Source organism: Papaver somniferum, chromosome 1 (assembly GCF_003573695.1).
Source record: "Papaver somniferum cultivar HN1 chromosome 1, ASM357369v1, whole genome shotgun sequence".
Classification (NCBI taxonomy): Eukaryota; Viridiplantae; Streptophyta; class Magnoliopsida; order Ranunculales; family Papaveraceae; genus Papaver; species Papaver somniferum.
This window is the reverse complement of record NC_039358.1, coordinates 242632258-242702961: the sequence shown is the minus strand read 5'-3', so window position 1 is coordinate 242702961 and position 70704 is coordinate 242632258. Positions and strand designations below refer to the sequence as shown.

General features: G+C 37.4%; 8 protein-coding genes across 17 annotated transcripts in view; 7 read left to right on the top strand and 1 right to left on the bottom strand.

Moving 5' to 3' along the window:
- The first annotated feature begins 13394 nt into the window (after positions 1–13394).
- On the top strand, positions 13395–15776 carry LOC113274914. The gene is made up of 4 exons (XM_026524336.1): positions 13395–13928; positions 14043–14472; positions 14626–15311; positions 15414–15776. Exons 1-4 carry the CDS (start codon positions 13395–13397, stop codon positions 15774–15776), a joined length of 2013 nt encoding a protein of 670 aa, XP_026380121.1.
- Positions 15777–24219: 8443 nt separating this feature from the next.
- LOC113274904 lies at positions 24220–27050 on the top strand. Its single transcript, XM_026524326.1, has 5 exons — positions 24220–24394; positions 24908–25246; positions 25367–26060; positions 26422–26438; positions 26590–27050. The coding sequence occupies exons 1-5, from the start codon at positions 24220–24222 to the stop codon at positions 27048–27050; spliced, it is 1686 nt and encodes a 561-aa protein (XP_026380111.1).
- A 2682-nt stretch (positions 27051–29732) lies between these two features.
- LOC113322161 (50S ribosomal protein L15, chloroplastic-like) lies at positions 29733–32937 on the top strand. The gene is made up of 5 exons (XM_026570198.1): positions 29733–29798; positions 31314–31408; positions 31486–31822; positions 32037–32188; positions 32474–32937. Exons 2-5 carry the CDS (start codon positions 31340–31342, stop codon positions 32696–32698), a joined length of 783 nt encoding a protein of 260 aa, XP_026425983.1. The 5' UTR covers positions 29733–29798; positions 31314–31339; the 3' UTR covers positions 32699–32937.
- A 1232-nt stretch (positions 32938–34169) lies between these two features.
- Positions 34170–40880, top strand: LOC113322130 (ras-related protein Rab-1B-like). 10 transcript variants are annotated; one of them, XM_026570158.1, is made up of 5 exons: positions 34170–34302; positions 34750–34802; positions 38139–38209; positions 38659–38741; positions 40523–40880. In XM_026570158.1, coding segments are annotated over exons 2-5 (309 nt in total). In that variant the 5' UTR covers positions 34170–34302; positions 34750–34800; the 3' UTR covers positions 40676–40880. The 10 variants fall into 10 exon arrangements, 6 of the variants coding, with proteins under 6 accessions (XP_026425943.1, XP_026425948.1, XP_026425966.1 ...); XM_026570163.1 differs by having other exon boundaries at positions 34177–34342; XM_026570181.1 differs by having other exon boundaries at positions 34177–34342; positions 34750–34815; positions 38659–38730.
- A 6682-nt stretch (positions 40881–47562) lies between these two features.
- Positions 47563–50712, top strand: LOC113322124 (ras-related protein RIC1-like). Its single transcript, XM_026570146.1, has 8 exons — positions 47563–47733; positions 48179–48251; positions 48521–48568; positions 48658–48705; positions 49149–49220; positions 49290–49445; positions 50134–50237; positions 50341–50712. Exons 1-8 carry the CDS (start codon positions 47720–47722, stop codon positions 50435–50437), a joined length of 612 nt encoding a protein of 203 aa, XP_026425931.1. The 5' UTR covers positions 47563–47719; the 3' UTR covers positions 50438–50712.
- A 1917-nt stretch (positions 50713–52629) lies between these two features.
- On the top strand, positions 52630–53172 carry LOC113274897 (putative disease resistance protein RGA3). The gene has a single exon (XM_026524316.1). The coding sequence runs from the start codon at positions 52630–52632 to the stop codon at positions 53170–53172; it is 543 nt and encodes a 180-aa protein (XP_026380101.1).
- A 106-nt stretch (positions 53173–53278) lies between these two features.
- LOC113274888 (putative disease resistance protein At3g14460) lies at positions 53279–53975 on the top strand. The gene is made up of 2 exons (XM_026524306.1): positions 53279–53450; positions 53548–53975. Exons 1-2 carry the CDS (start codon positions 53279–53281, stop codon positions 53973–53975), a joined length of 600 nt encoding a protein of 199 aa, XP_026380091.1.
- Positions 53976–70672: 16697 nt separating this feature from the next.
- Positions 70673–70704, bottom strand: part of LOC113322119 (ras-related protein Rab2BV) — a 2242-nt gene continuing 2210 nt past the window's right edge. Inside the window, exon 3 of the mRNA XM_026570143.1 lies at positions 70673–70704. This exon is cut by the window's right edge and continues 841 nt beyond it. The gene's annotated coding sequence lies outside the window, so the exon portion shown is untranslated.

Sequence of the window (70704 nt, the reverse complement as noted above, 5' to 3'; positions counted from 1 at the left end):
TCCAAGCCAACCATGGTCATATTTGAGCATGGATTTCGTATTGGGTTTACCTCGAACTCAGAGGGGGCATGATTCAGTATTTGTTGTTGTCGACCGTTTTTCAAAAATGTCTCACTTTATTTCTTGCAATAAGACTACTAATGCACTGAAGGTAGCTGAATTGTTCTTCCAAGAAGTGTATCGTCTACATGGATTGCCCTGTTCAATAGTCAGTGATCGAGACACAAGATTCCTTAGTTATTTCTGGAAAACCTTTTGGAAATTGGCTAATACAAGACTTAATTTCAGTAGTGCGTATCATCCTCAAAGTGATGGCCAAACAGAAGTTGTGAATCGTTCTTTGGGTGATATACTACGGTGTATGGTTGGAGACAATCCGAAAAGTTGGGACCAGAAACTTTGCCAAGCTGAATTTGCATTTAATCGTTCAGTCAACCGTAGCCTGGGTATGAGTCCGTTCGAGGTTGTTTATGGATACAATCCACGAGCACCAATAGATTTAGCTCGTGTTCCTGATTTGAAGAGAATTGAAGTTCGTGCTGAAGAACGTATCCAACAGCTGCAGCAAGTTCACAAGTTGGCCGAAGAACAGTTGCTTCGAGCTAATGAAAGGTACAAGGAGGCGGCAGATAAGAAACGCAGAGTTGTCGAGTTTGAAGTAGGGGATTTTTTCTGGGCAATATTGACAAAGGATCGTTTTCCAGTTGGCGAGTACAACAAACTGAAGGCGCGCAAGATTGGTCCCTTGGAAATTGTCGCAAAGATTAATTCCAATGCATACAAGTTGAAGCTTCCAAGTCACATCCGTACTTCTGATGTTTTTAATGTCAAACACTTAGTGCCTTTTTGTGGTGATAATTCTGATGATGATACGACAAATTCGAGGGCAAATTTCTCCCAACCCCGAGAGAATGATGCAGATGAGCAGGCTATAGCCTATTTGGAGGCTAAAAATCCAAGTGTCGTAATTTAGATCCTTAGGGGTCCATTTCGATGGGAAACAAGCCAAAGAACCGGACAAGGGAATATTTGATTGCCTTGGTCTTCATAATTTAGCCAAATTCCATCGTTTAGGGCATCAAACATACGTTTTTGCTATTTTAGGAAAATTTTTATTTTGTTAATAACTCTTTCGTTAGGAGTCTGTTTGGGCCGCCGTTTGAGGCGAATTGTTTTATTTTATGAGTACTTTCATTATTTTAGGTCGACCAAAATTTGCCAAAAATAGCAAATTAGGGTCTGAGTCGGTTTAGGGGGTTTTTTCATCCTTTCTTGACTAGCAAGTTAGGGTTTTTCCCCAAGTCTATAAAAGAGTCCATCATAAATTGTTTAGGGAAACTTACTTGGAATATATATCTTCTTTATGAAACTTTGTTCAAGTTTAATCGATTTTTATCTAAAGTTCGGAAACCGAAGTCTAGATATTAATCAACGTTCATAGTCGATATTCCTAGGAATATTTGAAGTCTGAACAACACTTCTAGTTTCTCTAGTTTCTCTAATATCCTCTGCATCAGTTGGCATCAGAGCCATTTTGATTCCAGGGTTAGTAATATGCCAAGGTTACCAGTTGGTCGAGGTCGTGGTCGAGGTCGTGTTCGAGGCCAAGAAGTTGATCCAATTGATTATAATACGATGAAGGAAGAATTATTGAATGAAATCCGAGTGATGATGGGTCAGAATAACATTCATCATGAAGAAAGAGACGAGGAAGAAGGGGATAATACTAACGAAGAAGGGGATTATACCAACCCTTTTGGTAGAGGACGCCGTGAAGGTAGGATAATCCAACGTGACGATTCTGTGCGCTGGAAGGCCGAAATAAAAGTGGAGGTTCCAGAATTCTATGGAGGTTTAGAACCGGAGGAGTTTCTTTCGTGGTTGAACACAGCTGAGAAAGTATTGGAATTTAAGGATGTACCAGATAACAAACGAGTTCAGCTGGTAGCAACTATGTTTCGGGGAAGAGCTAATTCGTGGTGGCAACAACACAAACTACAACGCTCTCGTAAAGGGAAGCAGAAGTTAGTCTCGTGGGAGAAGATGAAGAAACATATGAGAGAAGAATTTTTACCACACAACTATATCAGCTTGATGTACCAGCAACTACAAAACCTACGCAAGGGAACACGTTCTATAGACGAGTACACGAAGGAATTTTATCGATTACTTTCTCTTAACGATTTGTCGGAGTCAGATGAGCAAAGAGTCGCACGTTATGTAGGTGGTCTTCCTCAGCAATATCAGGATACACTTAACATGTTTGACTGTTGTTCTATATCGGATGCACATCATAGAGCAAGGCAGGTAGAGAAACAAGTGGGGCGTAGAAGTTCAAATTGGGGTAACAATGTAGCATCTTCCACAACAAGTAATCGTAGTACGTCAACAACTAGTACTGTTAACAAACCTAATTCGGTTTCGAACCCAAGTAAAACTCCAATCAGCTATTTTGGAGGCAAGTGTAATAAGTGCGGTGAAACTGGGCACAAAGGCACTGACTGTCGCAAAGTAGAATGTGTGAACAAGGTTCTTTTCAATGAAGACAATCATGAAGAAGATTATTGGGTACCTGAATATGATGAGGATCCAGAGGATGACTCTGAACCTAGTGATGAAGTAGTTACAGGAGATACAGTTGTGAACTTTGTAGCAAGAAGAAGTTTTCTCACTCCACGTACAGATGAGGACGACAACTGGTTACGTAATAATATATTCCAGTCGACATGTACGATCGAGGGAAAAGTTTGTCGTTTAGTTATTGATCCTGGAAGTTGCGAGAATATTATTGACGAAGAGGTCGTGAAACGGTTTAGGCTGGAAACCAAGGCACATCCGCATCCATATAAACTTTCTTGGCTTAAAAAAGGGAATGAGGTGAAAGTAAACAAACGTTGCTTGGTTTCTTTTTCGATTGGTAACAAATATAAAGATAAAATATGGTGTGACATTACTAGTATGGATGCTTGTCACTTGTTGTTGGGACGACCATGGGAGTTTGACAGGAAAACTAGTCATGACGGGCATAAAAATACCTACAGCTTTTTATGGAACGACGTACGTATAGTACTTGTACCCAGCAAAGAAATTGCACCTAAACCATCTACCGTACAAACTACCAATCTCTTGTCGTTTAAGCAGTTTGAAGTTGAGGCAGAAGATGCAGGAGAACTGTATGTGTTGATTAGCAAAGACCAACAGCCGGATGAAAGTATTATCCCTATTGCAGCTCAACCTTTAATTAAGGAATTTATTGATGTTTTCCCTAACGAGTTTCCAGACGAGCTACCACCTCTACGGGATATGAACACCATATTGATCTCATCCCTGGATCAAGCTTGCAAAACAAAGCGCATTATAGAATGAGTCCTAAGGAGCATGAAGAACTTCATCGTCAAGTGGAAGAGTTGTTACCGAAAGGTTTGATCCGACAGAGCCTAAGTCCTTGTGATGTACCGGCCTTGTTGATTCCAAAGAAAGATGGAACGTGGAGAATGTGTGTTGACAGTCGATCCATCAACAAAATCACAGTAAAATACCGTTTTCCAATTCCTAGATTGGATGACCTGCTAGATCAGTTGTGTGGAGCAAAGGTGTTTAGCAAACTCGACTTGAAGAGTGGGTACCATCAGATCAGAATTCGAGAAGGTGATGAGTGGAAAACAGCTTTTAAGACTCGAGAAGGGTTATATGAGTGGATGGTTATGCCGTTTGGATTGTCCAATGCGCCTAGTACATTCATGCTATAATGAATCAAGTTCTCAGGCCCTTTATCGGTACTTTTGTGGTCGTTTATTTCGACGATATTCTTATTTATAGTGTTGATATGAACATGCATTTTCAACACGTTCGAGAAGTGCTTTCAACTCTACGTCGGGAAAAATTATTTGCAGCCATCAAGAAGTGTTCATTCATGACTGAACAAATTCTATTTCTCGGCTATGTCGTAACCAAGGATGGAATAAAGGTAGATGATTCCAAGGTTGAAGCTGTAAGAAATTGGACCACACCCACTACACTGCACGAGGTAAGGAGTTTTCATGGTTTCGCTTCTTTTTACCGGCGTTTTATTTATCACTGCAGCACCATTATGGCACCCATTACTGAATGCATGAAAGTAGGAAAGTTCTCATGGTCTTAGGAAGCTGACAAAGCCTTTGAAGCAGTCAAGACAAAACTAATAACCGCACCACTATTGGTGTTACCTGATTTCAGCAAGCCATTTGAATTACACTGTGATGCATCGAAGGTGGGAATTGGAGCTGTTTTGAGTCAGGAAGGACGACCTGTAGCATATTTTAGTGAGAAGTTGAATGGTGCTAAGACCAACTACAGTACTTATGATGTGGAGTTTTATGCCATAGTTCAAGCCTTGAAGCATTGGCGACACTATCTAATTCATAACGAATTCATTATGTTTTCTGACCATGATTCTTTAAGGCATATCAATAGGCAAGAGAAGCTTTCATCTAGACATGGTAAGTGGGCTTCTTATTTGCAAGAGTTCACTTTTGTACTGAAGCACAAAGCTGGGTCGCAGAATCAAGTTGTTGATGCTTTAAGCCGTCGAAGTATGTTACTCAACACCATGCGAACTGAGGTAATATATTTTGATTCGTATTCTGAACATATTCTAACCGATCCACACTTTGTGGAGATTGTGGATAATATCAGTCTAGGAAAATGAAGTGATTACCTTATGCATGAAGGATTTATCTTTAAAGGTAACCAATTTTGTATTCCCGATTCTAGTCTTCGATTGAAGATTATTAAGGAGTTACATGACGAGGGGCACATCGGTAGAGATAAAACTTTCCAGCTTGTTTCAAAATCATATTACTGGCCAACAATGAGGCGTGAAGTTGCTAAATTCGTGGACAGATGTCGAATCTGTCAAGTTTCAAAAGGAAAAGCAACCAATGCAGGGTTATATATACCACTAAAAGTTCCAAGCCAACCATGGTCAGATTTGAGCATGGATTTCGTATTGGGTTTACCTCGAACTCAGAGGGGGCATGATTCAGTATTTGTTGTTGTCGACCGTTTTTCAAAAATGTCTCACTTTATTGCTTGCAAGAAGACTACTAATGCACTGAAGGTAGCTGAATTGTTCTTCCAAGAAGTGTATCGTCTACATGGATTGCCCTGTTCAATAGTCAGTGATCGAGACACAAGATTCCTTAGTTATTTATGGAAAACCTTGTGGAAATTGGCTAATACAAGACTTAATTTCAGTAGTGCGTATCATCCTCAAAGTGATGGCCAAACAGAAGTTGTGAATCGTTCTTTGGGTGATATACTACGGTGTATGGTTGGAGACAATCCGAAAAGTTGGGACCAGAAACTTTGCCAAGCTGAATTTTCATTTAATCGTTCAGTCAACCGTAGCCTGGGTATGAGTCCGTTCGAGGTTGTTTATGGATACAATCCACGAGCACCAATAGATTTAGCTCGTGTTCCTGATTTGAAGAGAATTGAAGTTCGTGCTGAAGAACGTATCCAACAGCTGCAGCAAGTTCACAAGTTGGCCGAAGAACAGTTGCTTTGAGCTAATGAAAGGTACAAGGAGGCGGCAGATAAGAAACGCAGAGTTGTCGAGTTTGAAGTAGGGGATTTTGTCTGGGAAATATTGACAAAGGATCATTTTCCAGTTGGCGAGTACAACAAACTGAAGGCGCGCAAGATTGGTTCCTTGGAAATTGTCGCAAAGATTAATTCCAATGCATACAAGTTGAAGCTTCCAAGTCACATCCGTACTTCTGATGTTTTTAATGTCAAACACTTAGTGCCTTTTTGTGGGGATAATTCTGATAATGATACGACAAATTCGAGGGCGAATTTCTCCCAACCCCGAGAGAATGATGCAGATGAGCAGGCTATAGCCTATTTGGAGGCTAAAAATCCAAGTGTCGTAATTTAGATCCTTAGGGGTCCATTTCGATGGGAAACAAGCCAAAGAACCGGACAAGGGAATATTTGATTGCCTTGGTCTTCATAATTTAGCCAAATTCCATCGTTTAGGGCATCAAACATACGTTTTTGCTATTTTAGGAAAGTTTTTATTTTGTTAATAACTCTTTCGTTAGGAGTCTGTTTGGGCCGCCGTTTGAGGCGAATTGTTTTATTTTATGAGTACTTTCATTATTTTAGGTCGACCAAAATTTGCCAAAAATAGCAAATTAGGGTCTGAGTCGGTTTAGGGGGTTTTTCATCCTTTCTTGACTAGCAAGTTAGGGTTTTTCCCCAAGTCTATAAAAGAGTCCATCATAAATTGTTTAGGGCAACTTTTTTGGAATATATATCTTCTTTATCAAACTTTGTTCAAGTTTAATCGATTTTTATCTAAAGTTGGGAAACCGAAGTCTAGATATTAATCAACGTTCATAATCGATATTCCTAGGAATATTTGAAGTCTGAACAACACTTCTCTTTTCTCTAGTTTCTCTAATATCCGCTGCATCAGTTGGCATCAGAGCCAGTTCGATTTCAGGGTTAGTAATATGCCAAGGTTACCAGTTGGTCGAGGTCGTGGTCGAGGTCGTGTTCGAGGCCAAGAAGTTGATCCAATTGATTATAATACGATGAAGGAAGAATTATTGAATGAAATCCGAGTGATGATGGGTCAGAATAACATTCATCATGAAGAAGGAGACGAGTAAGAAGGGGATAATACCAACGAAGAAGGGGATTATACCAACCCTTTTGGTAGAGGACGCCGTGAAGGTAGGATAATCCAACGTGACGATTCTGAGCGCTGGAAGGCCGGAATAAAAGTGGAGGTTCCAGAATTCTATGGAGGTTTAGAACCGGAGGAGTTTCTTTCGTGGTAGAACACAGCTGAGGAAGTATTGGAATTTAAGGATGTACCAGATAACAAACGAGTTCAGCTGGTAGCAACTATGTTTCGGGGAAGAGCTAATTCGTGGTGGCAACAACACAAACTACAACGCTCTCGTAAAGGGAAGCAGAAGTTAGTCTCGTGGGAGAAGATGAAGAAACATATGAGTGCAGAATTTTTACCACACAACTATATTAGCTTGATGTATCAGCAACTACAAAACCTACGCAAGGGAACATGTTCTATAGACGAGTACACGAAGGAATTTTATCGATTACTTTCTCTTAACGATTTGTCGGAGTCAGATGAGCAAAGATTCGCACGTTATGTAGGTGGTCTTCCTCAGCAATATATCAGGATACACTTAACATGTTTGACTGTTGTTCTATATCGGATGCACATCATAGAGCAAGGCAGGTAGAGAAACAAGTGGGGCGTAGAAGTTCAAATTGGGGTAACAATGTAGCATCTTCCCCAACAAGTAATCGTAGTACGTCAACAACTAGTACTGTTAACAAACCTAATTCGGTTTCGACCCCAAGTAAAACTCCAATCAGCTATTTTGGAGGCAAGTGTAATAAGTGCGGTGAAACTGGGCACAAAGGCACTGACTGTCGCAAAGTAGAACGTGTGAACAAGGTTCTTTTCAATGAAGACAATCGTGAAGAATATGATTGGGTACCTGAATATGATGAGGATCCAGAGGATGACTCTGAACCTAGTGATGAAGTAGTTACAGGAGATACAGGAGTGAACTTTGTAGCAAGAAGAAGTTTTCTCACTCCACGTACAGATGAGGACGACAACTGGTTACGTAATAATATATTCCAGTCGACATGTACGATCGAGGGAAAAGTTTGTCGTTTATTTATTGATCCTGGAAGTTGCGAGAATATTATTAACGAAGAGGTCGTGAAACGGTTTAGGCTGGAAACCAAGGCACATCCGCATCCATATAAACTTTCTTGGCTTAAGAAAGGGAATGAGGTGAAAGTAAACAAACGTTGCTTGGTTTCTTTTTCGATTGGTAACAAATATAAAGATAAAATATGGTGTGACATTACTAGTATGGATGCTTGTCACTTGTTGTTGGGTCGACCATGGGAGTTTGACAGGAAAACTAGTCATGACGGGCATAAAAATACCTACAGCTTTTTATGGAACGACGTACGTATAATACTTGTACCCAGCAAAGAAATTGCACCTAAACCATCTACCGGAAAAACTACCAATCTCTTGTCGTTTAAGCAGTTTGAAGTTGAGGCAGAAGATGCAGGAGAACTGTATGTGTTGATTAGCAAAGACCAACAGCCGGATGAAAGTAGTATCCCTATTGCAGCTCAACCTTTAATTAAGGAATTTATTGATGTTTTCCCTAACGAGTTGCCAGACGAGCTACCACCTCTCCGGGATATACAACACCATATTGATCTCATCCCTGGATCAAGCTTGCCAAACAAAGCGCATTATAGAATGAGTCCTAGGGAGCATGAAGAACTTCGTCGTCAAGTGGAAGAGTTGTTACAGAAAGGTTTGATCCGACAGAGCCTAAGTCCTTGTGCTGTACCGGCCTTGTTGATTCCAAAGAAAGATGGAACGTGGAGAATGTGTGTTGACAGTCGAGCCATCAACAAAATCACAGTAAAATACCGTTTTCCAATTCCTAGATTGGATGACCTGCTAGATCAGTTGTGTGGAGCGAAGGTGTTTAGCAAACTCGACTTGAAGAGTGGGTACCATCAGATCAGAATTCGAGAAGGTGATGAGTGGAAAACAGCTTTTAAGACTCGAGAAGGGTTATATGAGTGGATGGTTATGCCGTTTGGATTGTCCAATGCGCCTAGTACATTCATGCGTATAATGAATCAAGTTCTCAGGCCCTTTATCGGTACTTTTGTGGTCGTTTATTTCGACGATATTCTTATTTATAGTGTTGATATGAACATGCATTTTCAACACGTTCGAGAAGTGCTTTCAACTCTACGTCGGGAAAAATTATTTGCAGCCATCAAGAAGTGTTCATTCATGACTGAACAAATTCTATTTCTCGGCTATGTCGTAACCAAGGATGGAATAAAGGTAGATGATTCCAAGGTTGAAGCTGTAAGAAATTGGACCACACCCACTACACTGCACGAGGTAAGGAGTTTTCATGGTTTCGCTTCTTTTTACCGGCGTTTTATTTATCACTGCAGCACCATTATGGCACCCATTACTGAATGCATGAAAGTAGGAAAGTTCTCATGGTCTTAGGAAGCTGACAAAGCCTTTGAAGCAGTCAAGACAAAACTAATAACCGCACCACTATTGGTGTTACCTGATTTCAGCAAGCCATTTGAATTACACTGTGATGCATCGAAGGTGGGAATTGGAGCTGTTTTGAGTCAGGAAGGACGACCTGTAGCATATTTTAGTGAGAAGTTGAATGGTGCTAAGACCAACTACAGTACTTATGATGTGGAGTTTTATGCCATAGTTCAAGCCTTGAAGCATTGGCGACACTATCTAATTCATAACGAATTCATTATGTTTTCTGACCATGATTCTTTAAGGCATATCAATAGGCAAGAGAAGCTTTCATCTAGACATGGTAAGTGGGCTTCTTATTTGCAAGAGTTCACTTTTGTACTGAAGCACAAAGCTGGGTCGCAGAATCAAGTTGTTGATGCTTTAAGCCGTCGAAGTATGTTACTCAACACCATGCGAACTGAGGTAATAGATTTTGATTCGTATTCTGAACATATTCTAACCGATCCACACTTTGTGGAGATTGTGGATAATATCAGTCTAGGAAAACGAAGTGATTACCTTATGCATGAAGGATTTCTCTTTAAAGGTAACCAATTGTGTATTCCCGATTCTAGTCTTCGATTGAAGATTATTAAGGAGTTACATGACGAGGGGCACATGGGTAGAGATAAGACTTTCCAGCTTGTTTCAAAATCATATTACTGGCCAACAATGAGGCGTGAAGTTGCTAAATTCGTGGACAGATGTCGAATCTGTCAAGTTTCAAAAGGAAAAGCAACCAATGCAGGGTTATATATACCACTAAAAGTTCCAAGCCAACCATGGTCAGATTTGATCATGGATTTCGTATTGGGTTTACCTCGAACTCAGAGGGGGCATGATTCAGTATTTGTTGTTGTCGACCGTTTTTCAAAAATGTCTCACTTTATTGCTTGCAAGAAGACTACTAATGCACTGAAGGTAGCTGAATTGTTCTTCCAAGAAGTGTATCGTCTACATGGATTGCCCTGTTCAATAGTCAGTGATCGAGACACAAGATTCCTTAGTTATTTCTGGAAAACCTTGTGGAAATTGGCTAATACAAGACTTAATTTCAGTAGTGCGTATCATCCTCAAAGTGATGGCCAAACAGAAGTTTTGAATCGTTCTTTGGGTGATATACTACGGTGTATGGTTGGAGACAATCCGAAAAGTTGGGACCAGAAACTTTGCCAAGCTGAATTTGCATTTAATCGTTCAGTCAACCGTAGCCTGGGTATGAGTCCGTTCGAGGTTGTTTATGGATACAATCCACGAGCACCAATAGATTTAGCTCGTGTTCCTGATTTGAAGAGAATTGAAGTTCGTGCTGAAGAACGTATCCAACAGCTGCAGCAAGTTCACAAGTTGGCCGAAGAACAGTTGCTTCGAGCTAATGAAAGGTACAAGGAGGCGGCAGATAAGAAACGCAGAGTTGTCGAGTTTGACGTAGGGGATTTTGTCTGGGCAATATTGACAAAGGATCGTTTTCCAGTTGGCGAGTACAACAAACTGAAGGCGCGCAAGATTGGTCCCTTGGAAATTGTCGCAAAGATTAATTCCAATGCATACAAGTTGAAGCTTCCAAGTCACATCCGTACTTTTGATGTTTTTAATGTCAAACACTTAGTGCCTTTTTGTGGTGATAATTCTGATGATGATACGACAAATTCGAGGGCGAATTTCTCTCAACCCCGAGAGAATGATGCAGATGAGCAGGCTATAGCCTATTTGGAGGCTAAAAATCCAAGTGTCGTAATTTAGATCCTTAGGGGTCCATTTCGATGGGAAACAAGCCAAAGAACAGGACAAGGTAATATTCGATTGCCTTGGTCTTCAGAATTTAGCCAAATTCCATCGTTTAGGGCATCAAACATACGTTTTTGCTATTTTAGGAAAGTTTTTATTTTGTTAATAACTCTTTCGTTAGGAGTCTGTTTGGGCCGCCGTTTGAGGCGAATTGTTTTATTTTATGAGTACTTTCATTATTTTAGGTCGACCAAAATTTGCCAAAAATAGCAAATTAGGGTCTGAGTCGGTTTAGGGGGTTTTTTCATCCTTTCTTGACTAGCAAGTTAGGGTTTTTCCCCAAGTCTATAAAAGAGTCCATCATAAATTGTTTAGGGAAACTTTTTTGGAATATATATCTTCTTTATGAAACTTTGTTCAAGTTTAATCGATTTTTATCTAAAGTTGGGAAACCGAAGTCTAGATATTAATCAACGTTCATAGTCGATATTCCTAGGAATATTTGAAGTCTGAACAACACTTCTAGTTTCTCTAGTTTCTCTAATATCCTCTGCATCAGTTGGCATCAGAGCCAGTTTGATTCCAGGGTTAGTAATATGCCAAGGTTACCAGTTGGTCGAGGTCGTGGTCGAGGTCGTGTTCGAGGCCAAGAAGTTGATCCAATTGATTATAATACGATGAAGGAAGAATTATTGAATGAAATCCGAGTGATGATGGGTCAGAATAACATTCATCATGAAGAAAGAGACGAGGAAGAAGGGGATAATACTAACGAAGAAGGGGATTATACCAACCCTTTTGGTAGAGGACGCCGTGAAGGTAGGATAATCCAACGTGACGATTCTGAGCGCTGGAAGGCCGAAATAAAAGTGGAGGTTCCAGAATTCTATGGAGGTTTAGAACCGGAGGAGTTTCTTTCGTGGTTGAACACAGCTGAGAAAGTATTGGAATTTAAGGATGTACCAGATAACAAACGAGTTCAGCTGGTAGCAACTATGTTTCGGGGAAGAGCTAATTCGTGGTGGCAACAACACAAACTACAACGCTCTCGTAAAGGGAAGCAGAAGTTAGTCTCGTGGGAGAAGATGAAGAAACATATGAGAGCAGAATTTTTACCACACAACTATATCAGCTTGATGTACCAGCAACTACAAAACCTACGCAATGGAACACGTTCTATAGACGAGTACACGAAGGAATTTTATCGATTACTTTCTCTTAACGATTTGTCGGAGTCATATGAGCAAAGAGTCGCACGTTATGTAGGTGGTCTTCCTCAGCAATATATCAGGATACACTTAACATGTTTGACTGTTGTTCTATATCGGATGCACATCATAGAGCAAGGCAGGTAGAGAAACAAGTGGGGCGTAGAAGTTCAAATTGGGGTAACAATGTAGCATCTTCCCCAACAAGTAATCGTAGTACGTCAACAACTAGTACTGTTAACAAACCTAATTCGGTTTCGAACCCAAGTAAAACTCCAATCAGCTATTTTGGAGGCAAGTGTAATAAGTGCGGTGAAACTGGGCACAAAGGCACTGACTGTCGCAAAGTAGAACGTGTGAACAAGGTTCTTTTCAATGAAGACAATCGTGAAGAAGATGATTGGGTACCTGAATATGATGAGGATCCAGAGGATGACTCTGAACCTAGTGATGAAGTAGTTACAGGAGATACAGGAGTGAACTTTGTAGCAAGAAGAAGTTTTCTCACTCCACGTACAGATGAGGACGACAACTGGTTACGTAATAATATATTCCAGTCGACATGTACGATCGAGGGAAAAGTTTGTCGTTTAGTTATTGATCCTGGAAGTTGCGAGAATATTATTGACGAAGAGGTCGTGAAACGGTTTAGGCTGGAAACCAAGGCACATCCGCATCCATATAAACTTTCTTGGCTTAAGAAAGGGAATGAGGTAAAAGTAAACAAACGTTGCTTGGTTTCTTTTTCGATTGGTAACAAATATAAAGATAAAATATGGTGTGACATTACTAGTATGGATGCTTGTCACTTTTTTTTGGGACGACCATGGGAGTTTGACAGGAAAACTAGTCATGACGGGCATAAAAATACCTACAACTTTTTATGGAACGACGTACGTATAGTACTTGTACCCAGCAAAGAAATTGCACCTAAACCATCTACCGTATAAACTACCAATCTCTTGTCGTTTAAGCAGTTTGAAGTTGAGGCAGAATATGCAGGAGAACTTTATGTGTTGATTAGCAAAGACCAACAGCCGGATGAAAGTAGTATCCCTATTGCAGCTCAACCTTTAATTAAGGAATTTATTGATTTTTTCCCTAACGAGTTGCCAGACGAGCTACCACCTCTCCGGGATATACAACACCATATTGATCTCATCCCTGGATCAAGCTTGCCAAACAAAGCGCATTATAGAATGAGTCCTAAGGAGCATGAAGAACTTTGTGGTTAAGTGGAAGTGTTGTTACAGAAAGGTTTGATCCGACAGAGCCTAAGTCCTTGTGTTGTACCGGCCTTGTTGATTCCAAAGAAAGATGGAACGTGGAGAATGTGTGTTGACAGTCGAGCCATCAACAAAATCACAGTAAAATACCGTTTTCCAATTCCTAGATTGGATGACCTGCTAGATCAGTTGTGTGGAGCGAAGGTGTTTAGCAAACTCGACTTGACGAGTGGGTACCATCAGATCAGAATTCGAGAAGGTGATGAGTGGAAAACAGCTTTTAAGACTCGAGAAGGGTTATATGAGTGGATGGTTATGCCGTTTGGATTGTCCAATGCGCCTAGTACATTCATCCGTATAATGAATCAAGTTCTCAGGCCCTTTATCGGTACTTTTGTGTTCGTTTATTTCGACGATATTCTTATTTATAGTGTTGATATGAACATGCATTTTCAACACGTTCGAGAAGTGCTTTCAACTCTACGTCGGGAAAAATTATTTGCAGCCATCAAGAAGTGTTCATTCATGACTGAACAAATTCTATTTCTCGGCTATGTCGTAACCAAGGATGGAATAAAGGTAGATGATTCCAAGGTTGAAGCTGTAAGAAATTGGACCACACCCACTACACTGCACGAGGTAAGGAGTTTTCATGGTTTCGCTTCTTTTTACCGGCGTTTTATTTATCACTGCAGCACCATTATGGCACCCATTACTGAATGCATGAAAGTAGGAAAGTTCTCATGGTCTTAGGAAGCTGACAAAGCCTTTGAAGCAGTCAAGACAAAACTAATAACCGCACCACTATTGGTGTTACCTGATTTCAGCAAGCCATTTGAATTACACTGTGATGCATCGAAGGTGGGAATTGGAGCTGTTTTGAGTCAGGAAGGACGACCTGTAGCATATTTTAGTGAGAAGTTGAATGGTGCTAAGACCAACTACAGTACTTATGATGTGGAGTTTTATGCCATAGTTCAAGCCTTGAAGCATTGGCGACACTATCTAATTCATAACGAATTCATTATGTTTTCTGACCATGATTCTTTAAGGCATATCAATAGGCAAGAGAAGCTTTCATCTAGACATGGTAAGTGGGCTTCTTATTTGCAAGAGTTCACTTTTGTACTGAAGCACAAAGATGGGTCGCAGAATCAAGTTGTTGATGCTTTAAGCCGTCGAAGTATGTTACTCAACACCATGCGAACTGAGGTAATAGATTTTGATTCGTATTCTGAACATATTCTAACCGATCCACACTTTGTGGAGATTGTGGATAATATCAGTCTAGGAAAATGAAGTGATTACCTTATGCATGAAGGATTTCTCTTTAAAGGTAACCAATTGTGTATTCCCGATTCTAGTCTTCGATTGAAGATTATTAAGGAGTTACATGACGAGGGGCACATGGGTAGAGATAAAACTTTCCAGCTTGTTTCAAAATCATATTACTGGCCAACAATGAGGCGTGAAGTTGCTAAATTCGTGGACAGATGTCGAATCTGTCAAGTTTCAAAAGGAAAAGCAACCAATGCAGGGTTATATATACCACTAAAAGTTCCAAGCCAACCATGGTCAGATTTGAGCATGGATTTTGTATTGGGTTTACCTCGAACTCAGAGGGGGAATGATTCAGTATTTGTTGTTGTCGACCGTTTTTCAAAAATGTCTCACTTTATTGCTTGCAAGAAGACTACTAATGCACTGAAGGTAGCTGAATTGTTCTTCCAAGAAGTGTATCGTCTACATGGATTGCCCTGTTCAATAGTCAGTGATCGAGACACAAGATTCCTTAGTTATTTCTGGAAAACCTTGTGGAAATTGGCTAATACAAGACTTAATTTCAGTAGTGCGTATCATCCTCAAAGTGATGGACAAACAAAAGTTGTGAATCGTTCTTTGGGTGATATACTACGGTGTATGGTTGGAGACAATCCGAAAAGTTGGGACCAGAAACTTTGCCAAGCTGAATTTGCATTTAATCGTTCAGTCAACCGTAGCCTGGGTATGAGTCCGTTCGAGGTTGTTTATGGATACAATCCACGAGCACCAATAGATTTAGCTCGTGTTCCTGATTTGAAGAGAATTGAAGTTCGTGCTGAAGAACGTATCCAATAGCTGCAGCAAGTTCACAAGTTGGCCGAAGAACAGTTGCTTCGAGCTAATGAAAGGTACAAGGAGGCGGCAGATAAGAAACGCAGAGTTGTCGAGTTTGAAGTAGGGGATTTTGTCTGGGAAATATTGACAAAGGATCGTTTTCCAGTTGGCGAGTACAACAAACTGAAGGCACGCAAGATTGGTTCCTTGGAAATTGTCGCAAAGATTAATTCCAATGCATACAAGTTGAAGCTTCCAAGTCACATCCGTACTTCTGATGTTTTTAATGTAAAACACTTAGTGCCTTTTTGTGGTGATAATTCTGATGATGATACGACAAATTCGAGGGCGAATTTCTCCCAACCCCGAGAGAATGATGCAGATGAGTAGGCTATAGCCTATTTGGAGGCTAAAAATCCAAGTGTCGTAATTTAGATTCTTAGGGGTCCATTTCGATGGGAAACAAGCCAAAGAACAGGACAAGGGAATCTTTGATTGCCTTGGTCTTCATAATTTAGCCAAATTCCATCGTTTAGGGCATCAAACATACGTTTTTGCTATTTTAGGAAAGTTTTTATTTTGTTAATAACTCTTTCGTTAGGAGTCTGTTTGGGCCGCCGTTTGAGGCGAATTGTTTTATTTTATGAGTACTTTCATTATTTTAGGTCGACCAAAATTTGCCAAAAATAGCAAATTAGGGTCTGAGTCGGTTTAGGGGGTTTTTTCATCCTTTCTTGACTAGCAAGTTAGGGTTTTTCCCCAAGTCTATAAAAGAGTCCATCATAAATTGTTTAGGGCAACTTTTTTGGAATATATATTTTCTTTATCAAACTTTGTTTAAGTTTAATCGATTTTTATCTAAAGTTGGGAAACCGAAGTCTAGATATTAATCAACGTTCATAGTCGATATTCCTAGGAATATTTGAAGTCTGAACAACACTTCTCTTTTCTCTAGTTTCTCTAATATCCGCTGCATCAGATTTCCATCTCTCCAAAAGGTAATTGAAATGTGTAAGTTTCTGGACAAAAGCGCTCGGTAAATGCAGAGGCCGACACACTATCATATTCCTTATGTCCATAATTGATGATAGGCCATAAAGCACAGCGTTGTACGTAAGCAATCACCTCCGGAACCTCTTCATCAAGACTTCATTCCGATGCCCTCTGGTGTCTCAATACTCGGACTGCACGGTTGTGATCAGGAGTCTCATAAATTTTCTTCGCCCAAGAATCGGCATAACCAATCAACACATTTCCTCCATATTCCGGAAGACCATGAGGCAAACCATCTGATCAAGGTGTAATTACGTCATCTTCATCAGGAATGTGTAAACCAGTGATCCGTCGATCATCATCGTCCTTCTCTTTCTCGGGTTCTGCCACCTTCTTACCTTTCTTGTCTTTCTTGGGTTTTCCTTGGGGTTGTGTTTCTTGATGAACTTCTTGATTATCATCAACTTCTTCATCTTCATCTATTCCTTCTTCTTGTCTTTCAATTCTTACTTGTTCAGCTTCTTCTTCTAAAATTCCTCCTCTACCTCCCGCTCCCAATTTTTTCTTACCTCCTCCTATAGGATTGGGAGTTTTAGAAGTAGAAGGTGTTACCTCCATCTTCTTCCTCTTTGTAGCTGCATTGGTCCTGACACAAGTATGAAAGTTATAAGACTAATTCGAACAACAAAGAGATTTGGAAAGCAAAAAACTTGTAAGAAAATAAGAAGGCTTGGCTTACTCGAAATAACACATATGATCTGAATCATGTCTTGAAATTTTTATTAGCTTACACAGAGAGTGAATCGGCTCATACCACAAAACAATTATAAGTCGATCCTATATAATCGGCTCACAACCGATACCGTCGAATAAGACGAATCTATGATTATGAACTCAAACATGTATTCGGCGAAACATGATATCATATAAATAAGTCGATCCTATACACTTGTAAAATTTATGAAATTTTAACAATGATATTCGGCGCAACCCTAATACTATCGAATAAGCCGAATCTAGACTTATCAATTGAAACATTTATTCGGCGCAAAACTAATACAACCATACAAGCCGATCCTACGCACATGCAAAATTTCTGAAATTCACAAAACATATTCGGCACAAAACTAACACCATCGAATAAGCCGATCCTAAATATAAGTCTCTGTGTCACTAAGTTCGGCTCAAAACGGATTTCAGATTTACGCCGAGCCATTCATATACACTTTCAGGGTTCAGTTTCAAGAAAAGCTCGGCGCACATCTAAGATTTTTTTTGCACCGAACTATACACTGTCACCGCCGCAGAAACATGATTTTGACGAATTAAATCGACCACACCAATCTAAAACATCAAATACGAGATAGGTTTGTAGAACTAACCTTCCTATTCTCATTTCCGGAGTTGGTTCTTCTTCAATCTCTTCTTCCGGTTGATTTTGTGATTGATTTTGATTTTGTTCTTCACTCTCTAAATCTTTTTCTTCTTCAATAGGTTGTTGAGTCGATCGATTTGAACGAGAAACTGGCTTACGACGACCCAATTATATAGATGAGTTTAATCGTCGACTAAATTTTCACGAATCGACGATTAAATTTCCGCGATGATACGATGAAAAAAAAGGAAGAATAAGAAGAAGGGTTCGGCTGTTGTGGAGGAGGGAGAAGAAGGGATTAGGGATATGAAACTGATTTTATATTTATTGATTATAGGTTTTTGTATTAGGGTTAGGGATAGATTAGTAATTTAAATGATCTAAGGGCATATAGGTAATTGAACCACCCCATAGGGTACCCCTTATAAGGTCACCCAAGTTAGGACTAGTCCTTTGTATGCCTTGAAAGTTTTTGATATGCCCTATATCATGGTACCTAATAAAAGGAGCATATTAGACCCAAATAAGCCAATTTTTGGTGTAAAACTTCTCTGGTACAAACATCCTCCTACTCGGTTGTGCCAATCACATCAAAAAGCTTTCAAGATTGTTATTGACAAGTATACAGAAAGTGGCGGATCTTCTTTTCAAAAAAAAAAAAAAAGGAACCATTTTTTGGGGACCATGGTTTTTTTGTGGGGACTATGCTTATATTTTAGGCAAGAAATTATAAGTAATCCTAAGTCACCCCTTATCTAAATGTTTTTCTTAATATCAAACTTACCCTCCTTAATTAAATGTGTTAGTTTAATGATTAATTAGTTATTAATTAATGATGAGTATGATTAGTAATGATTAGTTACCATTAAGAAGTTCTATTACAAAAAATTGAAAAAAAAATTGCGAGAAACTTTAAATTTTTTTGCGATTAAGTTCGGTTACCCAAATTTATGACCAAAAACGAACTTAATGTTTAGTGATTAGTATGATTAGTAATGATTAGTTACCAGTGAGAAGTTCGGTTACAAAATATTAAAAATTTTCCTTGCGATCAAACCGAACTCTATATTTGGTGTGACCATTAAATAGTTTGGTTATAAAAAAATTTAAACATTTTTACGATCAAACCGAACTTAAAGTTCGGTTAAGAAATATTTTTTGCGACGTAACCGAACTAAAGTTCGGTTGGGAAATGTTTTTTGCAACTAACCGAACTGTTAGGGTTCGGTTGGGAAATGTTTTTAGCTACTAATCGAACTAAGGTTCGGTTGGGAAATGTTTTTGCAACTAACCGAGCTATTAGGGTTCGGTTGGGAAATGTTTGTTGCTACTAACCGAACTATTAGGGTTCGGTTGGAAAATATTTTTTGCGACATAACCGAACTAAGGTTCGGTTGGGAATTCTTTTTTGCGAAATAGTCAAACTGTTCTTCATGTTCATCATTTCCATTAGGTTTGGTTAGTTCGACAAAGTTTTTCATATAATTCCTAACCGAACTTCTCTCTGCAACTTTCATTTTCAACTCATTTTGATGGTTACTCATTTTTCAGTCGAACGAGGAACGTCAAGCAAAGAGAGAAGAAGAAGAGGATAATTTTTTTTTTCAAAACTAAAAAATTTCGATTCCCCCTATTTTTGTTTTTGATTTTGATTTTGGTTAATAGATTCGTTTAGATTAAATATATATGATTAGATTTATATAGTTATTAGGTTAGTTTTAATTTAAATTAAAGTAAAGAGTAAATGTGTACTTACCTAATTTTAGGACACCCCTTATAAGTAAAGAGAGGTTGGCCTAATAAGACCATGGTCCCAAAAAAAACCATGGTCCCTAAAAAATGGTTCAAAAAAAGAAAGTGGCATATCTTATCCAACAGAGAAGATGGGCAATAACTTTGAAGAAACAACCCAATACTGATGCATTTGAGGATTTCTCCAACCTAATAAAATTTGATTGGCGACCCTCCTGATTTGGAAGATGAATATGACGTTACCGTACATATCAATGTGTTTGGGTACTCAACTTAAGGATATCAGTAGGTCTTGAAGCAGAAAGTCTCCAACGCAAATTGACCATACCATTTACATGGGTGAAACATGTGCAGCACACAGTGCAAGATTTCATCTGGTCGCTCATGCATGATGCATCTCCTACAGTGGATCTCAAAAAGGGATGTGAAATTGAGGATATATATTGCAGCTCATGCAGCTACATAGAGGAGAACATAAATCTTTTATTCTTTCGCTGTGCATTTTCAAGAAAATTATGGGAGTGCTTCTTTTCTAGTTATATGGCCAATCCTTCCATAACAACAACCGGAGAGATGGGCTGACAATAAAAGAAAGAAATTAGGTTAGGAAATATGGCCAATCCTTCCATCTATAATATGGGATCTATTGTTGGAAAAAACTAAGAAGGTTGTGGCAAAGAAGAGGGCAAGAGGTGTGAATACAATCATTGATGAGGTGAAGAAATTTGTTTTTCAATGGGGATCTATTGTAAATTGGTTTCCATCAACTAATCATTGAGTAGATAGGCTATGGGCTCCTAATTTATGATCTTGGGCCCTAGTTTTTCCTGTATCTCTTTTCTATTTTCCCTTTAATAAAATTTAGCATTTTCCCGTAAAAAAGAAAGAAAGAGTTATACGGGAGCCAGAGGTTGGAAAAACGGTTTAAACCTGTTGAGGCATAGAATTAAATTTAAGTGGAAACTACCGTATAGTCTTAGAAAAAATATAATTGAGTGAGATTGGTCATGTTGGCCTAGTCAACTGTCTGTTTGGTCATTTTTTTAAATATATGTTATTGTATGTTTGGTCATACGTCATTAATGATGTCATAATATTTTAATAGTGGCGGAAACACCATTTTTTCTCTCTCTCTTAATAAAAATTTAAAATTGAAAATATCTTTTGAACCATACGTCCAAAAATGATAAATGATATTCGGAAAACCCTCGCTTAGAGCTATTTAACGAGTTGTTATATTTCAGAACTTTTAATTTTTACCTTATCCTTTAGCTAAAAATTAACTATAAAATGAACTATTATACTAGTTCATTCTATAAAATGAACTATCATACTAGCTAGTAAATTCTAAAGTGAACTGTTTGAACAAAAAAATATCATGTGAGTTCATTCTACAAATGAACTCTTAGGATTAAGTAACATACGAGTTCATTTTACAAAATGAACTGATATAATGAACTATTATTACGAGTTCATTCTACTATATGAAATACCATTAGGAGTTCATTCTGCAATATGGAGTACCATTTACGAGTTCATTTTATAATATGGGCGACCATAATGAACACTTATTACGAGTTCATTCTACAATATGAACTGCTATACTTAATTATCATTACGAGTTTATTTTGTAACATAAATTACCAATCCTATAATACGAAAAACCATTATGAGATCATTCGACAATAAGAACATCTATCTCGAGTTCATTCTACTATATGAACTAAATTGCGATTTCATTCTTCGAAATGTACTAGTATTATGAGTTCATTCTACAAATTAAATTGCTAGCATATACGAGTTCATTATACGAAATGAACTGCTAGAACTATAATGAACTGCCATGTTCTAAAATAGTGTTCATTCTCGGATATGAACTACTATTATACCGGAAAAAAATTATAATTCTAAAACACAGTATAATGGGTACTCGTTGTGTAGGTCTCGTCGATACCTTTATGAATATATAAAATTTATTGATTTTCAACTTATATTTTCGGAGATATTCAATTTTTTAAGTTTTTTTATCTATCAATATTATAAAAAAAGGAAAAATTAATAGAGAAAAAATATAGAAGTGAGAAAATCGGGGGATAAACTGAGTCAACTCAGTATTTCAAATTTTGATTTCCCTCTTCTCTTGATGCTACACTGAATCTTGTTTTTGACTTCTTTGATTCCCCTTAATGTTTTTTAAATCGTGTTATTGATTTCATTCCTTACTTTGGTTTGATTTGAAAATTTCTTTGTTATTTTTTAATCTCAAAATTACAGATGGGTAACTAATTTTCTTTTTTTCTTCTCATTGTGTATACAGATTGCTTACTCCACAAATGGTGTTTGTCGGGTTTCCAGTGTCGATTATGGTGTTTGCTGTTGTTGTCTTATTGCTTGTTAAAGCAGGAGTTTCTCCTTCAATCCTCATTGTTCTTGGTTTCTCCGAAGGAAAAAATTGATTTTTCTCTGATTCAGTAAGGTCTAAGCTCACACATGGATGCTACACGTGCAAAGTAAATTGAGTCTGTTACAAATTTGAAAATTTAATAGCCCCCTTTCTGCTTTGGTCAATTACATCTCATGTTCTTGCCTTTTCTGTTGCAACCAATCCCAAAAATCTCTTGATAATTAACACAAAAAATACCAATATCTATTCTATTTCAAGTAACCCTAATTGGCACTATACCTATATGAATCCTAATCTCAAGGTAAACTTGAATCCTGAAATTGAAGTGAAAAGAAAAGATCAAATGGCAGAAAATCAATCTAGTAATCATATTGTTCTTAACTCAAACAATGATGTTTCGGAGTTAGCTTTAAGATTTAAAAAAGCTACCTTGGAGCTGCAAAATGAGGAAGATTATGTCATCATCAATCAAGAAGATTCTGGAGAAAAGTAAGAAAATAGCAATGGAGAATGGGATTTTTGTTTGATTGGGAAGATTATATTGAAGGGAAAATGTCTTATGGTACAGTTGAAGAGAATATCCAGTTTACCTGGCCATTTATTCCTGCAGAAGATGTGAATATCATTGAAGTTTATACTAATGTAATGATATTCAAGCTTCTGAATAAGGATGTGGTAGACAAAATTATCTAGGAAGGTCCATCGAATATTGACGGTAAACTATGTATTCTGTTCGACTATTTTCATGGACTTATCCACCAGAATCTCGACTGGAGTAAGCAAGTTTATTGGATTGATCTGAAATATCTCCAACCTGAGCATATAAATGTTAAATCTGTTGAGGATATGGGTAAGCTACTGGGGGAAGTTATTGTCGTTGAACCTGCTAATGCCATCCCTTATGATGGTATTCCTGTGAAGATATGTGTTAGGATTGAACTCACTATACCATTGAGAAGAGGAGTCTTAGCAATAACTGCAGCTGGTTCCACTAAATGGGTTAAATTCTTTTATCACAAGCAACCTAACAAAATCTGTAGATAATGTTTCATCATCAACCATTCCAAGGATGTTTGTAAAGACGCTGCTATTTATCTGAAAGCAGCTCATGAAAAGCCGCTACCCTTTGGAGGTGTTGGAATTGTGAGAAAAAACATCAGTGTGCGTTCTACCACAACAAATACTCATAAGCTTATGTCAAGAAAAATTACTAAGCCAACTCCTTTTGTTCCGCCAGTTGATGGTAAAGTCTTGAAGTTTCAAACTATGTCTGACCTAGAGGATTCTGCTGCAAGGCTCGGGAAGATACGGATTCACAGAGAATGGAGGTAACCAAGGAAATAATGAGGTTGAAGCTGAGAAAAAGACATCAACTAGAATCACACTTAAGGACAAGCAATCTGGAAACACTTCTGAGGAGAACAAGGTATATTTGAACTTTTATTTCTACTCTTGCTTTAACATTAATCTTCATAGCATAACAAGACTATACTTATACCAATAGTTGGTTATTAGTAGGAGATATGAACTTCGTTTTAAATTGTGATGAAAAAGAAGGTGGTAATATTCCTAGTCAATCTAAATTAGATCATTACAATGACTTGCTGCAATTTAGAGGTCTTCATAGCATGAATTTCATAAGCAATCCCTTCACTTAGACAAATAGAAGAGAATGAGAATAACTTATTTTAGAAAGATTAGACGGAGCCTGTGCTACTTTTGGTTGGATTCAAAACTTCAATAATGCTGCTGTTTATCATCTAAATACTCTTGGTAGTGATCACTGTCCTATTATGATTGTCACCTCTAGAATGGATAATTCAACTAAAAAACCTTTTAGAGTAAATAAAGCTTGGTTCAATGATTCTACTTTCTCTACTTTGATCAATTCTAATTGGGGTTTCAATAATACTGGTTCTTATGCTTTCAGGTTCTCTAATAATTTGTATGATACTAAATATGCTCTAAAGGATTGGAATTATAACCATTTTGTTAATATCAACACCCAAATATCTAAGTTGCAAGATCAGCTTTATGTCATTACTAGAAATAGAAGCAATCAAAATTCTGATCAAGTTAGAGAACTTACTGAGAAACTTAAGTTTTGGTATAATGCTGAAGAAGATTACTGGAAACAAAGAAATAGAGATGATAACCTAAAATTTGAGGATAGGAACACTGCTTACTTTCATTAGAAGGCAAACTTTAGGAGGAAAAGAACTCAGATAGACACTTTACAAGATAGACTATGCAATTGGCTCACTGATAGAGAAGACATTGCAGATGAACTATTAAGTCACTTCTATAATATGAGTAGAACTACTAGCCCAAATAATCCTGTGAACTATCTGAATAATATTACTCCTTGTATCACAGATGCTGATAATTGTATGTTCATTGCCTGTCCCTCTTATGATGAAGTTAAGAATACTGTTTTTGCTATGAAACCATGGACCACTCCTGGTCCAGATGGTTTTCCTGGAGGTTTTTATTAGATTATGTGAGATACTGTGGGTCAGGATGTAATTAACATGGTTAAGTCTTTCTTTGAATCTCAGCATATCTTGAAACAACTTAACCATAATTTCACTACCCTTATCCCTAATTAAGACTAAGTGTCCCTAAAAAGCTGTTGACTTCAGACCAATTAGCTTATGCAATGTTTCTTATAAAATTATATAAAAAAATTTGGCTTCAAAGTTGAAAAAACTTCTAAGTAAAATTATTGCTCCCAATCAAACTGCTTTTATTGCTGGTAGACTTATCCAAGATAATATAGTGATTGCTCATGAGATGATTGACTCTCTTAAGAAGAATAAAGCCAAAGATGGAGATATTGCTATTAAAATTGATATGTCTAAAGCATTTGACAGAGTTGAATGGTCTTTTTTAATTGCTAATTTATAAAACCTCTTGGATTCTCTGACATATGGTGTGCTATGATTGAACAGTGCATATCTACAGTTTCTACTTTTATTCTTTTGAATGGATCTCCAGGTAAGTTATATTATCCCCAAAGAGGTTTGAGACAGGGAGATCCTCTATCTCCATACCTCTTTATTCTTTTTATGGAAGCCTTTAGTAGAGATCTAAGATCTGCTGAAGATTCAAATTTGATTAATGGATTTCAAGTTACTAAGGAAGCCCCTCCTATCACCCATTTATTTTTTGCAGATGACTGCTTTGTGTTTATTAAAGCTAGGATCCAGGAAGCAAATCAATTAGCTAAAATTATTGACCAATTCAGTAAATTTTCAGGTCAAGCTGTCAACTTTGGCAAATCAGCTGTGGCTTTTAGTCCTAAAGTGCCAGGTAACATTAAGAACACTATTTCAGGTATATTACAAATAAAAAGAATGGCTTTACAATAAAAGTATTTAGGAGTGCCTCTCCTTCTACAAAGAGACAAAACTCAATCTTTCTCTCATCTGACTGATAGTTGTAAAAGCAACTTAGAAATTTGGAAAGGTAAGTTTGTAACCCCTCTTGGTAGAACAGTGCTTATTCAATCTGTTTTATGTAATTTTGCTAACCGTCACCTTGAAGTATTTCCTATGCCTAAAACCATCACAGATAAGATGGATTCAGTTCAAATGAATTCCCAATGGGGTAAAGATGAAAAAGGAGGAGGAATTTATCATAAAATATGGCTTGATTTAGCACTTCCCAAAAATCTGGGAGGTCTCAACATTAGAAGGACAAACATTCTTAATCTTGCTCTGCTCACTAAGTTAGCATGGAGAATGCTAACCCAACAAGATGAGATGTGTGTTCAAATTTTAAGTTGCAAATACTTTAAAAATACTAATCCTCTTAATGGTGTTGTTTCTTCTCAGGGATCTTGGATTTGGAAAGGTATTTGTCATGGGCTTGATATAGTTAGAAGATACTATGTTTGGGAGATAGGAGATGGAAGTCAAGTAGATATCTGGAAAGATAATTGGATTTCTAATAAAAACAAACCACCAGATAGTACCTTCTACTCTTCTAACATGAAAAAAGTCAGTCAACTTATAGATCATGAGTCTCATGCTTGGAATTGTGATACTCTTAATGCCCTATTTGATGAGGATACAGTCAATGATATTATGAAAATTATAATTCCTCTCAATGGTCAGGCTCAGCTCAGATGGCCACCTGCTCACAATGGGTGCTTCTCAGTTAAAACAACATATAGGGTTATTTTAATGATTCTCTAGTAGCCTGTCCTTCTAAGAATGATATGACAATTAACTGGTCTTTATTCTGGAAGTTAAAACTTCCTCCTAAGATACAACACTTTATGTGGAAGTGTCTGCACAAGTGTTTTTCTACTAAAGATAAGCTAGCTAGAATCACTAAACATAAGGGTACCTCATGTACTTTATGTGATAATGATGTTGAATCCTTCCAACATCTTTTCATAGGTTGTCCTGTAGCTGCTAGTATATGGAATAGAGTGAATCTTAATCTGTATAATTCCATCTGTAGCTATAATTTGCATGACTGGCTTTGTAACATTCTGAATGCAGGTCATACATGTTTACAGGTAGATCTTAAAAGCTTTGAATATACCTGTTTTATAACTTGGTACATTTGGAAGGCCAGATGTGCTAAGAATTTTGAGAATACTCGGTTGAATATTTCTCATATATCTGAAATTATTGTGAATCATCTTAATGAATGACATAATTCCTTAGTTGTTGTTAACATTTCTACTACTGGCACTGTCAGACACCTACGGAAACCATCTTTTCCTAATGTAGAGAAAATAAATTTTGATGCTTCCTTTATTAATAGCTCTCTTCCATCTGGTATTGAACTAACTTTAAGGAATTCTACAGGGTTCTGCGATGGAGTGCGATGTATCCCTCTCAAAACAGTAGATGTTGAACAAGCTGATGCATTAGGAGCAATAGAAGCAGTTCTATGGGCTAAGGAAAGAGGGTTTCAAAGGATACATCTAGAAGGGGACTGTGTGAATGTTGTTAGAGCAATCCAAGGTCATCCTACCTCAGTCAAGTGGACAACAAATAATATTATTAGGGATATTCTCTATTTATTATCTGATTTTGAATATTGGGAATGTAGTTATGCACACAGAGATGCAAATAGCCTAGCTGATTCTTTGGCTAAATTTGCTAAAACTCAAGTAGTGTAGTTGATTATTATTCAAACTGGCCTGCTTGGATCGATACATTGATCTTAAGTGACCAAAACAGTATTTGTTGCTTCTTAAATTCATTAATACATTCTACTTTCCTATTAAAAAAAGGAGAAAAGAAAAGAAGTTTATCGGGTGAAGAAGCAAGAGAGTAGAGAAAAAAGTTATTTTAGATGTTTTTAATATTTTTGAATAAACAAAGATCAAACTCTCTTACATCCATGGACCAAACAGATTTGGAATTGGAATCACCTGAAAAGAACCAAACGATAATTTCATTGAATTTAATTATTTAGGTTTTCAAACAACAATTGATAACCGGGAAGGAAGATCGAACAGTAAGTCGACTTGTTAGGTATGAATGAAACTCAAAACAACAGTAAAAAGGAAAACAATTTGTTATAAGGCTAGTTTGGTATTGTTGTGAATTTTAGAAAAACGCTTTTCTGTTGTGTTGTTGTGTTGTGCTGTGGAAATAAATCGGCTGGTGTTTGGTAAACTATAATTTAAAAAGCATTGTGCAATTAACAAACTGTAAATTCTGTTTGGTCAACTGGTATTTAAAAGTGCTGGTGATGTAGTTAATGACGAAAATAGACATATTTCAAAAATTAGTTTTAAATACAATTTTATTATAATAAATTATATTTCTAATTTTAATATATTTAAAAAATATAAGTAATATTTTTATTATTTTATTTATTTATTTTAATTATTTAACAATATTATGGTTATGGTTTACTTAGAAAATATTATTATTTTAATATTTATTAAATTTTTTACTATTTTTATTTTAATTATTATTGTATTCATTATTTTAAATAACAAATGAAAAAATTGAGAAATAAAATAAAAGTTAGAAATATCATGTTAAATGTACTATATTTGAGGGTAAAACTTGTTTTTATAATAAATTAACAAGGTTAAAATAGAGAATCAATTAAATCGAATTATGTGAATCCACAGCTTCTGCTTTTCCATCTTTTAAAAGCTAGTGATGAGTAGCTTTTTAAAAGCAGGGCTAAAATGAAAGTGCTTCTTTTCAAAATCACTTTGAAAAAAATTTACCAAACACAATTTTTGGTAAAAATTTATTACAAAGTGCTTTTGGTTAAAAAAAAAACAATCCCAAACGGGACTATAATTGTTGCGAGGACACTCGTGTGGTCTTTCATTTTATTTCATGCGGAACAACAGACATATGCTCCTAGGTAGTCAGGATCAGAATCGCATGCAGATGTGCTCACGCAAATATCCACACATTGTTCACAACATAGCGCATATCCGACTCCACCTCCACACGACATGTAATCATCATCTGAACCAGGTCCAATTACAACAACTCCACTGCCGACATAACTGCGTTCAACGACGACAACAAACAAACAAACAAAAACATCCCAGACTACATTTTTGTATCAAAAACCCAATTACTGATTCTTGTGATGCTCTACCAAAAATAAATAAATAACAAAAACCGAACGTCTAATTTTTGTGCTAATGATTTGTTCTCTTCATCTACCGGTTCTAAAAGATCTGTTGGGAGTATGGCCCGTGGGTGTAGATCAAGTGGGACAGTCTTTCTAGAAGCAGGTTTAGGCCTATCCAACAAAAATTTAGGACCCTTCAAGATATTTCTTTTTAGTCAGGCAGCAAACGGGTACCCGATTATCTGGGACGGAATTGCTGTTAGAAACCGATAAGCTTTTTTGGTCGTTACGCATATCCCTCGTTGGGTATCGAGTACCCGAATACTTTTGTTTTTCTGGAATGTTAATTTCACTTAAAGTGGAAAAATATTATATAGTTTCGCTTCAAGTTTTTTCATTTATCCTTTATTTTCTTAATTTAACCTTAACACATTTACATAGAAATAATAATAATTTTATATGAAAAGTTACTAGAATCAAGCTAAGAATAATAACCTGTTATGTACCCGAAAATATGGCTGCATAATGCATTATGCATCGAGAAATTTGTTGCACAATTTTTTATGCATCGAGAAAATAGATGCATAACCTGTTATGCATCCGAAAATATGTTCGCATAATGCATTATGCATCAATTTTTTATGTACGCACTAAAATCAACCAAAACAATGGCTACATAACTTGGTATAGATGCATAATTTGTTATGCAGTCGAGAAAATGGTTGCATAATTCGTTATGCGTCTGCAGAATGTGTTATGCATCTTTTTTGGTGGCTGCATAATGGTTATGTAGTCAGTTTTCGAAATTTTGCTTAAAATGATGATCACCTCCGATTTTTTCGTGAAAAACAAAAATTTAATATTGTTGTTTGTACTCGTTGCGTAGCTCTCTTAAAAATATTTCCAACGATATAAAATTTGTAAAATTCCAAGGCGCGGATTTTTAGATATGTTATATCCAAGTTGCGTTGCCAATTATACCCCTGATGCATAACCCGTCATGCGGATGCATAATCCGTCATGCAGACATTTTTAATAATTTCATATAATTATTGGTGTCACGGTACCTAAAATTAATTATGGGCCTGAGAATGAGAATATTTTTTTTTGGGTCTCCCCCTAATTTCCCCTTTTTTTTCCTAATTACACATTGGCCCAAATCTAAGCACGGCCCGTTAGACTGTACCCAATACTCGTGCTTCTGCTTATGCCCCACCACTCTAGAGAGAAAAACCTTATCTTTTTCTGCTTCACTTCCAATTTAAAGAAACAGCTTTATTTCCTCCTGCAGAAAGTCGGAAACCCCAAAACCAAGGTAACATTTCTCGCTCAATCGATTCCTTTTAGTCTCCTTTCGACTCTCATGGCATCCATCTTCTTCCTACTTTGTAGATGTCTCTGTTTCGTTTAGAAATTGAGCTATTTGCATAGCATAAAGTTGGCATTTTTTCTTTAGGTTTTGATAATCTGAACTGATTCATTCGTGTTTCTCTGCTTAGTAATAATGTGATAAGTGTTGGTTTCATGAATGTATGATATGGGTTTATCTCAATTTATGTTTTTTGAGCAATTCAGGTTGTAGCTTGCTATGGATTAGTAACTGTTTGTTGAAATGTCACAAAGAATTCTTTTTTTTTGCTTATACCATGAAGTTATTAGGTTCACTTACAACGAGTCCCTTCACATCCTCCATTTTTTTTTTCAAGTTGTGGGTAGTAGGAAACTTTAGCTGTTAGGTAGAGATAGCAGTGTATGTCGGGGCCATTGTAGGTGGTTCTGGTGGTGGTTTAAGTGAAACACTATATTTCCAAGGTTCAAATGTGTGGTTAGTGTGGGAAAGGTCTACTGAAACTCATTTTTGGTGTTTACATGTGTGGGTGGTGGAGATTTTACTGTGAAGTGAAGTGAGGTGTTTCAGTAGCCCAGAACACAAAACCACGATAATCAGGGCGAAGCCAGCATATGTCATGGGGGTTAAGTGCCCTCAATGGCTGCTCCTTCCAATGCCTATCTTCTCCTTCTAAGGTTTGAGTTTTTGATCAATTGGCTAGTTTTCTCTTTTCATGACTAAATTCTGATTGAAGGGGATATATGAACAAAGAAGGCACCTAGCTTTAGAAGGTCAAAATAGGCTTGCTGGGCCAGCAGCTATAGGAGGCAATCTTCCATGGTCTATGTTGGCTCTGCCACTGGTTCAAGTGGTTTTGAGTTCAGTAGTAAAAACAATTCTTTGAAACTTTTGAATTTTTGGTGTTTCTTCTTGGGTTTAGCTAATTGTATCTTATGAATCGTTTTGAAGGTCTACCTGTCAAAATGTTTTTTTTGTGTAACACTAACCAGGATGTTACCAAACCCGAAAAAATGTACTAATTTAGAGGAATCTGCATAGTGCAGCTATGCAAGGTTTGAGGAGTTGTGTAGTTTAGGTACGAGATTGGATTTCATGTATCGTGTTTTTCACCTGGGTAGGAAGTGTATTGGGTATCAAGTGGAGCGCAATCACCACATTTTCTTTCTTTGATTTGTATATGTGGGGAAATCGAATTTTTCTTGCTTGGTTTACCAAATGTATGCTGAATTGCTGACATTCTTCATGATATGCAGTGTGGTAATTTTGAGCTGCTTTTTGTTTCAAAAATATACTTTTCTGTCTTATTAAACCTATCAAAAATGAAAAATCATATCCTTACCTAAATGCTAAATCGCTCTGGAGCTGGTTTTGGAGCATCCTAATATTAATATGTAAAATAATTATTTACGTTGTTACATTTTCTAATCTTCTTGTAATCTGTTTTGAGATTTCTCCGATTTTTTCTTGTTTTGATTGTAGTGAAATCTTGATACGATTCATCAGCAATGGCTTCCTCTTCTCTTCTCTCTCTCTCCACATCATTCCCAACCACCAGAGTAACATCTCCATTCAAGGTAAGTACAATATCTCTCAATCTCGCTCTTCTATCTGTGTCAAGTTCGAAACTGAACATATTTTGTTTGTCTTGTAGGGAAATGTAAGTACACTCAAGACTAGTTCATCTCAATTCCCATCCCTTAGGGGTAAACAACAACAAAAGTCACTACTCGTAAAAGCTTCATCTGCTTCGATCCCTACTGCTGTAGTTTCAAGTCCAAGACTTAGGTTAGACAATTTAGGACCACAGCCAGGTTCAAGGCATAGGCAAAAGAGGAAAGGAAGAGGTATTGCAGCTGGACAGGGAAACAGTTGTGGGTTTGGTATGAGAGGTCAAAAATCAAGATCGGGACCTGGTATTAGAAGGGGTTTTGAAGGGGGGCAAATGCCTCTTTACCGTAGAGTTCCAAAATTGAGAGGAATTGCTGGAGGTATTACCTTTTTAATCTGCTTTCCTGTATTACATTTTAATTTCTTTCTTGGTTCTTTGTGGGTTTTGGATTTTAATAAATGAGTTTTCGAATGTAAAGCGAATTTTAAAAAAATAAGCCATATGGAAAATCGGCTTGTTATACTAGATTAAATGCAGTATTTGGTTTTGACTTTGTTGCACTTTGATACTAATGTTCTCACTTTCGCTTCAAGGTATGAAAGCGGGTTTACCGAAGTATCTTCCTGTCAACTTAAAGGACATAGCTACTGCTGGGTTTAAAGATGGGGAAGAGGTATCGCTAGAATCGTTGAAGTCGAAGGGTTTGATTAACCCATCTGGAAGAGAAAGAAGATTACCTTTAAAGGTATGTGTGACCTCACTATATCACTTGCATGATTCTTCTTTGAGAATATGGGCTCTTATAATAGATTCCTCTTAGAGAACACAAAGTGTCGAACTGTCAATCCTGGAAATGTTGCAAATAGTTGTCGTGTAGCGTCACAGTGCTCTCACATATCGTCATTGAAAAGCTGAATGATTTGGTGTTATGCATGCAAATTGCAAAAATGACATCCCAATATTTACTATTCTTCAAGGTTCAAACTGTGTTCTCGGGTGAATTAAAGCTGATATGTCTTTTACTAAACAGATTTTAGGAACTGGCGATTTGGATGGCAAGCTGATCATTAAAGCTGGTTCTTTCTCAGCATCAGCAAAAGAAAAGCTTGAAGCTGTTGGTTGCACCATGACCGTTATTCCTGGCAGAAAGAAGTGGGTAAAACCATCAGTTACCAAAAACATAGCACGTGCTGACGCATACTTTGCCAAGAAAAGAGCTGAAGCTGCCACTGCTGCTGAGGCAGCTTCTGCTTGAACATATTTGACGACGGCCGAGCCATAAAAACCATGTGAAGTAGAGAGGTGTTTAGAAGGATTTTCCACTCTTTCTAGTGTAAGTTCTTTTAACATAATGTTGTAATTTGATAGGATTCCGTCCATATGTTCACTGAATCAATCGAAATTTTTTTGAGCAAACTCGTTCTTACATGTCTAATTCTCCGTATGAAACACCATTTCTCCTCCTTAATACATTTCAGTTAGTTGGAGATTGTACCTTTCTAGTTCAGGATTGGTGCCACATTTGTGTCTCTCCGCGGTCATGGATGCAGCTCAGGCTAAAGGTTTTTTTTTGCAGAATTGGTGATTTTAACAATCAAATGAAGCTCTCGATTTTATAACTTTTTGTTTTTTTTTGGAAAGAAAAGGTTATATTAAAAGGAAAAAGAGGAGTTGGTCTAACCAACATGGTACAAACAAAAGAAAATTGCAAATCTCAACAGACTGAGATTGCCACAAGACTGCACCTCATCAAAATGCACCCCTCTAAAACTGACAGGAGACCAAAATCTAGTACAGAAAACTACAAAGAATAGCAGCATCAGTTCTGCACCTGCAACCACAGTCATCTCTCGCCAATTTAGTCAACAGCAGCCAACAACATCACTTTTAAATACTGCCTCCCTTAACAGCAGCCACCAACACCAGAACAGACCTAAAAATCCAAGAAACGGAACCAGCAACACCCTCTAGAAAAAATCTACTGCACCAACCAAGGACCCCCAAGCAATACTACCAAGTTACATATGCAAAGAAACCTCTCGATTTTGTAACTTGTTTGGAGACCAAATGAGTTGAGAAGTTACTTTTTAACTTCTAGTGCTAGAACCAAAAAACATCGAAAGTAAAGTTGGAAACACAATTTCAGAATGACTTCTAGAAATAAAGAAGTCATATTTTTATGAAATAAATTACTTATACTCCACTTTTACCATTAGCACTTCCGACTGTTGTTATCATTGTAGTTAATTTGTTCCGGTGATGAATTTATAGTGTTATACGCAGACGAAAATCAAACAAAAACCAATTGACGATGAGTGCAGTCGGATATAGAGAAAAATAGCATGGCCCCTTGCTGAGAGGGGCATTTACCCCTTACTAGTTTCACGTAATCATCGTTATCCAATAATAATAATCGTAAGGGACGTTTGCCCCTTATTGAAAGCCTAAAATTAATATTCAAAAAGGTGTTGGGCCGCAATTTGTTGCGCGTCTCCCCGCCAAATCGGTGTAATTATTCTTTAGGTTTTTCTTAATAAATGCCTTAGTGTGGCTCCCTTTCAAATAATAATAATTAAAAAAAAAAAGGAAAAAAAAAATAGTAATAAGATGGGTGGGTGCACAGCTTGTGGCTCGGGTTCCCTCTACCGATGTGTAAAAAGGAATAACCTGTCTTTCAAGGTTGATAAGAATTAGATTGATCCTATTATAAGTAAAAGAAAATGTGTAGTAGTATTTGGTTTTATTGTTAGCCGCATGTGCACCACGTAGCTGAACCCTAAAAAAAAGAAGAAAACCCCTTTTCATCTTCTTTCTTCTTCTTATCAATTTGAGATCACACCATAAACAAAGAAAAAGAGGGTATTTTTCTTTTGTTGTAATCAGCCATGAATTCGGAATATTGAGTATTCTTAACAGATTTACTCCTCTTCGGCTACAACTTGTTTTTCTTGTAAAGATTTGTTTTCTTATTGGTGATTTTGTATGGGAAATTGTTGTTTTCTGGTAGTAATTGTAGATCGGGGTCTAGGGTTTTGATTAATACCTTTAGTTTCAATCTGGGCTTCCTTTGATTACTTCAATTATGTGTCAACTGTGTAAAAATTGGATTTTTTTTCAGGGTTTCATATTTGGAATCATCTAGGTTTTTTTTGTTGCGTTTCAATTATTATATACTGAGTCATGCAATTGGGATTGAAAAACTGATCTTTTAGATTTTTAATTGAACAAATTTTGCCAGGATTGGTGTTGGAAATATATGATTTTTTTATAGTTTTTAAATTATGTGTTAATTTTGTTGTCTTGCAGTGTTTGTCTGTTCAAACTCTTGCTTATCGAAGATTCTGGTGGCGGTAAATCATGTGTGCTTCTCAGGTTTGCTGTAAATAATCATCTAATCACATTGAGTGACACTTCTGCATGAGTTATTATGTAACTTGAGAATCTCTACACCATACTAGCATAATACAGATAAAAGACGGGTGCATATCATCCGCTGCATTTAACATTTCGAATGTTTTTGTATCGGGAATGTTCTGTGGTCACTTAGGAATACATCGTTTAACATTCATACCTATGATTGTGATCTACTACCAAGTTCAACAATACAGTAGGTTCTTTACCATTTTTATTTTGATTACGTAGGATGACTCTTATCCAGAATGTTTCAGGACAACCACCAGCAGTTACTACCGTGGTGCACACGGCATTAGTTACATATAAGCAGTGTATGTGGGTGCCAGTGTTGGTGGTCTGGTAGTTCTTTAGTGAAATACTGTATTTCCGAGGCTCAAATGTGTGGGTAGGTGTAGGGAAGGTCTACTAAAACTCCTTATTTTTAGTCTTTACATGTGTGGGTGGAAGAGAATCTAACTGTGAAGTAAGGTGTTTCAGTAGGCCAGAACACAAAACCACGAGAATCTGTGGCGGAGCCAGCATATGTCATGAGGGTTAATTGCCCACAATGTCTGCTTCCTCCCAATGCCTATTTAGCCTTCTAAGGCATCTAGCTTCAGAAGGTCAAAATAGGCTTGGTGGGCCAGCAGCCTTGGGAGGCAATTGCGCATGCCCTGTGTTGGCTCTGCCACTGGTGCAGGTGGTTTGGGTTTTTTAGTAAGTTCTTTGATACCGAATTTTTGTTGTTTTTTCTTGGGTTTAGGCAATTACCTCTTATGAATCGGTTTGAATTTCTACCCATGAAAATCTCTTTGTAAAATACTAACCAGGAACTTATCAAACCCGAAAAACTACACTAAAGTTTGGAAGAATTCGCTGCATCTTGAATATTAGATAGCAGTTGGACAGTAAATGCCTCTGATTTATGCAGCGGTGTGTATAAGTAGTAGATGCCTCCGATCTTGAATATTAGTAGTACTGTAAATGCCTCCGATTTATGCAGCGGTGTGTATAAGTAGTAGATCTTGGATCATTTTGTCCAGAATTTTCGAAAATGTTAGAGATCGGTTTTGGCTTTAAATGCTGAGGAGTTAGGACTACCTTTTTGGTTGGTTCCTAGGTTTTCTTTTGCCTCAAGAATAGTTTTAGACGCTAGTGGGTGGTGTCTGTAGATTTTGTGGAGTCCCATAGATGTGATTCATCCACTCACACTAAAACAGGACTAACATGGCTCAATTTGGGAAGAAATTAAATTTGTTAAGATGTTTTAAGCACAATTTCTATAGTGGATTTTTTATTGTATATACATGAGTGATTGTTTTAAAATTGCTGTGCTTATTGATGGTCCGGTGCTGATTAGATGTCTCCCCCATCAGCACCTTCATAAGCTAGAATTTATGTAGCCTCCTTGTCTTTCGAACTTCCCTTGGATTTGATTGGGAAGAAACACAACTTGGAGTGAAGCTTTTATAATTGACCGGATCGTCCACTCTGGAAAATGTCCGAGGAGAACTTGTTGCGAGGAGAACTTGTTGCGAGGAGAACTTGTTGGGTGTCGGGAAGGTTATTATGTAAAGTAAGGTGTTTCACGTAAGGTCTGTTAATATCCCCCCCGAGGTCTATTTAAGCCTTCTAAGGTTTGGTTTTTTTGGTCAATATATGTACCCCGATTTCAAGGGTATACTAATGAACAAAGAAGGGAAGTAGCCTTAGAATTTCAAAATAGGCTTTGAGGGCCAGCGCCAAAAGAATTAGTTGCGTGTGGCCTATGACGGCTCTGCCACTGGTTCAATTGGTTTTGAGTTCAGTAGTTTAAATCTTATGGATTTTTAGTTTTTCTCTTGGTTGTAGGCAATTACACAAGAACTAGGAGAAGAATTAATCGAGTTGTTGGGTCGAAGGCTGCTGCCTCTTGAAGCCTATTTAAGCCTTCTAAGGTTTGCTTTTTTTTGTCAATATATGTATCCTAATATCAAGGGTACTTATGAACAAAGAAGGGTACTATCCTCAGAAGGTCAAAATACGCTTTGAGAGCCAGCGCCAAAAGAATTAGTTGCATGTGGCCCATGCCGTCGAAATACGTTAGGTCTGTTATTATCCGTCGAAGGCTGCTGCCTGTTGAAGCATGTTTAAGCCTTCTAAGGGGGTTTTTTTTTTTTGCAATATATGTATCCTAATATCAAGGGTACTTGTGAACAAAAAAAGGGTACTATCCTCAGAAGGTCAAAATACGTTAGGTCTGTTATTATCCGTATTATCCATCGAAGGCTGCTGCCTCTTGAAGCCTATTTAAGCCTTCTAAGGTTGTTTTTTTTTGTCAATATATGTATCCTAATATCAAGGGTATTTATGAACAAAGAAGGGTACTATCCTCAAAAGGTCAAAATACGCTTTGAGGGCCAGCCAGCGCCAAATGAATTAGTTGCATGTGGCCTATGCCGGTGCTGCCACTTGTTCAATTGGTTTTGAGTTCAGTAGTATCTGTTGTTTAACTCTTGTGAATTTTTAGTTTTTCTCTTGGGTTTAGGCAATTAAACAAGAACTAGGAGAGTAATTAAACTAGTTGTTGGGTGTTGGGAAGGTTTATCATGTGAAGTTAGGACTTCACGTAAGGTTTGTTAATATCCCTCGAAGGCTGCTGCCTCTTGAGGTCTATTTGAGCTTCTGAGGTTTGTTTTTTTTTTGTCAATATATGTATCCTAATTTCAAGGGTATACTTATGACCAAGGAAGAGAACTATCCTCAGAAGATCAAAATAGGCTTTGAGGGCCAGCGCCAAAAGCCCTATGCCGGCTCTGCCACTGGTTCAATTGGTTTTGAGTTTAGTAGTATCAGTTGTTTAAAACTTATGAATTTTTAGTTTTTCTCTTGGGTGTAAGCAATTACACAAGAAGAACTAGGAGAAGAATTAAACGAGTTGTTATGTGAAGTGAGGAGTTCACGTAAGGTCTGTTAATATCCCTCAAAGGCTGCTGCCTCTTGAGGCCTATTTAAGCCTTCTAAGGTTTGATTTGTTTGCTCAATATATGTACCCTAATTTCAAGGGTATATTTATGAACAAAGAAGTGAAATTAGCCTCAGAAGAATTAATCAGGATAATAATTTTTAGGCAATTGTCTCTTATGAATCGGTCTGAAGTTCTTCAGTGTCCCCATCAAAAATTTCTCTTTGTAAAATACTAACCAGGATCCTATCAAACCAGAAAAATTATACTAAATCCAAAATATCTGCATAGTTCAGCTATGCAACTTTGAGGAGTTGTGTAGTTCAGGTGTGATATATAGTGTTTTTCACCTGGGCAGGAAGATTATTGTTTCAAGTGCTGGACAATCTAAGTTCCTTCGGATATCACTAGTTGACAAAGTTCTTTCAGGTAACTATGTCAAGAAACTGTGTCATATACCAATGTCTGTAACAATTCGATTATTTTTACTGTATAAATGATGTTTGTTTTCGAATGGCTGTGCTTATTGACGGTCTGGTGCTGATTAGATATCTCCCCCATCAGCACGTAACTTCCCTTGGATTTGATAGGGAAGAAACACAACCTGGCTTACATTCCGTCTAATCTAATATGGGCATATATAGTACCTCTAACTTCGATGATCTTAGACTTTTATAATTGACAAAAATTGCTTTTTCCAGCACGTATCAAGTTATGCAAACAATGATGCTAGTAATTACTCCTGTCTTGTTTTACTGCTTTGATGTTCTAACATCTCCCTTCAGATTAGTGGTCTCACGAAGTCATAGTTTTTGGCATAATTATCCAGGAACATTAATATGTCTAACTTTTGAAATTCGCTGTTTGTGGTCATGCAGTGGGACACTGGTGGACAAGAACGTTTCCGAACAATCACCAGCAGTTACTGCGTTGGAGTACACGGCACTATAGTAAGTTTCATGTAAGCAGTGTATGTGGGTGCCAATGTTGGTAAATACTATATTTCCGAGGTTCGAATGTATGAGTTAGTGTAGGCAAGGTCTATTGAAACTCCTTATTTTCAGTCTTTACAATGTATGTGTGGAAGAGAAATTTATTTAACTGTGAAGTAAGGTGTTTCAGTAGCCCGGAACACAAAACCAAGAGAATCTATGGCGGAGCCAGCATATGTAATGGGGGTTAATTGCCTCCAATGGCTGCTTCCTTCCATTGCTTATTTAACCTTCTAAGGCTTGATTCAAGGGAATATATGAACAAAGAAGACATCTAAGCTTTAGAAGGTCAAAATAAGCTTGGTGGGCCAGCAGCCATGGGAGGCAATTGCACATGCCCTGTGTTGGCTCTGCCGCTGGTGCAGCTGGTTTAGTCAATTTTCAGTTTGTAGATCTACCCATCAAAAGTGATATCTTTGTAAAATACTAACCAGGAACTTATCAAACCCGAAAAATTATACCTAAATTATAGAAGAATCTGAAGAGTCCGCTATGAAAGTTTTGAGGAGTTGTATTGTTCAGGTATGCTATGTGAGTTCATGTATCGTGTTTTTGATATGGGTAGGAAAGTGTATTGGGTATAAAGCGGAGGGCAATCACCAATTTTTATTTTTATTTTTATTTTTGTGTGTAGGGAAATTGAACTTTTCTTGCTTGATTTACCAAATTTAGGATGATATTTCTTTCTTTGAATTGTACAGAAATGAATTGTACAGAAAAGTTGTTCTCTTATAAAAATGAAATTGTAGTTATGGTCATTGACAGGGTTGAAGCTATAAACAGATAAAGTCGTACAAAAATGAAAATCGTGAGGAGAAGAAAATTCTCCGTACTTTTTATGTGAAACTGGATTTTCTTCTCCCACAATTGCATTTTCTTCTTCGGTACGACTTTAATTATTATTATACATGTATGGTGGTAGTGGTAGACAATTTCAACTGTGAAGTAAGGTGGTGTTTCAGTAGCCTGAAAAACTAGGAGCAGAGGCGGAGCCAGCACATGTCACGGGGTTAATTTCCCATGGCCCCCATTTGGCTGCTTCCTCCCAATGCCTATTTTGCCTTTTAGGGGTTGATTTTTGGTCGATCCTTGGCTAGTTTTCTTTTCTTCATCAACTTAAACCCCAATTCAAGGGAATATATGAACAAAGAAGGCATCTAGCTTTTATAAGGTCAAAATAGGCTTGGGAGGCCATTGCCCATGGCCTATGTTGGCTCAGCCTCTGGTTCAACTGGTTTTGAGTTTAGTGAAATTTTGAATTCCAGAAAAACAGTTTCGAAACTTTTGAATTTTGTTTTTATCTTAGGCTTAGCTAATGTGTTGGTTGAATTTGCTTACCAAAATGTTCTCTTTTTAAAATTTGTAATATACTTATCAGGAACCTATTAAACTCGAACTATAATTAGAACAGTAATGCTAAGTTGACTGTGGAAATCTCCCCGGGAAAATCCTGGGAGACAGCCCTGGGGCCCATCTGGAGAAAAAAGGGGTTCCAGTAGGGTCGTGTCTTCTCCAGATGGGTCCCAGGGGCTGTGTCTCCCAGGAAAATTCCCACGGTATATAAGGAATTATTGTAATTAGAATTGGTTTTTGGATCTTAAAAGAATTAAAAAAAAAATTGACTTGTCAAATGCAATATTTTGTTTGAATTTGTTGTGCTTTAATATTGTATTGTGCCAAGATGATACTAATGTTCTAGGAACTGGCGATTTGGGTGACAAGCTGATCATTAAAGCTGGTTCTCTTTCAGCATCAGGGAAAGAAAAGCTTGAAGTTGTTGGTTGCACTATTTCTCCTCATCAATACACTTTGGTTAGTTGAAGACTTGTACTTGTCAGGAATGCTGCCACAGCTGTCTCTCCACTTTCAGGGATCCTGCTGGGTTTGCATGGTTGTTTTTTAGCAAAATTTGTGATGTTAACAATCAAATGAAGCTCTCTATTTTAGCACTTCCAAATGTTGCTATGGTTGTGGTCGATGTGTTTTGTTTGTACAGTAATTGGTTGGTCATTATTGTTTCTTGGATTCCAAAGGATTATGAATAGGGTGGTCTTGGGTTTTGAGACCTAGAAATGCTTTAATAAAGCTTTCATTAGACTATGTGCTAATAAATCCGATGATGATATTTTCAGATGAATCCAACTCAAACACAAGAATTATAAATGGCAGGATCTTAGATAAACAATGTGGGACAAATAATCCCGAAGATGCTAAAGTGAATTTCATTAATGTCAAGAGCGACTGGTGTCTTGGTGATGGCCCTAGGATTAGAATTAGATATAGGGTATTTAGTTATCAGAGGAAGTCAATTAATTTCTGAAGCAGGTTCCATAAAAAGTTAATTTTTTTGTTTCTATAAATCATTTTCAAATTGTGAGGTCGAATCAATTTCTTGCTTTTCGATTTGTAAAAATCGAAAAGTAACTTTTCAATATGTATCCACCCACCATAATCCTTCAGAGTTATGTGTTGGCGAATCAGTTGTTCATTTCATCTAGAAATCGAAAAGTAACTTCTCAATATGTATCCACCCACCATAATCCTTCAGAGTTATGTGTTGGCGAATCAGTTGTTCATTTCATCTAATAAAGGCAAGAATTTTCGTTTACTATAAGAGTTATTTTTTTTACAAAAATTGGTCGGGTTGATCTCCACTATCAATATTCAACTAGATCGGAATGTATACTTTCCTCATAAACCAAGACCAAGATTCTGATATCATGGATAATTTTATGTGGAAGAAACTATGGAAAATTAAAGTTATTCCAAAAATTAAATTTTTCACCTGGAGATTAGTGCAAAAAGCTTTAACAACATCTGGTAGACTGGCAAAGCACATGTCTAATATTTCGGCAGACTGCCAAATGTGTAACGCTCAAGTTCAAGAAATTGATCAACATCTCTTTTAATCAATGCCCATTTGCAAGAGCTATTTGGTTTGGTTTGGTTTGGTTTATCTTTAAGCCATATCAATAATCAGGGTACCACATACAACTTAAGGAACTGGGTTAAAAATTAGATAGAGGATTCGAGCAACTCTCAAATATCGGATAAAATAGCTACCACTCTCTGGTTCATATGAAAACATAGATGCTCAGTTGTTTTTTATAACAAAGTTCCGAACACTTCTATGCTGATAGAACAAATGAAAAAATTCTTATACTCAGCTTCTGCAACAACAATTCCGAAAAATATTAATAGCAGTGTTATAAATTTAACAAGTACAAATTGGGTTTCTTTAAACTCGGACTGGATAATCTTTGTAGACGCGGATCATAAGAAAGAGGATCTATCAGTGGGTTATGCTTTTATATTATACTCAACTAATCAAGAGGAATTTATGCATATAGAAGCGGGATCAGATAAAGCTATGTCGGCAACTCACGCAGAAGCAAAAGCCATGTTAAAGGCAATGCATTGGTTAAGGGATAACATTTTATCTAGTGTTTCAATTGTCACAGATTGCAAAAAGTGTCGTAGATTTCTTGACAAAGAAGAGTAAAGAAATTACATGGGAAGCCAAAAACACGGTTAAAGAAATAAAAAAGATTTTGGATTCTCTTACCCAAGCTAAGGTAAGATATATTAACAGAAAATATAATTCAGCAACGGATACTCTGGCAAAAGAAGCGAGGATAAAAAGTCTACAACATCTTTCAATGTGCATTAAGAAAAAAATCAGTACATCAAGTTTATTGTCTAGTACTTTTGAAAAAGTTGACATTATAAATCTTTTGTACTATATTTCTTGATTAATAAATTTAACCTTCTCATCAAAAAAAAAAAAAAAAAAACTAGATCGGAATGATAATTTGATTTGGAAATTTGATAAAAATGGATGTTTCACTATAAAATATGTATACATAAAATATTTTTCTAAGCATGGGAGCGGTAATAATTGAAAATGCGGGGGTACAACAACCACACCCAATATTTCGCTTAGCAATCTGTATGGACAAACTCCAATATACTTTCAAGAGAATCAACTAGACTCAATCTTAATAAAGTATATCAAAGAGTTATATCTCTCTTTCTCGATTCAATTCTTACTCAAGCAAATAGAAATCTGCGAGTCTAATTGAATACAAGAGAAATCACTTGAACGGTACCAAAAACCAATGTTCAAGGATCAATCAATTTCAATCAACAACCAAAGGTCGGATTTCCAATTGATTGATTCAAACGCACAACCTGTGATATTTTAATTATATAACAAAATATAATGCGGAATAAGAATAACACAGACACCAGAATTTTGTTAACGAGGAAACCGCAAATGCAGAAAAATCCTTGGACCTAGTCCAGATTGAACACCACACTGTATTAAGCCGCTACAGACACTAGCCTACTACAAACTAACTTCGGTCTGGATTGTAGTTGAACCCCAATCAATCTCACACTGATTCAAGATACAGTTGCGCTCCTTACGTCTCTGATCCCAGCAGGATACTACACACTTGATTCCCTTAGCTGATCTCACCCACAACTAAGAGTTGCTACGACCCAAAGTCGAAGACTTTAATAAACAAATCTGTATCACACAGAAAAGTCTACATGAATAGATAAGTCCGTCTCCCACGGAAATACCTACAAGTTTTGTTCCGTCTTTTGATAAATCAAGGTGAACAGGAACCAATTGATAACCCAGACTTATATTCCCGAAGAACATCCTAGTATTATCAATCACCTCACAATAATCTTAATCGACGAAAGAAGATATTGTGGAATCACAAACGATGAGACGAAGATGTTTGTGACTACTTTTCTATCTTGCCTATCAGAGATATTAATCTCAAGCCAATCATTATGATTGTACTCAACACGATAGAATCAGCAAGATCATATCACACAACTACGAGAAAGTAGTATCGGTCTGGCTTCACAGTCCCAATGAAGTCTTTAAGTCGTTAACCTGGTTTTTAAGAAGAAACCTAAGGTTAAAGGAGAATCGACTCTAGCTAATACAACTAGTATCACACGGAAGGTGTGGGGATTAGGTTTCCCAGTTGCTAGAGTTCTCCCTTATATAGTCTTTCAAATCAGGCTTTGCAATCAGTGTTAGCTTGGTAATAAAGCATTCAATATTCCCCGTTAGATGAAAACCTGATTAGATTCAAGCTAATATCTTTCAACCGTTGGATCGAAAACTTAGCTTGTTACACACAAATGAAATGTACTATTTATGTAACCGTACCCAAACATGAACATTTGTTGGTTCAACAATAGTTAACCAAATGGTAAGCCATATGAGCACTTTCATATCAACCATGTTCTTCTTCACCATAACTAGTTCAAATGACTCAAATGAACTAGTTAGAGAGTTGTTCAATTGCAAGGAAATCTTATGTAACTACACAAGACACAACCGATGCAAAAACGATTTGATTCACTCGAATCAGTTCATGAACTATATAGCCACAGTTTGCATTATGCATTCCTTAGCTAATATAAATAAGTTCACAAATAATCTTCTTTAGATATAACCAGCTTAAGTTCGCAGACTTAGTTCGCGGACTTAAGTTCCCGGAAGGAGTTCTCAAACTCCAACAGATTTTCTCGGGTCGAGAACTTCCACCAGTTCGCGGACTGAGTTCGCGGACTGAGTTCACGACTCTTGTTCTGGTTCTCTTGATCAACAAAGTTCTCAAACTTCGGTTCAAGGAAAAAGGACTTGTACATACATGTGTTGCCACACAATGCTTATATTCATCATTGGTTATATAGTCTAAACTCTCATTTCAATCATTGAAACATTCTTAGAGGACATTTCATCAAAGTAAGCAATTTTCAAAGTGATTGAAACGTGTCATGACTTTCGTCACTAGGTAAAAATGAACTTGGCCAAAGCAAAAGCTTACCAACACATGTTTCGAGAAATAGATAGGCGAGATAAACTCGGCTCGAAATAGCAAATGTGTATAATCAAAGTCTATATAGCAAAACGACTTTTATCTCAAAATAGGAGATAAAGTAGATAGACTTTTGAGTGATAGATAAGTTTAAGTCTCCACATACCTTTTAGTCGACGAAGTTCCACCAGTTCCTTGAGTATTCCTTCGTCTTGTATGATGATTTCCATGGAGTTCTTGAGCTCAACTACACTTCTATCCTAGTACAAGACTTAGCTATAGTAGATTAGAAATCATGACTTATAGTTTTGATCACTAACATTGACAAACATGCTTGAGATAGCAACGCATGCGAGTTCGACCGAGCAATGCTCTAACAATAATAATCAAAATATGAAGAAGATTTGAATGTTGATCTGGAGCTTTCCTGTTATCCCTAGTGTGAAGCAAGGAAGGACTTACAAGACATAACATAAATATAGAGGTCAATTGTCCCCTTTGTGATAAAGTTGTGGAGAGTGTTGTTCATATAATCGTGCAGTATGACTTAAGTAACGCAGTTTGGTTTGTTATGTTGGTAATGTACTATGACAATCAGATGTTTATACTTCAAGCTTTGACATACTCGTATACAAAACTAAAACCGGAACAACTACGACGTGGTCGGGCCACATTATAGAAGTATGTGGCTCGTCTTACTTTTCGACCATACTTCTATGATGTTGTTTATATCATCTTGCAGTATAACTTTTGTAAGAAAGTTTGGTTTGCTATGTTGGTAATGTACTCTAACAATCAGATGTTTATACTTCAAGCTTTGACAGACTCGTGTACAAAAATGAAACAAGGTACAATATCGCGTAATAACAAGTGGTGAAGAATGTTGTTATTGCTTGGGAAATATGGAAAGGGAGGTGCAATAAGGTTTTTTCAGAATACTACACCTGATCCCAACAAACCAAATAAAATATATTGAAGAAGAGAACTTCCTGAACCACCCTTAAAAAATTGTTGAAGTCGAAACAGATTCTGAAAAACAGTGGATTCAGTCGACAAAGGCCAATGCAACATTATCTGGCAGATTCATAATTTTATTAGATGTTTTGTTTCAGTTTTTCAGCAAAGCAGGACTCGAAAATGTTATTACGTCCCAGAAGAGAAAAATAAGGTGGACGACATTCTGTCTAATGTGGTTAGAACTGAAAGCTCATTAAAGAATGAGTTCATTCTCTACTTGCATTAGTTCCCAATTCCTAATAGACACGGAAGGAGTGATTTCATCCCAAGGAATTTAATTTTCCTATCAAAAAAGAAAAAAAAATAACAATGAGTGTAGTAGCTCAAAATTAACAAATTTATGATCACGATAATAATTAGTTGCATTCCATTCCTTGAATGCTCATACATCCTATCAAGTCGTTCGACGTAGGTATGTATCAATGACGCATGACTACGAAAGTAATCTATACAGGTATGCAAGTTAGCGGAGTTTTCATAAGCCTAAGGAAAGTACAACATGAGCCTGATTGATGCACTATTGGCACGAGCAAGATCAGTGCATGCTTCAACTATGCCTAAGCTAAGGCTTACAATGGCTTATGCGCAAGTTCAAGGAATATATTATGCCTAGAAAGGACCCGAAAGCTATTGATGCATGAAATAATGCATCAACATTCGCCTCTATGGATTTAAACCCTTCGCAGAACAAGGGTAAGTTGGAACGATGTGGAAGCTAAACATGCCTCCTAAGCATGCTTGCAAAGGAAAATGGACGTGTATTTTCCTGATGCGAAGAGGAGTTTTAAGGCCCGGTTAGTAGCATGAGAGTGGCGTATCTGGGAGTTATGGCCTGTGCACCGCGTCGCGTTAGGCGTAATTTTCCATTCTGTCACACCAGTGGTGAAGAATGTTGTTATTGCTTCGGCAACGCGGAAATAGAGGTGCAACAAGGTTCTTCAGAATACTACACCTGATCCCAACAAAGTTGGTTCATAAAATCATTGAGATCATTTGCTAAAATCAAACTAGTGGTAAGGCAGGTATCTACTCAAGATAGATTGAATATTTGGTGGTGTGCTCCAGTAAATCTAATCAACATTATCTGGCAGATTCATAATTTTATTACAAATTTTCAATTTTTCAACAAAATAGAACTTGGAAATATTATTACATCGCAAAAGAGAAAAATAATGAGGCATATACTCTGTCTAATGTGGCTAAGAATGAAAAGGTCACTAAATAATAGGTTGGTTCTCCACTTGCATTAGATCCCAACTCTTGATAGACATGGAAGCAGTTATTTCATCTTAACGAATTCGATTTTCGTAACAAAGAAAGAAAAATATAAATTAACAATGATTGTAGTAGCTCGAAAATAATGAGTCTACAGATCATGATCAAATTCCCTTCGCAGATGCTAAATTTCCATCATAAACATCTGTTTGCAAGTGACCCGATATCTTCCTTCATGACTCATTGACGTTAAAGCTGCACCGTGATCCTAAATCTATAGTTATGACACAAATTTGATAAAACAGTCCTGAATATATGTCCAATATGATCCATAATTTTCTCTCGTATTTTCCATTATGACTCAGTATGTAAGTGACCATCTGCATGCAAGTGACCCGATATCTTCCTTTATGACTCAGTGATCTTAAATCTGCACCGTGACCCTAAATCTACAGCTATGATACAAATTTGACAAAATAGTCCTAATTATTTGTCCATTATGATCCATAATCTTTTCCCGTATTTTTCATTATGACTCAGAATACGCCCCTTGACCTAAATCATACCTTATTTTCTGAATTTACGCTGTGACCCCAACAAAGTTAGCATGGCTCCTAGCCGGGAGGGGCACTTGCCCCAAGAAAAACCAAGGAAGGAAAGAAAAAAAAGTTCTTTTTAAAATTGGTTTTATAGTTAGCTGCACGTAGTTGTACCGTGTACGAAACACCGACGCACTTTCTGTCTTTCTCTCTTAAAACACCCCCTTTTCATCTTCTCTCTTCTTCTTCTCAATTTGAGAAGACCCCAAACTTGAGATCACACCAGAAACAGAAAAAAGAACAGATTTTTTTCTTTCTTTATCAGCCATGAATCCAGAATAGTAAGTATTCTTAACAGATTTACTCTTCTTCAACCTTTTCTTTTTTCCTTGTAAAGATTTGTTTTTTATTGGTGTTTTGGTTTTGGAATTGTTGTTTGATGTAGATCGGGATCTAGGGTTTTGATCAGAACATCTTTTTTCAATCTGGGTTTCTTCGATTTAGGTTAAATTACTTGAATTGTGTGTTAATTGTGTAAAAATCTGATTTTTTAGGGTTTTTAATTCGGGTCAATTTGATCATAATTTAGAATGATCTAGGGTTGGGAAAAGTATAGTTTTAGTTTCAAATTTGTTTTTTTTTTGTGTTTCAATTAATTGAGGATTATATGTTCGAATTATGCAATTGTGATTCAGAAACTGATTTTTAGGCTTTCAATTTTGACTTGATTGGGATTAGAATTGTGTGTTTTCAAGGTTTTTAATTATGTGTTGTGTTGTTTTGCAGTGATTATCTGTTCAAACTCTTGCTTATTGGAGATTCCGGTGTCGGTAAATCATGTCTTCTTTTGAGGTTTGCTGTAAGTAATCATATAAACACATTGAATTGTAGTTCTGCATGAATTATTGTGTACTATGAGAATTATAGTTCTGCATAATACGGATAGACGGGTACAAATTTGGGTTCGTTTTCAGCTGTTTTTTCTTATTGACCGACTGGCTCTTACAAAGCAGCCAACACTTGAATGTTCTGTAATGGGAATGTTATCTTATCACTTTAATATGTTGTGCAACAATTCTATAGTAACTGTACGAGATCTTTACCATTTGTATTTTTGTTAATACGCAGGATGACTCTTATCTAGAGAGTTACATCAGTACTATTGGGGTTGACTTTGTAAGTACTTCAATTTCAACCAGGAATCTGATTTCACTTAAGTTGTGTGTGTGTGCAGAATTTGTAATATCGTGTGTTCTTTTTCGTAGAAAATCCGGACAGTGGAACAGGATGGGAAGACCATTAAGCTTCAGATTGTGAGTTTCTTTCTTCCATTGATGATTGTTTTCTATTGTTTGTAAATTGGATGGTTTTCGCCGTGCACTGTAGACATGGAAGGATGTATTGTTGTTACACTGTTCTTGAATATTTTATATCAGTGATACTGTAAACGCCTCTGGTGTATGCATTGGCGTGTATTAGCAGTAGAATTTGAATCATTCTATCCAGAAATGTCGAAATTGTTAGAGACCAGGAGTTAGGACTATCTAGGGATGGACCTTTGCCCGGTCCCTAGGTTTTTCTTGGCCCGTCTAGAATTTTACTTTGGTCTTGGTTTACGGGTTAACATTTCCCATCAGATTAGTGGGCTCACGAATTTTACCTACACATTGAGTCATAGTTTTCTGGCACGGTATATTATCTGGAACTTTTATATCTCTGAGTTAACTTTTGAAATCCGCCGTTTGTGGTCATGCAGTGGGACACAGCTGGACAAGAACGTTTCAGGACGATCACTAGCAGTTACTACCGTGGTGCACATGGCATTATAGTAAGTTACATATAATCTTTATCGATGCTTTACCACCTCAAACAAGTTACTTACTGTTAATTTTTCCAGGTAGTGTATGATGTGACTGACCAGGAGAGCTTCAACAATGTGAAGCAATGGCTAAATGAAATTGATCGATATGCTAGTGAGAGTGTCAATAAACTTTTGGTTGGAAACAAATGTGATCTCACAGCAAACAGGGCTGTCTCTTATGAGACCGGCAAGGTAATTTAAATCCAACCCTTAACTGTTGAGTTGGTGTCAGATACATGTGTGTTCGGAAACAATGTTGTGCAAGTTTCCTTTAATCAATCCTGACAGATCATATGACTCATGTTATCTTCCCCTTTTTATGTAATGATATATAGGCTCAGTTGGCATAGTCTTTGTATGTTCTTTGTGGTGGTTGTCTTCTTCCCCTTGTCTTCCATGTCCAATCCTGAGAGATTGTTGCTATTTGCATGCACTTGCTGTTGCAAGCGTGTAAGGCTGAGTACTTGCGGGTGAAAAGACTACTCTGGTACCCGACTGTCACAGGTCCAAATGTGGTTCAGGGAACTCTTTCCACCCGTACGTATTCACCCTTACACACTTGCAACAACAAGTGCACTCACCTAAATCTTTAGGTACTTAGGAAGTCTTTTCTTCTTTTCTCTCTATTTCTTAAGACACCCCATACCGCAATAGAGGTTTGCCATGCTACTAACTCACAGAATCAGCACCAAAGCAGCAAGTCACTTACATTATGTAGTGCCTATCTCACAGACTAAACATGCTGTTTTAAAATTGTGGTTATGTAGATATTTTTGCAAATTTGTTTGTCTGGGTTGCTGCGTCTTTCCCTTGTATTCATCTCCTGCATGATTGAGCAACATGTTTTAACTTGGTTTTGTTTCTGTCGCTGTTAATTAAGGCACTTGCTGATGAAATTGGGATTCCATTCCTGGAAACAAGTGCAAAAAATGCCACTAACGTCGAACAAGCTTTCATGGCCATGGCTTCAGAAATCAAAAACAGGTATATACAAATGCAACAACTGTAGTTACCAGTAGTACTGGTTCTCGTAATTTGAGCAATTCTCTGTCCATTCATTCTAAACGTTTACACCCTAATCGTACAGGATGGCAAGCCAACCAGCAATGAACAATGCAAGGCCCCCGACAGTCCAAATCAAAGGACAACCAGTGAACCAGAGCAGTGGGTGTTGCTCCTCTTAGACGAAGAACAAAGCATTATGATGCAATACGCCAATACCTCTCTCCCATCTACTGCACGCATGTAAAACTAGCTAGCTAGTAGGTTTCCATGTTTCTCTTATTCAACATCAAGACGCTTAAAACCAAGTTTCTCTTTGTGATTTGTTGTTTCTTAATTGTCATTGTAATTCCATTATTTTCTCTTTACTTTCATTTAAACAAAAAACATTGGGGGCCTGTACAAATCAGGAATATGATCTTTAGTGAATAGCAGCATTCGTTCTCTGTGTTATATTCTCTTGGTTGCATATCTACTTGGCACTTCTTCAGCTCTGCCATTTCTTGTAATCTTCTTACAAAAATAAAAGAAAAAACCTTTCCCATCCGTTATATATAGAAATTCTGACCCTCGGTAACGAAGAACTATCATTTCTTGTTCGACTCATATATATATATATATAGCAGGCAACCAGTTCCAGTCAACATAATAGAGGATCTCGAAAATTTTCACCAAGATGTCGTGTCTTTGATTCATATTCTTGATAGAATCTTTTATGTAGTGATTGTGTCCATTAGAATTGGAAAATACGCTGTTTCTGAATTATGTAGGTCAAGTGTTTGATGTATATTCTCACTGAAAACTGTTCCTCACAAAAAGATGACCACCAAGTGTAAAAAATCTCCTCTTTACACTTTTACAGTGTAGTGAGTTTAACTCACTTCGAGTTTACCATAGAGCACCACTACAGTCGGAAATTTATGATGAAGTCAATTCAAGTCTTGTGGATAGATCCAAACATGTGGAGTTCTCTCCCTAATTTGTGTAATTTTTTAATTGTTTTGCAATTACCTGTCCTTGTCCTAATGCGTGGACTTTTTTATCAGGTTATTGTTGTTTTGCTTACTGGTAAGCAACACCATGGATGGATTGGGATGCATCTCATTCATTATGTATGCTGGATAATGGCCTTCGGAAATGCAGAAACACGTGCGCCCTGAGGTAAGGCGGCTTTTTAGTGTTTAGTTTGTTGGATAAATACTGGATTGATAAAACAATTGCATGCTTACAACAACTTGGATTTTTTAAAATATGCATTTATGAATGATCCAAATCTGAGATGTATGCATGAATGGCACAATTCAAATAAGCCAGATGCTAATAACCAATTACACATCTCCATCTATTCCTTATTGTACGGTGATTGCTGAGTTTTTTTTTTTTATACATAACTTCAATCTATAAATTCAGAGCACAAACTCAACATCAATCTTACACAAACAACTAGCTATCTGAGATTAATACTTGAGTTGCTTTATTGTGTCTTCATTTTGTTCAATTTCTGTCTCTTTATACAATGGAAGATATCCTTATGAGCGGTGCAACAGGAATCCTAAAGAAGCTGGCGGGTGTTGTTTCCAGAGACATTGGTTTGGCTTTGGATGTCAAAAATGACTTGAAGAAGCTTCAAACTACTTCGGAAATGATTCTCGCTGTGATTGCTGACGCCGAGAAAAGGAAGAACTTGTAAGACTTTGGTTGAGAAGGCTCAAGGATATTGCATATGATGCTGATGGCGTAATCGATGAGTTCTCCTATGAGGACATGCGTCGAGTTGATAGAAAGGATACCTCGAAGCATAAGGTACTCAAATTCACTTCATCTTCGAACCCTTCCCTTAAATTTCGTCTAACAATGGGTAGAAAGATAAAAGAGATCAACGAAAAATTAAAAGAAATTACCAAAGATATGGCTAGGTTTCAGTTAGAGATTACTACACCTATTCCTGATGGTGAAAGTACTGAACAACTGGACCGGCAAGACACATCCCATGTTAACGAGTCAGAAATTGTAGGAAGGGAGGATGATAAATCCCAAATAATAAAACTCTTAACAACCACATCATCATCATCATGTTTTGCCAATACTAATCAATACCCTGAAAAAGTTTCCGTAATATCCATAGTGGGCATGGGGGGGCTGGGAAAGACAACACTTGCGCAACTCGTTTACAAAGACAATTTGATAAATAAAATGTTTGAGCCAAAATTGTGGGTCCATGTGTCTGAAAATTTTGATATTGAAATCATCTTAGTAAATATTATGGAGTCCATTACTCAAACTAAGTTCCATAGGGTTTCGAATTTCCAAGTACTAGTAAATTTGGTTCAAGAAAACTTAAAGAGGGAAGAAATATCTGCTAGTACTTGACGATATGTGGAACGAAAACTCAGAGCAATGGGAGAATCTGAAATCTGTATTGCTTGTTGGTGCTCCTGGGAGTAAATTACTAATTACTACCCGGAATGACCAAGTTGCATCTATCGTCAGGGGGAGTATTCCTCCTCACAGTTTAGATCAGTTAGAAGATGATGCAGGTTGGTCTATTATCAAGCATAAAGCCTTTTCTCCTGGTGGAGCATTAAATTCCCCAAATATGTCAGACATAGGAAAAGAAATTGCAAAACAATGCTGTGGTTTACCACTTGCAGCAAAATTTCTAGGAAGTTTATTGCACTTAAAAAGGAAAGAAAGTGATTGGAGATCAATTAGAGACGATGATATCTGGAATACTTCAGATAACAAAAGAAAAATCTTGTCGGTATTAAAATTGAGTTATAATAACTTGCCATCTCATTTGAAACAATGTTTCTCTTATTGCTCAATCTTTCCCAAGAATTGGGAGATTAGTAAAGAAGCCTTGGTTCGCCTGTGGATGGCAGAAGGATTTCTAAAAGACATTGGACGTGAAAAGTAAAAGATCGGTAGAAGACATTGGACGTGATTATTTCAGAAGTCTGGCATGGAACTCCTTTTTCCATAATTTCGAGAAGAATCAATTCGGCGACATAGAGAAGTGCAGGATGCATGATCTTGTGCACGATCTTGCAGAAGATGTTTCTGGGGATAATGAATTGGTATCTCTCAAGGCAAGTGAGTTGGAAGATGTTTCTGAAGTTCGGCGATTACGGTTAGAACTGGATAAAGAAATATCAGCAACATCTTTAAAAAGCTTAAGTATTGCAAAGAAGTTGCGTACGATTTTTCTTGTTGAATGTTCCAACCTGGACCCTGCTATATTCTCAAAAAATAAACATTTGCGTGAATGAATCTGCAAATCCTGCTTACCTAGAGTTGCGTCATTTGAGTTTTAAGCAGAAACACTTGAGGTACCTTCACCTTTGTTGTCTTGATCTAAGTGAAGTCAATTATGATCAGTCCATCAGTAAGCTTTATAATCTAGAGACGTTGGTACTGACCAAAATGGATATTCGTGTTCAAAATCTTCTTCAAAACATTCAATCTCTAAAGAAATTAAGACATCTTGAAGTTTCTTTCACGTATATGGAAGAATTACCTGATTCTGTCACAAGTCTTTCTAATTTACAAACGTTGGATCTCAATAATTGCGAATTAAAAGCATTACCTGAGTCAGCCACTGGTTTAAAGAATCTAAAACTTCTTGATATTTCTTTTAACCCTATTGAAGAACTTCCTGCGTTCATCATTAACCTTCACAACTCCTGCCAGCTTCTTAACCATCCGCTCAAGCTGTTCTAGCTTGGCTTTAGTCGAAGCATCAAGTCTACCATTTTACACTTCTTCATCGGTCGAGGAATTTTCGGGAGGACCGTATCCACTCCTCGTGCAGTTAGGGTCGGGTGCTCGGCCTTGGCCGAGTGGTGGAGTTCTAGTAAGCCGTGATCGGGTGTGGTTGCTGGATGCCCCTTGGCTCGAGGACCCTCTTGACCTAGATCTCAGGTTTCGAAGTTGGTAATTCTCGTGCTCTAGTGCTAGATTCCTAGATCCTTTGTAATTCCCTCGTCAAGTCATCCTGTCTTCTCTGGTTGGCCAGAATTACCATCAGTGTTGGGTTGGTGCTCTCATGGCTGGAGTGACCGTTCACATGACTTCCTGCTGTGGTAGGCGGTGCAGCTGGTGGCGCTGTTGGTGGTGCTGTTGGAAGTGCGACAAGGGGATGTCTTGGGCTGTGTTGTCCATTCCCAATCGTACTTGTCTAAGCCTTGCTTCTTCTTGATCCAAAGCATACTGGTACTCCACGCGTTGCGGGGCTCGTCTACGATCCTCGCGCATCATCATTGCTTCCTCATCGTCCTCTGTGTCAGAAGCGGTCATTCCATCCATCATATTCTCTGGCCCCATTTGACTCGGGTTGATGCGCAATCCTCTCGGGGGAGGGTCATCGTCTCGGCCCAGATCGACTTCCTCATCGACAGTCTCCATTCCTCCACCTTGTGCTTGGGATTATTCTGGCTGGTGTTGTCGGTTGCTCTGCTGTCGTGAATCCGTCGCTCCTTCCTGCGCGCTTGTCCCTGCTACCGTTCGATTCCTCAGAATCCTTCGTGTTCCTGAGTACTAGCCATCGTCTCGGGTGTGAGTCGTATCCTTCGGCTTTCCCGTCCCTACCTACATCAACAAAACACACAACACCTCACTTTGGAATGCTTTCGAAAAGGTTTAAGGACGAAGTACCATAGTTCTGACACTCATAAAAGAAAAAGTTCAACCAAGTACGATTCCCTTTTACTTTGTCATGCTGAACTCAGCAAGTAAGGTAGTTTTGACTAATAGGACAGTTTTTGAAATGTGGTTTGGTTACGTCGCTTTCGGTACTTTTCTTATGCATTAATCATTATTTTTCCTAACATTCCTTGTGCCAGAAATCACTAATCGTCCGTACGTTTAATCGGAAAGCTCCTTTCTTGGCCAGGGTTTGTAATGGTGACTTCCGCCAATCGTTTTGTCGGTGTCCCAACTACGCAGGTTGTAAAAACAAGATTTCACGATTCTTTCCTTGGAACTCCGCAAGGATAGCTTTACCTTGGGATTCTTTTGGCTTTCTAACGACATTATAAGGCTCTTGTTATGGGATCAGGATGAGATTGTCACCGAAGTGCTCATCATGTCATTTCTAGCCATAGTTTCGGTAACCCTAACTCGATGATTTTGAGCTGGTTTTACCAGTACTACTGTTGTACCAACGAGAAATGACCAGTGAGATGAAGTTTCATTTTAGTTATTACCAAACATCAACAAAGATATTTTTGGGAGCTTTTGAATCTTTCTAACAACTCGTCCTAGTCATATAAGGAGACACAATCGACCATAGTTCAAATTCGAGACCTTACTTTCGAGAATTTTGACGCAAAGAACCTATTTTCAAAGGAAAGGGTCAAATCATAAGTTTCTTTGACTCGAAACAACAAGATAAAGAGAATTTTACTTAACACGATACAAAAAGACAATGACTCCACCCATTAATAGAACTCTTCAACTTGACAGAGATGCAAACTCCATGAGATCAACGAAGATTCGACAAAAACAATTATAACAGATTTGATTTTGAGAAAGAAGGTGCTTCGAAAGACTCGACTACAAACTAATATTCTTAACCATAAGAGTCTTTCACTTAGCATCGACTAACATCATGAGATGATTTAGGAGCTTTGGAATCTCTCTTTAATGGTATTTATGCAAGGTATCTAAAGATGTTACACGGTCCCCTTAGTCGGCGCCAGAATGTAGATGTGGAAAATCCTACAACTACATCCAAAGAATCACAAACACACACACATTGAAGTAAACAAGCAAGAGATACACAAGAACACAAGATATACGTGGTTCGGTATGATTACCTACGTCCACGGGGGTAAAGGGATGATCTTATTACTCGATTCAAGGTTACAAAGGATGTATCTCACTAACAAGCTCTCAATTCTCACTCTCAAGTTCTTGGTGTTCTCTCCTTTCTCACTGATTACTTGGATTCTAACTCTCTACAAGGCTCTCTATTTATACCTACACATGATGATACAACCAAGTTACAGTGTGAGTCGTGGTACATCTTCCTTGATATCCTTCTCGGGTGACGGATGATGCTTTTCCTGAGATGTTGGGCCGAGTTTAGTGGTATCTTCTCCCGACGTCCTTCTTCCCGATGTCGATTGCTTAGTGAGTATGGCCGATGTCGTCCTTGATACTCTCGGTCCCGAGTCTTACTTTGACCAGGTCCTTCTTATCCTCTCAACCGCTTTGTCAGTGCATTTATTTCCCTTGTACTGGACAGGGATCACATCCGAGTTTCACATTTACACGTACTGACCTCACGAGTTTTTTCGATGTCTCTTTTCTCGCGCTGAGCTTGTATAAGATGATTTGGTGCTTCACACTCCACCTATTGTTGATGCCTCATTACCTAGGATTGTTCCACCTAGATCTGTGGATATTTACACCTACATAATGAATAGATAAGTGGTGGACTAAATAATAAATACAAGGTGAAAGGAAGGGTGGGCTTATGGTTTGTGAGGACTTAAGGGGCCTAGAGCCTGGGGTTGGCTCACTTCGTTCGTCTACTGCTGCTACTTATTCTAGGCTAGATGACGGCGCACCAGTGGGTGCAACTGAAGAAGCAAAATAAACTAACAGCGGATAATTCGTTCTAATTCTTTTGTAACACTTAGGCGTCACAAAATTAGGAATAATTATAAGCGTTTCAACCAGGGATGGACCTGTGAGAGGGCTAATCTGGACTGTAGCCCGGATAACCTTCTCGTCCGTCAGTATAAAAAAATCAAAATGAAAATTTTTTAGGGTTGGTTACAGCCTTTAGCCCAGGTCAAAATGAATTTAAGTGGACTCTTGGCTCCGTCCCTGGCTTCAACCGAGATATCCATGGATATTCCTTTTCTTCTCTTCTCGTTGGCGTACGATCCATTTCGTCTTCACCACACTTATATTATTCTGGCATTTTCCTTATCCATCTTTTCTGTAGAACCAGTCGACCAACTTGAACACAAACCACCAAGAAAAAGTAAAACACAAACAGCCTAGACTAAATGGAGCATCGTATCTGCTTGCAACCATTTCTTAAGAAACCAAGAGAAAGAAAGGTCGAAGATTTTTTTTTTTTTTTGTCTGTGCATGGTCGCTTGCTATTTTTTCTTACATTTCATTTCCTCTTTCGTTGATCGTTTCCTAGTAATTTAAATAAATTTCATGCTTAGAAAAATAAATTTCATATATAAGATATTGCTTTACTCTTTCTTTAATCGTTTCCTAGTAATTTAAATAAATATCATGCTTACAAAAATAAATAATTGGGGTTGGAATGTCCATCTCATTTACTTTGGTATTGTGATAAAAATTAAAAGCATCATGTATGCTAGGTAGGCGACAATTAGAGCTATAAGTCCACCCTTTCAACCTGAATTAATGTGTCAATGAAACTTAATGAATGCTATCCATCTAGTCATTTGTCATCTTACTTAGCCGTCGTTGGTGCTGTCATGTGTATATTGTAATATGGTGTTGGGAAGATCCCTTGGCACAAAACTCCGTATATAAAATGTGGAGATTCCGAAATTTTGGTTCTCGTCGTAGCAAATGACAAAAACAGATATTTCTGAAATTTTGGTTGGCTTAGAAAAACAACTAGAATTGATCATGATGTAACATACTGGCAGTAAAGATCCAAAATTCAATGGTTACAATCAGGCGATCTCAACACAACTTTTTTTCACATTAAAACAAACTATCCGTAGGGCCTATAACAATATACAACAACTGCAGGATTCACAAAACAACTGGGTTAATAAGAAGGAGGACGTAGTTCAATTCATTCTTGATTAGTACACTCAACAATATACGGCCCCGCCTACAGTGGTAGATGAGGATCTTTTCACAAATATCAACTAAAGAATAACTCCTAGACAATCAGCGCTACTTACTAAGGAGGTAATTGCAGCGGAAATCAAACAAGCCATATTCTGCAAAATTTCAGAAAATGGTCCTGGTCCAGATGGCTATACAAGTAAGTTTTTCAAAGTTTTCCGGGAAACAACTCACCCTCAATAGATAACAATGGTTCGAAGCTTTTTCGATGATCTTAATATGCATTCTCTCATGAATCACACAAACATAACACTGATACTTAAAGTAGATCATCCATCAAAACCGTCAGAGTATAGACCCATAGGGCTCTGTAATGTCATATAAAATCATTGCAAAAATCCTAGTTAATCGAATTAGACCTCTACTCCCCTTGTTAATAAACCCCTTTCAAAGTGCCTTTGTACCACAAAGATCGATTCACGATAACATAGCAATCGCTGGAGAGCTATTCCACCATATCAGAACCTCAAGCCTCACCAAAGATCCGAAAATAGCTCTCAACCAGAAAGCCTACGATTGTTTAGACTGGGGATTCATCAAAACTGCATTTACAAGACTTGGATTTCCTACCACTTTTATAGATTAAATCATGATATGCATGACATCTGTTACTTACTCGATCAACATAAATGGTACACCTCATGGTTACATCAACCCAACAAGAGATATCAGACAAGGAGACCCGCTTTCCTCCTATATTTTCATAATATGTGCAGAAAATCCTGTCCACAAATTTAGGAAACCTTCAAAACCAAAAGCTGATTTGAAGACTTAACATATCAAAAAAATCATCGCCCATTAGTCATCTGATGTATGTTGATGACCTACTAATCACCTATAAACCCTCTTCCCAGAGTAATGTTGTAGTATTAATTTTGCGGTAAATAAGAGTTCGTTTCTCGGACTTGTAAAGATTTATAAAAATAAAAATATATACACAATATTTGTCACAGGATCAAGAGACACTATGACACGGGATTCCACCATTAATCATTCACACAATTCATATATTTATTCGGAACAATTATAGCTCAAATCATAAGGACTCTCATTCTTGCCAAGGTAGATTTTTAGAATATTTATTGTATATCACTAGCATGACGCATCAAAAGCACTACGACCAAGCATACATCATCATACGATATCACAACCAATTAAGAAAGATTATAAATCGATTAATAAAAAGTGCAAGTAGTCAAAAAAAGAATTAATATAATTATCTTATGCGTAAAGAACGGCTTCCTCCATCATCCCAGTGTTGGGGTTTAGCTAATCATAATAATCATGTTCTCAAAATATATATTTGATGCTCAAAATATGATTAAAAGAGTCAAAAGTTATAAAACAGTGGTTCTGTGACCCACAAATACGTCCAGAAAGAAACGATACCAGGGAGCTGCTGTAAATCAACGACACCCCTCTGCTGCTGTTGACGCTGCAGAAAATAAGACTGCTCTTTGAAGTCCGTTCTTCGTGTTCTTCAAGGTACTCTAATGGCAGTAGCAGGTGGGAATTGCTGTTAATCCTTCTTCTTCGCTCCTCTGCGTCCCAAACCTTCCCCAAACTCTTGATAAACTTTTGTGAACCCATCCCATGCTATTTATACACACACAGGGCGATTAAAATCCGAGTATAACTCGGTTTCCTTTTTTTTCACGGAACCCTCTTTACGCGTCTTCTTTAGGTCTCCAACTTATCCCAAACTCTTAGTTAGATATAGAAGAACCTATAGGAATGTATATCCACAACTTAGTCACGCTGGAAATCCAAATTCGACTCAAAGAAAACCCAACAGAGTCCGAGTTTTTCTTCTTCCCTGTTTTATCTCCAATCGGTTCTCACGGCTTATCTAGCCACTTTTGTCCCTTAAAATCACCCCTGTTAGCTTCCTATAAGTCCATAGAGTAAGCCTAAACATTTCCAGCCCTTTAATCGCACTATAGCTCCTTCAAAAATTCCGATCAAAAACTGCCAGTTAACAAACTCACTTTCCCGCCAAAACTTCATTTGAATGTGAAGAAGAGATGCCCCATATCCAGCTCCGGTGTCCCTTTAGCAGCTGCCTGGAAATGGGTCACCCCTTAGTAATTAGGTTACCCCTTATCCAAAATCGAGGGTCCGTATAGTGAGTTTTCTGGGACATTTTCCGCACTTTTTCGGGGTTCCTCCGGGGTATTTCTGAGGTGCTTCCGGTACTCTATCAACGGAGGTCCAAACGCCGCATTTTCAGCCAATTTCGCCGCAAAACCTTATTCTTCTAAAAACACATACAAATAAATAAAATAACCAAATAAGTACGATATCGAGCACTAACAATATATACAAAGGAGCTATATTAGACACATAAATGCGTCTATCAAATGCCCCCAAACTTATTATTTGCTAGTCCCGAGCAAATCAAAACTACAAAATAAAATCCTAACTCACTGTCGCAGGCATCGTCGATTGCATTTAGCGTATGCAATAAGCCTTTAAACCCCTAGGTGGCCCTAGTGACCGAGTTATAGTCTCGGGAGGGCTTACAAGAGATATACCCACAAAACCTTAATACTCCAGACCCTAGCTATCTACAACGAACCTTGGAAGGCACTAAAGAATCTCCTTGGTTGGCATACTTATTGACTACAAGAGGAAGTACCCTGATGCGAAATTACAATTGATGTACACGAGTTTGCACTCAAGCATACTAAAGTTCATATAAAGTGACAGAGCTCTACTCAGATAGTCGCACTATGGACATCATATTCGGAGTCAAACTAATCACATGGAAAGATTAAGAGATGGATATAGAAAAACATAGATGGTTTTGATGTTTACTAAGTGAACGGCGTTTCCCATATCTGTCTGAAGGCCTCCGCCAAAATGAACCTATCCTAATGGATTGAGATACTAGTCTGACTAATATCAACACACTGGCATATACACCTAACTCTGGGTCAACACAACTGGCATATACAAGGGTACCAGTGGTCGACTTTATTGAATTTTCCTTTTGGTCGAATGGTCTGGTCTCAATTTTTTTTGTTTTTTTTATCTCTTTTTCTTTTTCAACTTTTTTTTTTCAACTTTTTTTTTTTGGTAACTCAATCACTCTAATTCATCCTAGCATTGGTAACAACTTGAATCGTGGGCCCCACCTATCACTTAGAGAAACATGGTTTAAAAACAAAATAAAATAAAAATAGAAGTGAAAAGGACTCAACGAGATATGGTGAAACTATCATGTTATTTCTAACACCTGATCTCTGTGCTTTTATGAATAGACTCTTTAGATGTTTCCATCTATTCAGATTGGTTCCTCAACTCCTACAACCAAAATGCTTCTATCCACTTAGATTAGTTAGTGCAATCCTCAATAGGCATAAATTTCTAGGCTCTGGAGTTTATTTATTCATACTGCAACTAAAAAGTTTCTCCCATACCCCCAAACTTAAATCTAACATTGTCCTCAATGTTCTAAAGATGAAATTAAAAGCATGAACAAGGAGAAACTGTTACCATTTGAAGCAAAAGAGATAAGGAAAGATATTACCGTGTTGCATGAGATTGGGTTACCTCCCAAGAAGTGCTAAGTTTAATATCTTCAGCCAGACTTAGGAAAGATTAGTCACCCCGAATCATATAGTAACAGTCGAAATAATTGTGGGTCTTCAAAACCAAAAAGAGCTGACCAAAGGAAACTACAATAACCCAAGAAAGTGAACAAGGATAACATGCCCTTATCTAGTTTCCTGATTAAGATATTTATATCTAATTGTGGTTCAGGTTCAGGTTCTAAGAAAGGGTCTAAATAAAATATTTTCATTGGTTGCGTTTCTTCATAGGTGGGATCCGAATCATTAGGTCCTAGAGTCTGGAAAAACTCAAATATGATCTTAGAAGCGCACAATAATAACCTAAATAACTGAGGATCCTCTAAGTCAATAAGATTTGACTTACAAAATTGACCACAATGAGAGTAGTGGTCACTCTTAAGCAAATGTGTCGATTCTAATTTCCTAAAGCATTTAGGTTTAGTCTCACAACTTAATATTCGACACATTTGGAATATAAACGTTCCAACAGTTGGAAGAAAACTATTTGGTGGGAAAACAAAGTCAATCAAGGGATCATAGCCTGGGCAAACCACATCAACCAGAGGATGGGTTTCTAATGACTGAACTTCTTCCTGGACATCATTAGGTTCGGGAAAACGAGTATGAAGGTAATCTTGTAAAATGGTCGAGGCAGAGATATCAAGTCCAAAATGAGGGATCTCTGTAAGAGCTAAAGGTATGTCACAAGGAGAATGATAATCACCCCCAAACTTAGATTTCTGGGTATCTCTAGATAGACTAGCTACAATTTCCTTAATTTCTAGATCATTGGAATCCTGAAAATAGTCAATTGTTTCTTCGAGGTTATACTCAAGTGACGCATCCTCACTCATATTTAATATCTCTACGAGTTCATCTTCTTCGTCTAAGACTATTGTTTCTAAATCGCTAGACTCTAAAACATTATTCTCAGAATAAACTCGTTCCTCTAAATCATTATCGGCTTTGTAAACATGAAATACTACATCGTCTAAAACGAGGGTATCTCTAGTCAAATCCTCGTCTTTTTGAATAGGTGAATAATTATTAAAATTATTTGGATTTGAAATAGAAATAGTATTATCATTGTAAAGCTCAATTGGATTAATAGATTCCTGATCACTATGCCTACATATTTCAGATTCTTCATTACTACTATCCTCATCATCATAATAGTACAAAGATGATTGAACCTTATCTAAATAAGTAGTGTCTTTTATTCTAGCCTCATCGTCTAAATTAGGCAAATATTCACTATTGATATCAAGGGTAGAATTAGAAACCCTATTTTGGAAATTTAGATTATTTCGAGCAGCATTAGCCAACTGTTCATTTTCTTCCTCTAGACGTGCCTGAATTTCACTGAGCGTAACACTTATACGTTCACAAGTCTCATTGAATATCTTAGACCGTTGTGTACTCTCTTCTCTTGAACTAACTGCACGTTTATACTCCCTTCGAATTTGTTGGTAGGTTTCTTCTAGAGATTGAACAGGTTTAGAAATGTCATAATCAGGACTAGTTTTTAAGTGATTTTCCAAAAACGCATGACTAGTACTATAATATTCCTGATTTTCTTGCTCGTAAGACCAATTCGTGTGTGGATAGTAATTGGGCTCACTATGGTATGAACCATAACCTTGAAAAGGTTGGCGTTCCCAACTACTATTCCCACCATGGTCATAAAACTGATGATGTCCATATTCAAATTCAGGTCGATACTCATTGTATTGGCTTCTATCATACCAGTTCGACATTCTTAATTGCAAGGGAATTCTACACAACCACAAACAAGGCCGACTCGACTCCACCAAAACAAACCTAAAGATTTCTAGCAAACAAAAAGCATGATGGCTCCACTTAGATTGTTTCTAGACCAGCTTCTATCTTTCGAAAGGGAATTCGTTGCAATTTGAGCAAACCCCTCTGGAATCAATCCGAGTCAAAGTAAGTTGAATTGAGGCGAGGGAAGCTCAGTGGAGCTTTGATACCCAAGGCCTCACCGCTATCACAAGGCGGCGCAGTCACGCATTCAACTCGCAGAAACCATCATGAACTTTGGAGTGTGCTTAAAGAGCAACCAATATTTTTCGAACGAGTTTCCTATTAATATCGTTACCCTATCGGTCTCGTTCTATTCCAAATTTTAAGCTTGGGTTCGCGTTAGGTTTTGTTTTCCTTATCTTGTATTGGTCAGGCCTTGCCCTTTACTAGGAATTTAAAAACAGTCCAAATTCGTCCTCAATCAATGAATCACCTTAAGGAATACAGTAACTCGCTTACAGGAGATTCGCGAGTGTTTCGATGGACTTACCTCCCGTACCAGACGGGGGATGAACCGTTGAAGTCGACTCGGGCCACGACTCCTATGTCATGTACGAACCCGAGGGGCCGAGACGATATCGTAATCGTCGTCCTTCCCTGCAAACAGTTTGTATTTAAGGATACCCTTCCGTAGGGTTTAAAATTAAAATAAATTGTCCAAAGTCCAGAGTAAAGTCCAAATAAAAAGTCCAAAAATTACAAAAATTATGAAAAATAAAGCCTATTTACAAATTCTAAAAAAATAAATAAAAAAGCTATATACAAAAAAAAATTAAATCCTAAAAAAAATTAAATCCTAAAAAAATTATGTCTTTTTTTCTTCTCTTTTAGCTTAGCTTTAAGCTTTTTGTTCCCAAGTCCTTAGTAATCCACTTCGAACCTGTAAATCAAAGACACAAAAAGAAACGTAAAAAGGAACAAATAATAGTAAAAAAAAAAACCTAAAAAAACCTAAAAATAAATAAAAATAAATCTATATACAAGTCCGCGTCGGCGGCGCCATTTTGTTGTAGTATTAATTTTGCGGTAAATAAGAATTCGTTTCTCGGACTTGTAAAGATTTTGAAAAATAAAAATATATACACAATATTTGTCACAGGATCAAGAGACACTAGGACACAGGATTCCACCATTAATCATTCACACAATTCATATATTTATTCGGAACAATTATAGCTCAAATCATAAGGACTCTCATTCTTGCCAAGGTAGATTTTTAGAATATTTATTGTATATCACTAGCATGACGCATCAAAAGCACTACGACCAAGCATACATCATCATACGATATCACAACCAATTAAGAAAAATTATAAATCGATTAATAAAAAGTGCAAGTAGTCAAAAAAAGAATTAATATAATTAACTTATGCGTAAAGAACGGCTTCCTCCATCATCCCAGTGTTGGGGTTTAGCTAATCATAATAATCATGTTCTCAAAATATATATTTGATGCTCAAAATATGATTAAAAGAGTCAAAAGTTATAAAACAGTGGTTCTGTGACCCACAAATACGTCCAGAAAGAAACGATACCAGGGAGCTGCTTTAAAACAATGACACCCCGCTGCTGCTGTTGACGCTGCAGAAAATAAGACTGCTCTTTGCAGTCCGTTCTTCGTGTTCTTCAAGGTCCTCTAATGGCAGCAGCAGGTGGGAATTGCTGTTAATCCTTCTTCTTCGCTCCTCTGCGTCCCAAACCTTCCCCAAACTCTTGATAAACTTTTGTGAACCCATCCCATGCTATTTATACACACACAGGGCGATTAAAATCCGAGTATAACTCGGTTTCCTTTTTTTTCACGGAACCCTCTTTACGCGTCTTCTTTAGGTCTCCAACTTATCCCATACTCTTAGTTAGATATAGAAGAACCTATAGGAATGTATATCCACAACTTAGTCACGCTGGAAATCCAAATTCGACTCAAACAAAACCCAACAGAGTCCAAGTTTTTCTTCTTCCCTGTTTTATCTCCAATCGGTTCTCACGGCTTATCTAGCCACTTCTGGCCCTTAAAATCACCCCTGTTAGCTTCCTATAAGTCCATAGAGTAAGCCCAAACATTTCCATCCTTTAATCGCACTATAGCTCCTTCAAAAATTCCGATCAAAAACTGCCAGTTAACAAACTCACTTTCCCGCCAAAACTTCATTTGAATGTGAAGAAGAGATGCCCCATATCCAGCTCCGGTGTCCCTTTAGCAGCTGCCTGGAAATGGGTCACCCCTTAGTAATTAGGTTACCCCTTATCCAAAATCGAGGGTCCGTATAGTGAGTTTTCTGGGACATTTTCCGCACTTTTTCGGGGTTCCTCTGGGGTATTTCTGAGGTGCTTCCGGTACTCTATTAACGGAGGTCCAAACGCTGCATTTTCAGCCAATTTCGCCGCAAAACCTTATTCTTCTAAAAACACCTACAAATAAATAAAATAACCAAATAAGTACGATATCGAGCACTAACAATATATACAAATGAGCTATATTAGACACATAAATGCGTCTATCAAGTAACCTCCATCTTAAAAACCTGCTTCACTCTCATGGCATTTCGGCGGGATAGGTAATCAATACTTCCAAATCAGTAATCATTCATCATCCGAGATTGGATCCGATCAAAGTGAGTAACCTTTAACAATTCTTCGAGATGCCAACAACATCAAAACCTCCAACCTATCTAGGAGTCCAATTCAAACAAGTAAGAGCATCTAATCACACCTTCGCGCCGCTCCTTCAAAGATTAGCTCGAAAAGCTAAAGGATGGATGACAAAATGTCTAAATCAAGACAGAAGACTCGTCTTTATTAAAACCTACCTAATCCCCGCCTCAAATCACCTTATACAAAAACAGAACTTACCCATCAATGTCCACAAACAAATAGATCGAATCACCAGGAATTTTTTCTGGGTACATGATTCGTCAGTCAAAAAACTTCATCCTGTTAGTTGGGATAAAGTAACAAAACCGATATTTGAAGGAGGGATAGGAATAAGAAAAATCAGTGATCATAACAAGGCTCTTCTCATGAAAAGAATTTGGAACTTGCATGAACAACCTAACTCCATATGTGGAAGTCTTTTCAATGAGAAATATCTAGATCATCAACCAATTATACAAGGCGTTGATAATATACCTTCTTCCTCCAGCGCTCAATGGAGACAATTGGAATCAATCGTCCCTACCATGAAACATTTGATATTTCTTCGTATTGGAAATGAATTATCAACACCAATAGAAGCCAATTGGATTCCACACTCCCAAATTTGTACCCAACACAATGTTACCCGATCCGAAAGGTAGCTGATCTCATTGATCCAATCTCTAATAATTGGAACCGGGAAAAATTAAACACCCTCCCCAATCATGTAGCCCAAATATCACGAACATCCACCTTCTCCAAGATAACCCCCAAAGCAAAATAAATTGGCCGCACTCAAAACCAAGAAAATACACTACTTCATCGAGATACAAATGTCTAACCCACGGTCAACCTACTCATACCCCCATCCCCCTCACTAAATTTCTGTAGAACTTACCATGTCCAACAAAAATTCAACTTTTCTTGTGGAAAAAAATGAATGAAGGTTTACCAACCTTCTTTCCCCTACATCACATCCATTTGACCAACTCTGACATTTTCCCCATATGCAACACTGATCATGAATTAACGATTCACCTTCTGATTCACTGCCAAATAGCGACTACATCTTGGAACACCTTACTCACACAAATCTCAACCACATAAAACTCCAACCATACCCCCACATTGGCTTTAACGCCTCATACAACCATTTACCAGATTTTACAACAATCAACACCAACATCTGTCATCTCTTCTTTCTGTTTTCTATTTTCGACCTTACGGTTGGCTAGGAATGACCTAATATACCGCCAAAAGCAAACAACATCAGAAGAAATCTTAGCTTGGGCTCAAAAACAATAACAAGAATACTCTGCAGCGCAAGATTCCTTACCTCCAGTCATACCAGGAGATTCGCCGATTCTTAACCGTTTGAGAAGCAATAATAGGATTTCAATAATATCAGTAGGATGGTCAACCCCAAACATTAACTGGATTAATATTAACACAGATGGAGCGGCGAGGGGTCATCCGGGATTCGTCGGTGCATGTTTCATTTGCAGGAACTCCAATGCACAAACTGTTATGAAACTAGCTCAACCTCTAGGGATTTAACTATAGAAACTTGGGCAATGCTTTTGGCATCAAGAACATCAACTGAAAGGCAATGACCTAAAGTTATATTCGAGACGGACTCATGAAATCTTTTGCGCTTCATAACATCCCCTACTTCCCCACCTTAGCACATCTCAGGGATGATCGAGGAAATAAAAAATAGAATACAACAGATCCCGCAGGCTGCTATTCAACACAACTGCAGAGAAGGAAATCAAACAGCAGATGACCTAGCCAGCCATGCAGCGGATGGAAGTCAAATGAGAAATTTCTCAACAAAAATTTGGGACCATACAATCCCGATTTTTCACAGTCAAATTGTTTACCATGACTCAGTGGGTACCACATACCCACATCAAACTGTAACTTAGACTCTCTTTAATAAATTGCATGCTTCAAAAAAAAAAAGTCTAGTCCTTTGTCATCTAATTACTTAGTTGAAGCTTCACTCATCAAAGGAATGAATGGAGCAGAAAAAATACATCCAGCTATCTATAACAACATTCCAGTTACAAATCAGCTGCTATCTATTACTCCCTTCGTTCCTAATTAATAGGCTGATTTTGTTTTTAGAGAAAATTAAGGAAATTAAGAGAACTAATCAGTGAAAGTGGTCCTCATGACACTTGTCAATAAAAGAAGTGAAGTGAAATGGTCCCATGCCACTTGTCAGCAAAAGAAGTAAACTGAAATGGTCCACATGACACTTGTCATCAAAAGAAATTAAGAGAAAGTGGTCCCAGAAAACTAAAGTAACATTTGACTTTCCCAATTAGGAAACCAACCTATTTTTTTGAAGCTTCTATTTTAGGAAACCAACCTATTGAAAAGAAACGGAGGGAGTATTTTTTAGTATATTATTGTTGAGGGAATAACCCCTCCCACCTTTATTCTTATATTATTTCAAATTTTGGACATCATTTTATTTTATAAAAACTAAATATAACGTATTTGAAGTCAACATCTTAGGATATGTTAGTCTTACAAAGCGCTATCTACGTACAAGAAAATGAGAATATTCCGAAATATGTAACACCACCATTTATTACTTTGGAGATCATGTTAAAAATCAACAAATTATGAATTGTTGAAGTTAAATCGGTAAATGGTGAGGTTTAGTATTTCGTGACGCACTTATTTTTATTTTTATAAAAATCCACTGAACTTAGTTCCCCATCCAACCCATTCCAAAGCTATTATTTGTACTGTATTAGTTGATAATCAGAGCTAAAGTCTCCCCTCTAACATGAAATAACGTGTTAACGATCCATGGAATTATCGATGAGATTAAATGATTAATAAACTAATAATTAAACATTTCGATTTATGCTAATAATGCTACATACGCATTAATCAAAGGTTAGCTAGATAACAGTTGTGTTGGCGGACTACTATAAATAAGAAGAGTCTCGCCACACAATATGGTACTCAGATCATATCCAATACAAGGAGAAAAAGAAAAACCATCAAATATTAAGTTTCATAGTAAGACATGAAGAACAAAAGCATCATGAGTTTTTTCATCGTGTTGGCTATAAATTTTATGTTGTTTTCATCTTCAGTTAATGCATGTGTGACTCTCGGGCAACCCTGTGGATTGTGGGAGTTCACTACATGCTGTGGTTTTACAAAGTGCAATAGTTATTGGTCGGGGACTTGAGTCCAGTGTGTTGAAGCGACTTGTTATTTTTCCTCAAGATCCCCCCCATATCCACGCTGTGGTTGAAATCAATCAATTTGTTTTATGTATTTCTTGTGGAACTTTATTTTGTTTCACCAATAAGATGATTGAGCTGTTGTTCGTTCTATTGATTGGCCAATACTAGGTACATGGTCAAGTGCGACCCTGTTTAGCATTGATCGATTAAAGTTAGCTCTAGATCATTCCGTTGATTGTTTCTTTACTTCCGTGTTTTACTTTGTAAGTTGATTGTATCTCTTGGTGGATTGTAATTTTATTTTAACAAATGCATGACTGATTTTCGACACAAAATCTTCCATGTCATGAGTTTCTTTCTGGAATATTTTTCTATGTTAGTCGATTACAACAAGAGTCACATCGAACCAAATTCTGGCAACCAGTCTCTTTAATACGGAGATGAATCTCATATCCTGTGGTCAGGGCACTACAAAGGCAAAGGCCAGAGAAGATGAAACCATTTGGAAGCTCACTCAGATTGTAAATTCACTGTAAAAATCCCTGTACAACAAGTTAAACATGACCACAACAAGCAAGTCAACTAAATGGACTTTTATCTGAAAATTGCAAGTCTCCCCCTCGATTAAGATGTTTCTCTGCAAAATGGCTCATGACATTCTTCAGTGAAAGAATATCTGCAATATTTCCAAACATGAACATGACCTGTGAGTTATGTCATATGCACAATGGATATTTAACTCACATCTCTCTTGATTGTAATTTTGCAGCTAAAGTTTAACATGCCCCGTCTCTATTTAGCACAAAGAGCATGGAGCTTTGAGTAGAGATGAGGAATATGTGGGTCGGGCGGAATCATGCAGTACAATTACATGGCATTGGCATATCTGGAAAGCCAGATGCAACAAGAGCATGAGTAACAAAGACCAAAACAGCTGGGTTACTACCATACAATAGTGAAAGACATAAATGATTCTTTACATGTGAACAATAACAACTATGATCTCTCTCAAACTCTCTTCTATAATCCTATGCGGTAAGAAAATCTAAAAATATCTAGTCAGTTACCCAGGTTTCATGAGCATGTTACCAGATATCTGCGACTCAACAATGAGACAAACTTTGATAAATGATGCAGTTACATGTAGAGAAGCTAGAGGAGAATCCTCTGGGTGGGAAAAAAAAACTCGGCAAAGCTGGTTAATCCACATTCTACGTAGTCGCGAGTCTTTCCCCTGGATCTTTCTGAATGTCCCTGGTATTATTGGTCATAGCAGTCCGTTTTAAAAAGAACGGTGGTGCCATTGGAAGAAGAATTGAGGTGTAAAAAATGTTTTTCTTTTTTATT

Coding starts and splice junctions, on each gene's coding strand:
- LOC113274914 (XM_026524336.1), top strand. CDS start 13,395: ATGTGTGTTGACAGTCGAGCCATCAACAAAATCACAGTAAAATACCGT. Junction 13,929..14,042: donor CACCCACTACACTGCACGAG/GTAAGGAGTTTT, acceptor TCATGGTCTTAG/GAAGCTGACAAAGCCTTTGA. Junction 15,312..15,413: donor TGGGTATGAGTCCGTTCGAG/GTTGTTTATGGA, acceptor CAATAGCTGCAG/CAAGTTCACAAGTTGGCCGA.
- LOC113274904 (XM_026524326.1), top strand. CDS start 24,220: ATGAGTAGAACTACTAGCCCAAATAATCCTGTGAACTATCTGAATAAT. Junction 24,395..24,907: donor TCCAGATGGTTTTCCTGGAG/GTTTTTATTAGA, acceptor ATGGATCTCCAG/GTAAGTTATATTATCCCCAA. Junction 25,247..25,366: donor CATTAAGAACACTATTTCAG/GTATATTACAAA, acceptor AAAGCAACTTAG/AAATTTGGAAAGGTAAGTTT.
- LOC113322161 (XM_026570198.1), top strand. CDS start 31,340: ATGGCTTCCTCTTCTCTTCTCTCTCTCTCCACATCATTCCCAACCACC. Junction 31,409..31,485: donor GAGTAACATCTCCATTCAAG/GTAAGTACAATA, acceptor TTTGTCTTGTAG/GGAAATGTAAGTACACTCAA. Junction 31,823..32,036: donor ATTGAGAGGAATTGCTGGAG/GTATTACCTTTT, acceptor TTTCGCTTCAAG/GTATGAAAGCGGGTTTACCG.
- LOC113322130 (XM_026570154.1), top strand. Junction 38,210..38,658: donor AGTTGACAAAGTTCTTTCAG/GTAACTATGTCA, acceptor GTGGTCATGCAG/TGGGACACTGGTGGACAAGA. Junction 38,742..40,522: donor GGCACTATAGTAAGTTTCAT/GTAAGCAGTGTA, acceptor GTTCTCTTTCAG/CATCAGGGAAAGAAAAGCTT.
- LOC113322124 (XM_026570146.1), top strand. Junction 48,706..49,148: donor AGACCATTAAGCTTCAGATT/GTGAGTTTCTTT, acceptor GTGGTCATGCAG/TGGGACACAGCTGGACAAGA. Junction 49,221..49,289: donor GTGGTGCACATGGCATTATA/GTAAGTTACATA, acceptor TAATTTTTCCAG/GTAGTGTATGATGTGACTGA.
- LOC113274897 (XM_026524316.1), top strand. CDS start 52,630: ATGTGGAACGAAAACTCAGAGCAATGGGAGAATCTGAAATCTGTATTG.
- LOC113274888 (XM_026524306.1), top strand. CDS start 53,279: ATGCATGATCTTGTGCACGATCTTGCAGAAGATGTTTCTGGGGATAAT. Junction 53,451..53,547: donor AAGTATTGCAAAGAAGTTGC/GTACGATTTTTC, acceptor CTGCTTACCTAG/AGTTGCGTCATTTGAGTTTT.